Source organism: Cyprinodon tularosa, unplaced genomic scaffold (assembly GCF_016077235.1).
Source record: "Cyprinodon tularosa strain WSP-4 unplaced genomic scaffold, ASM1607723v1 ctg342, whole genome shotgun sequence".
In the NCBI taxonomy this organism is placed as follows: Eukaryota; Metazoa; Chordata; class Actinopteri; order Cyprinodontiformes; family Cyprinodontidae; genus Cyprinodon; species Cyprinodon tularosa.
In genome coordinates this window covers 710,209-781,152 of record NW_024039055.1, presented here as the reverse complement: position 1 = coordinate 781,152, position 70,944 = coordinate 710,209, and the positions used below count along the sequence as shown (strand labels likewise).

General features: G+C 36.8%; 6 protein-coding genes across 7 annotated transcripts in view; 3 read left to right on the top strand and 3 right to left on the bottom strand.

Annotated features, from left to right (window-relative positions):
• phf10 (PHD finger protein 10) overlaps positions 1-2,598 on the bottom strand; it is a 12,761-nt gene extending 10,163 nt beyond the window's left edge. The window contains exons 1-3 of the mRNA XM_038294612.1: positions 2,464-2,598; positions 1,472-1,581; positions 1,211-1,341 (exon numbers count right to left, since the gene is read on the bottom strand). Of these exons, the coding sequence (XP_038150540.1) occupies positions 1,211-1,341; positions 1,472-1,581; positions 2,464-2,535 (313 nt within the window). The 5' untranslated portion in view covers positions 2,536-2,598. The remainder of the gene's footprint in view (positions 1-1,210; positions 1,342-1,471; positions 1,582-2,463) is intronic.
• Positions 2,599-6,462: 3,864 nt separating this feature from the next.
• Positions 6,463-11,202, top strand: rab4a (RAB4a, member RAS oncogene family). The gene is made up of 8 exons (XM_038294645.1): positions 6,463-6,637; positions 8,170-8,250; positions 8,385-8,499; positions 8,887-8,949; positions 9,040-9,194; positions 9,272-9,367; positions 9,576-9,717; positions 9,947-11,202. Exons 1-7 carry the CDS (start codon positions 6,622-6,624, stop codon positions 9,689-9,691), a joined length of 642 nt encoding a protein of 213 aa, XP_038150573.1. The 5' UTR covers positions 6,463-6,621; the 3' UTR covers positions 9,692-9,717; positions 9,947-11,202.
• A 4,297-nt stretch (positions 11,203-15,499) lies between these two features.
• Positions 15,500-25,125, top strand: ctsba (cathepsin Ba). The gene is made up of 11 exons (XM_038294631.1): positions 15,500-15,658; positions 18,481-18,604; positions 18,675-18,760; positions 19,566-19,680; positions 19,790-19,905; positions 20,306-20,391; positions 23,314-23,460; positions 23,720-23,836; positions 23,937-24,065; positions 24,401-24,482; positions 24,564-25,125. The coding sequence occupies exons 2-11, from the start codon at positions 18,482-18,484 to the stop codon at positions 24,568-24,570; spliced, it is 1,008 nt and encodes a 335-aa protein (XP_038150559.1). The 5' UTR covers positions 15,500-15,658; position 18,481; the 3' UTR covers positions 24,571-25,125.
• Positions 25,126-28,075: 2,950 nt separating this feature from the next.
• adpgk2 (ADP-dependent glucokinase 2) lies at positions 28,076-37,374 on the top strand. Its single transcript, XM_038294595.1, has 7 exons — positions 28,076-28,317; positions 29,364-29,523; positions 30,552-30,742; positions 30,820-30,916; positions 31,910-32,046; positions 32,676-32,812; positions 34,784-37,374. The coding sequence occupies exons 1-7, from the start codon at positions 28,122-28,124 to the stop codon at positions 35,345-35,347; spliced, it is 1,482 nt and encodes a 493-aa protein (XP_038150523.1). The 5' UTR covers positions 28,076-28,121; the 3' UTR covers positions 35,348-37,374.
• Positions 37,375-38,134: 760 nt separating this feature from the next.
• On the bottom strand, positions 38,135-45,935 carry efcab2 (EF-hand calcium binding domain 2). 2 transcript variants are annotated; one of them, XM_038294594.1, is made up of 7 exons: positions 45,411-45,935; positions 40,600-40,681; positions 39,859-39,931; positions 39,622-39,698; positions 38,739-38,781; positions 38,548-38,614; positions 38,135-38,449 (listed from the first exon to the last, which is right to left on the bottom strand). In XM_038294594.1, the coding sequence occupies exons 1-7, from the start codon at positions 45,418-45,420 to the stop codon at positions 38,334-38,336; spliced, it is 468 nt and encodes a 155-aa protein (XP_038150522.1). In that variant the 5' UTR covers positions 45,421-45,935; the 3' UTR covers positions 38,135-38,333. The 2 variants fall into 2 exon arrangements, with proteins under 2 accessions (XP_038150522.1, XP_038150521.1); XM_038294593.1 differs by lacking the exon at positions 45,411-45,935 and adding an exon at positions 40,811-40,999 and having other exon boundaries at positions 38,136-38,449.
• Positions 45,936-46,081: 146 nt separating this feature from the next.
• cgref1 (cell growth regulator with EF-hand domain 1) lies at positions 46,082-56,147 on the bottom strand. Its single transcript, XM_038294592.1, has 7 exons — positions 55,868-56,147; positions 54,196-54,301; positions 53,471-53,545; positions 51,695-51,768; positions 48,484-48,608; positions 48,256-48,357; positions 46,082-46,557 (listed from the first exon to the last, which is right to left on the bottom strand). Exons 1-7 carry the CDS (start codon positions 55,875-55,877, stop codon positions 46,333-46,335), a joined length of 717 nt encoding a protein of 238 aa, XP_038150520.1. The 5' UTR covers positions 55,878-56,147; the 3' UTR covers positions 46,082-46,332.
• Between the last annotated feature and the right edge of the window lie 14,797 nt (positions 56,148-70,944).

Genomic DNA, 70,944 nt, shown 5'->3' with positions numbered 1-70,944 from the left:
AAACCAGATGAAAGTGCGCATTCAGCGTCTGCTCTGCCGATAATGCAAGCGTAGAAGAAGAAATGTGCTGTTTACCTGTGCAAAGAAAGAAACAACGAAAGAAAAATGTCTGAGGACTTCAATGTTGAGGAAGAGCATGAGTTCTTTGCCGAGCTGAATGCGCTGGTTTGGTCTGCCGCGGTTTCCGTAGACTGTGAACGCGCTTTTAGGAAATCCTATACACTACTGTTTATGCTCTAAAAATATTCTAAATGACTTCGTTTAGATTAAATTATGGACGCTACCCACTCAGGACACTTGGAATACATTGGACGAGCAGTATGGAGGAATATTGACACGTTTTTTGTGGACTTTTATGGACCTTTCTGTCTCGGGCACCATAGACCTCCATTATTTGAATGTCAGCAGACAGCAAGAAGCCTCCCAGATCTCCAGATGCATTTGAGATATCAAAAAAGTACTCCAGAGTGTTCTTCAGCATGGGGGTGAGTAGAAAATGAAGACTAATCATGTTTTGGGAGTACTATTCCTTTAACAGTAGCGACAGTTGAACTTGGTCATGCATCCATTTAAACATTTGAGTTCCCAGGATTCTGAAAGTTATTTTAGCTGTATTACCTTCTTAAGTAAGGCGGTGTTTGTACTGGGTTTCAAAGAGCAAAGCACCTACAGGTGGTGGAGGAGTTTCATCGTTTTAAGCTATGCTACTAATGTGTTGTGCACAGAAATTGCAATTCACGTGTCGTCATGTTAACAATTAGAGAAAAAAAACACATAAAAACAATCCCATCTGTACTTTACTTTTACACTGGAAGTATGATAAATGTCCCTCAATACCCCTCTGGGTTAAAGACATGATGTTTTTTCTGAAGCTTGAGAAAATCAAATATACCCTTCGAGAGTCTACACAGAAGTTTTATCAAAAGTCGCAATGCTTTCTCTCATATTTTTCAAACTTAGTTTTGTCCGATTAAAGGTGCCTGCCATTGTATTTTGTGTTGGTTTATGAGCAGGGGTTTTCATACCTGATGAATGACATCCATCAATTTTATTTTCCATGAGGTAGTCTTTGAGAAGGTATATGTATACACATACCTTTGTTTTGTTATTTCCTCCTTTGGCCCCAAAAAAAATAATAAAAACAAACAAACAAAAACAAAACAATCCCATCTTTAACAGATGGTAGTTTTTGCTGAGGGCTACTCCTTACCAGGATACTTCCTCTTGAATGAGGTCACTCCCAGATACTCGCTGACCTGCTCCTGCAGCATATAATACTCTCCTGTATCATCAGGTGGCCACTTATATTCTGTCAGGTTTTCTGCAGGAAAATATGTCGCCCTGAACAGGAATGTGAAGGAGATTAAAGACAATGGTGAAGCTGATGAAAACATTAAGCCAAGCCTGAAGTCTAAAACTGACATAGACAATGGCTATTTATTACTTCCTTTCAAGTATCTGGACAGTTTACCCAAGCTCTTGATTGAAGGTGTCACAACTTCTGGAGCTATCTCCTGAACCCATTCTCCTTCTTTTGGGGGGCTGGCTGCCATCATTGGAAACCTCATCTATTACATCTTCCTACAGACAAAATAAAAAACTGTATCAAACAAAGGATTCCCATCAAATATGGTTAACGATTGTAGATAGGCGATTCTAAATTCCCTTATTTTAATGCTTTAATGTGAGACACAAATGGACTATTAATGCATTCTCATTCAGAGTTAGGAGTGGGCTGCTATATATGCCATGGTTTGAACTGTTCCCACAGAGCTTTAACACCAATCCAATCATTTAAAGTCCTATTATAATTAAGAGCAAGTTTTTCCTCAGGTATAAAATATAGAAAAATAATCTGCTGATTGCTCTGCTGTAATTCTCTAATCTTCAATGACCCATTTTCATTGGTTTAAGTGGATGGTCATTGTAATTATTATCAAAAATAAAGGCTTGAAAAGAGCAGTTTAAATATAGTCTTTCATTTTTTGAATTAAATAATTGAACTTTATCAACTTATCATTGATCATCTATTTTAAGTATTATATTAAAACATAGAGCGAATTTATTTGAGAAAGAAAAAAAATATTGTATTCATTTCATTCCCCCTATTAAAACTATTCATAAAAATAACTTAAAATGAAATCAATACAAACTGCAAATGTCAATCTGTTACAAATTAAAAATTCATTTTTTTTTTACAGGACCATAAATAAATAAATATATGGAGGTAATAATGTAAAAAAAAAAAAATAACAGTGTTGAGATACAGATTTGAGTCCCGTTATTCCCAATAGTCTAATAACTTACATTGGGACTGTTTATGAACAGGGAATGTGAAATGAAAACAAAGGAGGGATGCTAATGCGCCTAACGTTCATTTAAGCTAGCCCCTAGCTGGCCTGTTGTCACGTAGAATATAGAAAATCACTTTATTGGTAAAATGAAAGATATCAGAAATGCTACCTTTATAGATTGAGCTCCAGGAGTGGCGGGGTTGCTGTCACAGGGGGGTCGGATGGGCAGTACAGCTGCCATTTCAGAAAGAAATGATAACGGCAGCTAAGCTAGTTTACTAGCTGTGTCTTCTTCTTCTTCTTCTTATGAGATTTTATGGCGGTTGGCAAACTTGTGAAATGTGCATTACCGCCACCAACTGATATGGAGTAAAGCAAGGAAACAGGAAACGATTCACCCCCCCCAAAAAAAAAAAAAAAAAAAAAAAAAAAATACAATAAAATAACCTGTGTAACTTAAACCCACATAATACTAAATTATACTAAATTACATTTGCCCGTATAATTTTAATTTACTCTAGGTCATCGTACCTCTGCCAGTTTCTGATGGTCCCATTGGTCTTTCCATCATGCTTCCAACCATCTCCCAGTTCATATCTTTAACATCCAGATATTTTTCTGCAGCCTTCACTATTATTTTGATTTTTTCTGTTTTTTTTGTCGTCTGAGCAGTACAATTAATCACTTCCACCATGAAAAGAACAAAATTTGTCTTTTTAACAATTAGTGAGTCTTCATCAATTTTTGGAGATTTCTCTAGAGGTTTGAAATTTGCCGTGTGTTGAACTGTAGGTTTGGGTTTTTCTGACTGAGATGGGATCCTTTTTGCAGCTTCAGCATAAGTTATTCCAAGCTCAAATTTCATTTTTTTTATTTCTTCAGACCTTTTGCTTGCTTCACAGCCGCGATAAGCAGCAGTATGTTCTCCACCACAATTACAGCATTTTATTTTAGCTTCTTTTCCACATTTACCATATTCATGTTCTCCTGCACACCTTCCACACCTCTGTTTCCCTTTACAAACTGCTGCAATGTGTCCGAATTTTTGACATTTGAAACATCTCAATGGTGGTGGATTGTAGATTTTGACATTGTAACTGATGTAACCGATGAATACTTTGCTTGGTAATTGCTCTTCCTCGAATTTAATTAGTACAGATAAACTGTCAGATCTTTCTCCGTTTCTTGTTGTTTTTAACCGTTTTACTTCTTTTACTTTTGCACCGCTTATGTTTTCCAGAATCTCTTTTTCAGAAATTTTCAGAGGAACTCCTCCAATGACTCCCCTGCTGATCTTTTTGTTCTCCATTAGGCTGCACTGAACTCTTATCCCGTCAATTTTGTTAATACGTATTGCTTTGCCTTGCTGGGCGCTGTCTCTGCAGTTAATTAGCAGGTCTCCACTGTACAGAATTCTGGCACCTCTGACTTCTCCAACAAGTTTATTGATGGTTTTTGTTAAGTGAACCGGATTCCAGTTTGTAAAAGAGTCTGCCTGATTAACGACTTTGAATATGACTTTGAATTCATTTTGTTGTGCTGTGGAATGTATGGATTGATCATCACTGGATTGTTCTGAACTAGATTCCCCTTTAACTGATCTCTGTTTTTTCCGCTTTTTCTCATTTTTTGATGCTGCTATCTTCCAACCTTCATTGTCACTATTTCCCTCTTCCATCCCACAAGAATCGCTTCCTGTTTCCTCACTACTCACGGCCCAGGACATTTCTCCACAAGCAGAGCAGCTTCAAAACACGCGCCATGCACCAAACGACCAACGTTCCCCTACTAGCTGTGTCTCTTCTTGTTCTTCGCTAAATGTTTGAAGATTGTAATAACATCAGTGACCCCTGGTGGCGGGAGTCTTTATAACCGCGCATATTCTTTTAAATGTAATTTCTAAATACATGAAAGCAAAATAAAATTTATTTTTAAAATTATAATTAAATAAAACGAAAGCAATTCAAAAGATTATTTCATTTACTGAATACGAGACGGATTTCATATTTTTAATAGTTATGCTTCCATTATTATCACCACTTTAATTTAATATAATTTCAGATCATTTAATAGTGCAGTGCAGTTTTACTACCACTTATTTTGTGTTAATTACTGCCCCAGGGTATTGTTACTGTATCTGCATTGCTAAAGTAGTGACTTTTAGTCTATTTTATTACTGAATCTGGTGTCTTTCCATCAAACACGGTAATGTCATTGTAATTATTAGATCAAGAATTTATCAATTACTTCCAGCAGTGTGGGTAGGTCCCAGGTCCTGTGTTAATCAGCATCTGCATAAAGGTTTCCGAAAGAAAGCTTGAAATGCTGTAAAATTTCTCATAAAATGCCTATGTGGACTTTGGAAGTGTTTAAACCTAGTGGACCAACACCACAGAGCATAAAAAAGATGCACACACTTTATCTCAGGTAATTTGGATTCAGTCCCTCTCATCTATTCGTGTATATTCTCTTCAAGTTTGATTTCTAAAGCTACAACAAAGCTATAAAAAGAGTGTTAAAAAGCCAGTGTGTGGACCCCTGACTACCATAAGAACGGTGTGGAGCTACAGGTGGGAAGGTGATTTGGAGAAGTGTGTTTGCTCTCTGAAGCTGTATAAGAAGCTTATGCAATTGTTTTTTTGCTTCTTTTTTCTCCATTGTATTAATACCCCCTTAACTGGTGCACAGATCTGTGTCAATGTGAGCCTGATTGTGATAAAGCTTTAACTCTTAGTGTTTCCTGAGGATGTGCTGTATTGTTAGATGTCAAATGCTTCTGACTCCTCTGGTTTGAGTTTGGTTTAACAAAATTGAAATAGAAAAATAAGAAATCAAATTTAGGCAAATTTTAAGTATCACAGCTTTACAGTAAAACTTAAATTGAGCCGAGGTACATACTGTTTACACAGATCATCCTTGGGATGTTTCTACAGCTAAGACAGCGTTAACCTGTAATGAATTCAGTGGATCTTTTTGGTCATACAGAATTAAACGGCAATTTTTGTATTTTACTATTTTATTAGGGGAACACAATTAGGGAAATGTGATTTTTCTTTTCGAGATGAAGTGTAACATGTTTTGTTTTGCACTAATTATGTTAATAAGAAAAAAATCGATCGGTGTGTAGATTACAAGCAGACAACTAAATATAAAATAGCTTTTAGACAAAAACTCTAAATCAGATTACTATTCTTTATCATTGACGTCATTTTTAAAATTACTCATTGATAAAGAGAATATAGAGTTGTTTTTTTCACTGTTTCAGTAATACTGGTATCCCAATCTACAATCCACTTCAGTTGGTGGTTTAATGCATAGAAAGTTCTTTGCCAACATCCAATAACAACAATAATAATATTAAGAAGAATAAGCAGACATTTAGTTTATTAGACATAATAAGGAAAATAAACAGAAACAAGACAATAAAGAGGTAAAAAAGCTTGATTTGAAAAAAATGAACACAAGAATCTGTAATAAAGAATTATGGGGGGAAAAAGAGAAAGGCATGTACAAAAATTACTAGATTGAGAGTATGTCATATGTCTTTATTTATCTTCTTTTTATAATTTATATAATGAAAAAAGGAACAATAATAATTTTATGATAATAAATAGCAAGAAAGTGAGGATAAGGTTTTGATTAAATAGGGAAAATATTGAGAGAATGGGATCTAAAAGGAACATCATTAGAAAACATAGAATGATATTGATGAGTTCAGGATTACAGATAAAGTTTAACTAACTCGATGTTATACTCTGATTACAAAGAGTTCCTTTAATTTTTTGGAGTAGTGTAGTTATATTATTGCATCAGATAGTCAAGCTGCATTATTAAGTATAAAATCTGGCAAGTCTTGTAGATTAGATTTATTATTATTATATATAGGCTATATCACCTATTAGTTCAGCTTCATAATAAGAAATGTTTTGTTCGATTTATCTATCTTCCTGCTCATGTAGGGATTGAAGGAAATGTAAAAGTAGATATATAAGCTAAACGGGCCTTAAAATCAGAGATTATTATCTTAAGTATTCCTTTAAGCAGAAGTGAGGGTAAATCTATAATTCAGAATAAAATCTCCAGCCTGAAGAAGAAGAAAAAGAAGAGGGCTCCACCTGGTGGTCATTTTGAGACATTACACGGAAGATCGGGTTTAATCAGGGAAAGCCTTTATTTTGAAACGGAGCGCAGGAGAAATCGGAAGGAAAAATCAGCTGGAATCCACGGAAGTCCTTGACAGGACTATTCCTTTCCTTAGCTAGCTGTTTATTTGCCTGCCTGTGCTTTTCGCTGCCATCGTTTTACTGTTTTAAACGCCACCCTGGCGATGTCGGAGTCTTACGGTAAGCAGGCTGTTTTGAAGTGGGTCGCTGTTAGCATGTCCATTTAGCTGCAGAGAAGAGAAGCAGGCAGGTGCGCAGAAGGGGATTTTCTTATCGAGAGCTGATAGCTGCCAGGCTAACCAAGCCTCGTACCAAGAAATTAAAGTCTAGTCTCTAAAGCAGGTTGGCAGTCCACAGAGACCATGCAGTCGAGATTTCTATTGCGGAATAAAACGAAGTTATTGGAGTTTATATGTATAATAATGAACAAGGAGCTCCTACTGGACAGATGTTAACATAGTGGCATAAAAGAGGAGGCAGACATCCGACTCTTCTTATAAAAAATGATTTAATGTTGCTTTATTGCTCTTCTTTGCATTTATTATATTCCCCACTGCAGCGAAATAAGTAATTTGTTGGTAAACGAATAGCTGCATCCTATGGGATTTGGTGTAAAACCTATTCTCTACACATCTATGCAAAGGTTTTAGGCAGCAGTGATAAAAATGCTGCCAGAAAAAAGGCTTTAGGAAGTAAAAATATATGCAGCTTATTTTGAAAACTAACCCTAATAGGACCAGTTTCATACAGTTTTTGATGTTGATGGCTTCTTAGAGAGAAACCTAGAAGTCTAATGTGGATGTGTGATTCCTCAGATCTGCATACAATCCCACACAAATCTGAGAATCAGATGAAAGCTCCAACAAATGTCCAGAAAGCATCTGTTCCAGGTCCTGCAAATAAACTGTTAGAACAGGAGGCTCATCTTATTGTCTTGACAGTATAAAGCATCTCCCTCCAAGGCATTAGTCTCTCCTATAATAGATGTTTTCTAATATTCTAAGTTTTTATTGTTTAATTCCTCATATAAAAGGTTACCATCAGCTGCTTTGGTTCATCATCTTATTCATGAATGGTTAAAATAAGGTTTAATGCTGGATGTTTATTTCAAAATTAATTTAAAAACTGGTTTAAAAAAAAAAACTTGAATGTCATCTTTTAGCAGTCAGATTTAGTAAAAAAAAGAAAAAAAAATTTTTGAAGTTGCACATAGGATAAATTGTTTTGCAACAGATTATATACTAAATTTAGTGAAATTGTGGTTTGCTCACCTTCTTTCAGATTTCTTAATAAAAGCATTTTTCACTTGAAATCATTTTTTCACTCCTCTCTAAAATATCTGCATAGTACTAAATATCCAAGAGAGACTTTTCTTCTCCTCATTAATGTTAAATTGTAGAAGTGCAACTGATTATTACGTTGCTAATCGATTAATTGTAAAATTGTAAAAGGAGTTGACAGCATTTAAAGCTAGAGGAGTTCTGGATAGAGCATATTTACAGACAAGGGTATTTTTTATATCTTTAAAGCAAAATGTTTGTATTTTTTGTAGAGTTTGTGGTCTGTAATGCTCTGAGTGGGTTGTTCTTTCAACGAATTGTGTGTTCTAGAGTCTGTATGCTCCACTAGACTATTGAAATTGTCAATAAATGCATAAATCAGATTACAAGATCATCTTCCTAATGTTTTGTTTTCAAATTATCCTTCCACAGATTTCCTGTTTAAATTCCTGGTGATTGGAAATGCTGGAACAGGCAAGTCCTGCCTGCTGCACCAGTTCATAGAGAAAAGATGTAAGTCAGAAAGTCTAGAAGCAAACGCCTAATCTTTTAATTCACTTCTTTTTCAACATTCTTGTTGTTTTATTTTACCTTCTTTGATTGATCATCTGAGATCATTTGTTGTTTTGTTTTTTGTTTTTTTGCAGTTAAGGATGAATCTAATCACACAATCGGTGTAGAATTTGGCTCAAAGATCATCAGTGTGGTCAACAAAACGGTTAAACTGCAAATCTGGGACACTGCAGGTCAAGAACGCTTCAGGTATGAGAGCTTCCCATTACTGACGTGGAGCTTCAGCTAACAGCCGTCATTCGATAAAGCCAAACAAGTATTGACCCTCTGGGCCTTATACACCTTTGCTTATTATTACAACACACCTGTTTTAAAATGATGGGTCCGTTTAGTCCTCTACAAACCACTCTTAAATGATGCCGTCTCTCCTTGCATTGGTTTTTCGATGTCCAGAAGTAAAAAAAAAAAAAAAAAACTGCTCTGTAAGGAGATGTTAAGCAAGATGTGGAGGTAAACTCTGAAGCTTAAACAGCCTTTATCTTCGTGTGTACATGTAACCAAAAGCATTTGTTGCTACAGGAGGATGACCTGACCTGGTTGAGCAAGTTTCTGTCTTCTTTCCTTTCTGTTCTTCAGGTCTGTGACCAGGAGTTACTACAGAGGAGCAGCAGGAGCTCTACTCGTCTACGATATCACCAGGTATCAGAGCAAATGCAGCCCTATTATAAATTAATTTCTATAGCATCTCCTTCTTTCTTTACTTCTTTGCTCGTTGTCCTCCCCCTGTAGCCGAGAAACCTACAACGCTTTGACCACGTGGCTGAGTGATGCCAGGATGCTGGCCAGTCAAAACATCGTCATCATTCTCTGCGGAAACAAGAAGGACCTGGACGCTGACAGAGAGGTCACTTTCCTGGAGGCGTCGCGGTTCGCTCAGGAAAACGGTACCACCTGGCCTAAATAAAGAATTAAACTAGTGTGAACTCTATGTCAACTCTAAAGATGAATGATTGTGTCTTAGAGCTGATGTTCCTGGAGACCAGCGCTCTTACGGGGGAGAACGTTGAAGAGGCGTTCATCCAGTGTGCTCGTAAAATCCTAAACAAGATCGAGTCAGGTAGGAGTTTAGTTTGATTTTATAGCATCGATGTGTAGAACTAGAAGTATAGAGCTGGAAAGTATTAGAATACCAAAAGCCCCCGGCTGAAACAGAGCTGCTGTTTGTTGCAGCAAAAGAGCTAATTTGCCCTCCTTTGGTTCACGATCTCTGGTTTGGTGATATGAAGACGACCTGATTAGTTCTCTGATTGCCTCTGTTGTTTTAGGGGAACTAGATCCAGAGAGGATGGGCTCAGGCATACAGTATGGCGATGCTGCGTTGCGGCAGCTTCGTTCTCCTCGCCGTGCTCAGCCGCAGGGCACTCAGGAGTGTGGCTGCTAGTGGACTCTGCATTTTACCAAATAAAGGTATAAAGATTATTGGTGGTTTCCAGTTAAATCGATATTAATAGAACAAAGTATTCCTTAAGCTAAACATCCATTTGTATTTTAGTTATTTCAACATGTATTTATTGGACTCGTTTTGATAATTATGTGTATGTTTATGTCTCACCTTTTCATCAACAGCGAGTGGTTAATAAACCTTCCCTGCTTCAAATAAAATGGTCACTTATTTACCTAATGTTTCTGTTTGCAGGTTTATGAAGAGCAAAAAAAAAAAAAAACAGCCATGGAGGTCCTAACAGCGTTGGGTTGAGGTCGCTGTACTGTGACCCCTCCCATGACCTTTGCACGGACCCTTCAGAGTCTTCATTTTTTATTTCTGCATGTGCAGAAAGCTGAGAAGTCCTTCCGGTTCCCCTCCTCTCCCCTCCTGAGAAGGTAACCTCAGATTGGCCTCCTATCCAGCAGTCTGCTGCTTCACTGGACCAAACCCCCCCAATCATCCCAGACCAGGGTGTTAAACACTCGCATGTGACTCCTGTCTTTGTCCTCACAATGATACCATGTTCCCCTGGATCCAGTCTGACCACCTTTACTCCCAGCCGTCTGTTTTAAGTAAACAACATTTGAATAAGTAGTTTGTTAGTGAAATAGGATGGCTTGGATGTAAATGCATTAAAGTATAACAGGATAATTTAATACCAAGTCCTTGCAATGGACAGAAAAACTCTACAACTCCTGTGCTACTGCACTCACCCTGAAGTTTTACGGTTTAAATACTCCATTACATTAACACCTCCATGGATAACCTCCTCCTTTAACACTTCCTTTATTAAATAGGCTGTTTTTCCTCTTTCGCTGTACAGATTTCTTGTATATAGAGACAAACGCATGCTTTCCCAAACGGAGCATTTTATCATTAGTAGATATCTCCTCTGTATTAAAGTAGAATCATATCCAGCATCATTTTTATGGTCTACTGTATAACTAAGCTGTAAAACACTGGTTAATTTGCTCTGTGTTTGAAGGATGGGTCTCCATTTTATCTAGTTTTAACTGTTGCGTAACACATGATCCCAACAGCTCATGATAACTGACTGATCTCCCACTGATAAGTGTTGCTCGTTTACATGAAAAGCTAACTGACTGTTGCCAGCTGCTGGCGGATATTAACCAATTGCATAAAGAGTTTGGATCCTTTCTGCTGTGTGCTCTATTTATGTTCATGTTTTTAAGAGCTTTTTGTCAAACATATCACGTTGCTTTAATCATCATCGCTTTATTCAAGCCATAACAAGCACCAGTACTCGTGCACACTACAGCAACCTTTGCCTCTTTAGTCCGTGGCATCTGGTGGTGGCTCACATCTGGTTGTTGTTGTTGTTTTTTGTGTTTTCTGTCATGTCGTTTAATTTATATGTATTTCTGTTTCGTCATTATAAAATATAGGTTTTTAATTTATGATAAATGGCATTTGTTTTTGAAATAAAACAAACGACAAATACATTACATACAGGTGTTTGTTCATTGTTTTTCTGGTGAAAGGATTACAGAGACGAAATAAGGAGGAGTCCATTGAGACAAACTCTACAGCAGACACAAAAAGGATGCATCTGTTTGAACCCCACTTCTGCATTCTGGAATCTACAGAAAAGGGAAATAAGAAAATCTTTTCAAACTTTATTTGACATCACATGATGAAATATTTCAAACAGTAGATCTCTCTCTAACATTACTGTTGTGTGCTTTTTCCTGGCACAGTTTTTCCTTCCACTAAACTCTATTATTACCAGAGGGTGAACTCTGAATAGACACCTTCTAGAATGTGATGGGTATAAAGAATTGTCTTCTGGACAGCAGTCAAGTCAGCCTTTTTTCTCAAAAGATGCGGGTTATAATATTATATAAGAAAAATGTTTTTTTATTTTCATTAAGATAGAATTAAACGGTTCTGGTCGTTTGGCATACAGAGCATATGTCTGGTGGTGCGGCCCAAGGCTCTCAAAATGTAATCAGTATATTTTTAATAAATTATTTAATAAAATAATCCATATTAAGTCATTTACCAAATGACAAATCATTTTAACATAATTCCTTAAAAACTTTTTCTTTTTTAGTCTTTACAATCCCAGAATTATCCAATCCAATTTTATTTGTTAAGCACTTAAAAATAACAACAGCTGAAAAAACAAAACATAAAACAGTAAAATAAAATAAAAAAATTGCTAAAACAGTTAAAAACAGTTTTGTTTGATTAATTTTTTTATCAGAGGACATGAACAGATAACTCAATATTTTTGTAGCCTTTTTACCAAATTGTTTTTTGTTTTTTCATTTTTAAACACTTGAGTTATTTCTTTTGCTAAATATATTTATGAAGTCTCTAAACTCTAGCACATCCCATCTAGGTTTCTGTTTATTACAACCGTTCTGTTCTTTATAGAGTTAGAATGCAAAAAAAAGGTGTTTATTAGTTGGACACACCAGAAAGTCTAGAAACACTTTGACCAAAAGAAAGACGGGGTGTAGTACCCATATTTCAGCCAGCTGACCATCTGTACGCAGAAACATGTTAATGAGGAGCAGTTTTTGCATTACTTTTTGTTCTGTGACTGTCAAACAGATTTTTGTTTCCACCCTGATCAGGTACAGATCCCTCCTAGTGCCAGAACTCACAAAGACTGAGACACTATGACAAAATCCATGTTTGGAGGATCCAGGATGAGGCTTTAAAACCTAAGAGCACGGAGAAAGGAGTATCATTCTATGGGTCTGTGTTCCAGTCAGAGACACTGAAGCATCAACAACCAGTTTCAATCAACAGCTAAACTTTCAAAATGTGATAAAAGTTAGTTCTTCTAATGGGGCAGTGATGTTAAAAATATCAAAGGTGGCTTTGAATTGGAAAAAGCAGGCTAATATTACACCACTGGGTCGGCATTATAATGATGCAACATATAGGTACTCATTAGATGTAAGATTTTGTATATATTATATATCAATATTTTGTCAAAAGAGATCTGTTTCTGCCTGTCTTCCATTTATAGTCATTCTGAAGAATCTGCACTTCTGACACTTGTTATTAGTATATATAGTTTCAGTTTCAGCAATCTGTCAGGTGACAGAGTAATGAAGAGGAAGAGAAAGTGCAAAATCTGTGTGATCCCTGAGGTCCAGAGTCATGATCACTAGAACATGAAAAAGGTTGGAACAGAGGAATAATCTGGCCTATGAATCTAAAACATATTTTCTTCTCAAAAAATAAGCAGGCAACTAAAAAAACAAAAAATTAACCAAGTGCAGTTTGCTGCTTTGCACAAATAACACATTGCTCCCTAACTTAGATACATCGCTAGTTTTACACATTTAGTTTTCAGAAGCTTCTAATTTAAATATGCAGATGGTTTTTTTTGGAGAAACCTTTCCTTCGCATCCTGTGGATGTGAAATAGTGTAAAGGAGGTTATGAGATGTGAAAACACGAAGCACTGTACGTTTATGAAGGAGTAATGCTTTCATCAGCGGTGTCACGTATCAAAAGAACAAATACTTAGTTAGAAATTTTGGCTATTTATACTTTAATGCAAGTAATTATTTTTCAGACAACTTTTTACTTCTACTCCTTTTCGTTTTAAAAATAGACTCGTTGGTTTTGTTTCATTTAGGCTGCTGATGAAGATTCTCAGTCATCCAGGTCATAGTCATTCTGTAAAAGTTTAAAAACAATCCGCTGGATATGGTTTCCAAGGTTTGAAGACGTTTCTCTTCCTGTCCAGGAAGCTTTCTCAATTCAAATGTGAATTGAGATCATTTGAATTGAGAAGGCTTCCTGGACGGGAAGCGAAACGTCTTCTAATTTTTGTTATGAACTGTTGGAGATTAAAAAAATAAATAACCATCAAAGTACATTGTTTTATCCAGACAATTAATTTCCTTGTGGTTGGTGCACCAACTTGTTGTTCCCCACATACCAAAATAAATAGTTTTTCAAGATGATATAAAGTTAAATTTTACATTACTTATAAATCTAAGAAAATAAAGTCTAAGGAAGTTATCATCTAGAATTGTAGAAAGTGTTCCTTTAATAAGCTAGTGCAGTAAAGCATCTGTTCTTAACATTTTATACTGCATTATTTTTACTTTTATACTGTTTTTAAAATGGTGCTTACTTGAGTAAAAGGCTTAAGTTGATAATCGTTTAATTGTTTTTAAACGGTAGAATTTCTACTTCAACTTAAGTAATAAACATTAGTGTTTTTGACACTTCTGGCTTTCATCCAGACTTAAAAACAGGTAGCTTTCATGAAATTATTTTATTTAAAGAAGGTTTAAACCATTTTAGCAATTTAAAGGCTCACAAAGCATTGTAATATAGCAATAATTTAGGGTTAAATAGGGAAGTTCTCTTTAGTTATTTTTATTTATTTTTTCTTTGTTCTTACATTCTCAGTTTTGAACCAATCGTGAACAAAGTTTGTGTATTTGTAGTCAAAACTTTGATAAGGTGTGACGTTTTGTGATTGTAACAGTTCTATGATTGTACAAATCTACAATTACAAAACCTCTATTCTATTAATTTCTACTACTACAAATCCATAGTTTGTACAATGTCAATGTTGACCTTCACAAAATATGCCTCGTTATGTCACATTTGAATCCTTATTAAAGAAAGAAAGAAAGAAAGAAAGAAAGAAAGAAAGAAAGAAAGAAAGAAAGAAAGAAAGAAAGAAAGAAAGAAAGAAAGAAAGAAAGAAAGAAAGAAAGAAAGAAAGAAAGAAACTATGATTGAAAAGTTAAAAAGCAAAGTAAAAAAGTTAATAAGTCTAGTGTTGTGGTCCAGCTTTGATGACACAAAAAAGTGGAAATCCACAAAGGCCACAGATGCACCATGGACTAATTTTACGCATGCAAAAGAAAAAATGTTCCAGGTAAACTCCTTTTGTTTTCTAAGTTTATTATCTATTATGCAAACAGAAAAGACAAACATTTCCTCCATGTTTCTCTTGCGCTGGTAAAAAAAAAAAAAAAAACATACACCCACCCAGATGCATGCTTGCCCTACCATTGACTGCCTATTTATAAAAAAAAAAATTCACCTAAATTAATCAAAACTAACCAAAAACAAAGGAACGTGACTGAATAACCAAAAAACATAATCTCATCACAGATATCAAACAATAAAGTAAAATAAACTTAGCTAGATTCTGCACATAAACAAAAAACTTTGTTAATTATGATCAAAAAATAATCAGTTTACAAATATGTTTAGGTTTATAAACTAAAAAATATGAGTGCCAGCATCAGCATTAATGCCTCTAAGGTTATGTTGTACCAAAAAAAAGTGGTTCTTTTACACTCAGAGTATTTTTCATGAATTTCTTATAGAAGCACTTTTGATATTTTTCTTAATATGTTTATGTTCCGGCAAGTTGGTGTTTGTTGTTATTACATTGATATTAATTTTTGCCATCAAAAAATCTCTATATTTTTAATGTTACAAAGGTAATATGGTCTTGTCTTGGATTCCAATAACACTATTGGCCTGAAATTTGAATTTTCAAAGTATTTCACTGAGTTCCCTATAAAGGGTTAAGTAAACATTGTAGTGGGGGAGCTTTAGCACCTCCTAGTGGCTAGATTAAATATTGCAGATTCACATAAAACGCTCAACTTTTATATATTTTTCATTCTTTAAGATAAAAAGTCATATGATTTAAATGTGTGTTTCTGTGCATTAAACCAGAGAAGGTGTAAGGAACTAAATGAGTTTCAGTTCAGGTTTAAAGGGAAAGAGGAGCAGTTTAGACCACAGTTAGTCAGCAGGATCACATGAGCTGCGTTCATGTGACTGATCCACGTGCTCTCAGGGATAAATAGGAGCAGAGCCTCGATCAACAGCAGCCAGGCGAAGGGTGGAAGGTGTTACTGAGAGAAGACACATCCAGAACCCGGACAACAAACGACAGGTTGGTTGTTTTCTCTATTTAAAGCTCTAAGCGAGTTACGCTCTGCTCATAATGTTTGTGTTTGCTCAGTCAGTTACATAAAAAAGAGGCTAACTTATTTAGGCCTCCTTTTTCTAATCTATCTTAAATCTAATTTAAATATCGAGCGTAACAAAAAGCAGGTTGTGTCCTCGACAGCAGCTTCGTTTCAGTCTAATTTGCATGATGTTGACTTTTTAACCGCCTTTGTTTGTCAGCCTCTCTGAGGTAAAACATAAAGCAGGAAGCCCGGATTAATTCACACTTATCAGTTTTTAAAAGTAAAAATTAATATGGATTCAATAGTGAAATGTGATACTGGAAAAACCCCGATCACACTTAGAGGAGGCTAAAATGGTCCTGAAAGATGACCCTTAAGACATTTAGAAAGGAAATGGAAAGTGAAAGCAGGTTTTATAAGAAGGCCTGTGTGTTACAGAAGAGGATCAAAATACATTAATAAGAACCAGATCAGTCTCACTCTGGAGTAACATTATTTTATTAAGCACAGATCTGTGAGTTCGAAATGAGGAAAGCCTTCCTTTAATGGACTAGAAGGGCTAAATGCCTTTTGTCCATTATGATTGTCAGTAGGTTAAAAAAAAAAACATAAGTGGGGTTTTCTGTGTCACTTTGTTTTTCTTTCACCAAGAAAAGAAAATTCTGTAAATCTGAAATTTATTATGGACTCTCTTATCTATAACAATCTCTTCTAAATAAGCTCATTGATAGGTCTGTAAAATCTATCATAATTCAATTGGATTCAGTTTATTTCTCCAATGTACAAACTTTATCTCAAGGCTCTTTGCAGAGGCTGTTTAATCAGATCATATCATCAGATTGGTTCAAAGTTTTCTATCTAAGGAAACCAGCTGATTGTGCTGAGTCATTGCTGGATTCACTCATCCTGGATTCACTTACATCATGTTATTGACTCTTGAGCAACACTGAGCATGCATGTAGCGACAATGAAGAGGAAAAACTCAGTTTAACGGAAAGAAACCTCCAGCAGAACCAGGCTCAGTGTGAGTGCTGAGGGGTTTATTTGCCCTGTTTGACCTGGAAAGTTTTATGCAACAGGTCATTTCTGAGTGACAGACCTAAAGGAGTCTCACCCTGGTCTTTTTGTGCTGACTCATAAAGTTCAAACATCATCATCAGACCAGCTTAATGGAAAAGATGCTTCCTCCAACAAACCAATAAGGGTCAAAAATCAGCTTGTGTCAGAATGAAACTTTGGTTGTTTTTTGCTGTTTCCAAGCAGCTTTTAGTCAGCAGCTTTTTTTTTTTTTTTGACCACACTGTCCTAGGCTTAGAAAGCAACTGACATTTTAGCTGATGTAATGTCGAGAAGTGAGAAGTGCGGATAAGTAGACCTGGTGTCTCACTTCCCCCTCGAAACACTTCATCTAATTTTCAGTTGAATTCATGCTCCAGCAATAGAAGGAAAATCACAGTTTTTACTTGGGATCCCTTATAATTGGTCAAAGAAGAGAGAATACACTTGTGAACAACATTATACATTATTTGTTTATTTAATATGCCGAGATTTCTGGTGTTCTTAACGCCAGCTGGAGCTTCTTAACTTCGCCATTTTTATAACAAGCTCTCGTTATTCTCATAAAAGGGGAAACTTTCTACTTCTCCTTTTTTGTGCTTTCGTTGGCAGGCACCATTGATCATCTGTCATGTGATCTGGAACCTGTTTACCAAGAATTTAGGGGTTTTAGATTTTGCTGTAACAGGAAGAGAGCATGCCTGAACAGGTGTTATTGTGAGAGAGGGAGCAAAGAGTCCTAAATTAAGGTTTTTCACACCAGTTTATACCATTGTTGAAGAAGTTAAGTCTTAGCTGTGCTGGGGTTTTTTTCTGGACTTATTTATTCATTTATTTTTTATAAAATACATTTATATTATATTATTTGTTTTTTTTAACCTCTTACACCCTCAGGGGGTATAAATAAATTTCTGCCTGACAAAAACACACAAAAGTAAATCACTTATAGCCTCACAGCTATTAGATTTAAGAAGAAACTTTTGGTACGTCTGTAAAGGTAAGATGTCATAGAATGGTGTTCTGGTGTCAGCACCATTGTAGCTTTGACCCTGCCTAAAATATTAGGGAAAAAATACAAAATATTTTGCATTTTTTGAACCTCGCCAAAATTTTCTTTGAAATAAACATTGCAAAACACTACCAAAATATTATTTATAGCACAAAAAAGTAGTACAGACTTTCAAATGTAAATGTTGTGTAAAAATATACCAAATTTGGACTCAATCAGATGAATAATATTTATTTTAGAATGGTATTAGTGAGAAAGTTCTTAGGCGGAGAGGCCATTTTGGCACATTTATCCAAAAATGTCACCAAACTGTGCCAAATGTGTTTTTTACATCAATACTGGGGGTTTGTTAAAATTACGAGGTCACATGGCAGCTGGACCCACCGGTGGGTCTGTAGGGTTCTAGGGGTTAAGGACATTACATTCTGCATAATCTAAGCAATCGCTACCTGCAGGTGTGCACTGCTAGGTTTGGGCAGTAGGTTTCATTCATGTGTACTGATGCAGTTTGTTAACATTGTAGGAGACTTGACTGAGAACATGAGCTACTTTATCCCTCTACTTGCCGCTCCGTCAACCATGATGATGTTTACTCTGTAAAGTTTCTGCTCACTCAGCAGCTTTAGTAGTGTATCTAAGTGGGGGACATTCAGCACAGCATTGCACTTGGGTAGGAATGTATCTTTCCAAGTTGTAGAGTATGAAGACTTTTTTCTTTTCCCCCTTTGTGTTGTGTAGAATGCGGTTTGCAGTTATTCTGGCACTGGCTGCCAGCTTGTCTGTGAGCCTGGCCAAACCCCGCATCCATGCTCTGTCCAACGATATGGTCAACTACATCAATAAGCTTAATTCAACCTGGAAGGTGAGTATTTAATTCCCTTTTAGCATCTTAATCGTGTAAGATTGACTAATTCTCCCTTTCCTTTCTATAGGCTGGCCACAACTTCCGTGATGTTGACTATGGTTATGTCAAGAACCTCTGCGGTACTCTGCTTAAGGGACCTAAGCTCCCTGTCATGTACGTCTCACAACATCAAGACCAATTCAGTATTTTTTGATGTAGTACAATTGTGCATGATTCATATCTTCTAACACAACTAACTGTAAATGCAGGGAAAGTTACTCAATACAAACTATTTGCGAGCATCTAGGTAGGGTTTATATTACCCTCTCGTTTCCTTTTACTCTTATCCAATTAAATCTTTTTATTTCAGGGATCCACCTTTCTAAATTGACAGTACATGGCCCTGATGCAAAATACATTTTGTATTAAAACTAACTCTAAACCTCACCTTGAACTTGTCATCTTAATGATAAAAACATAGTGGTAGCAGCATTATACTGTGGAGATTCATTTTGCATCAAAGACAAGGAAATGGTGTTAATTGAAAAATGGTAGCTGAAAGCGTAAAGAGATTGTAACATCCTCCAGGATTAACTCACAACGCAAAAAAAATAGCATTGATAGATTAAAGCGTATTGATGTTTTGATGTTTTCCAAGTCTGATTGGGCTTAAGCCATTTTCTTGTGCACAGCTTGTAGAGATAATTTCTAACTCTTATCTCATTGTTCTATATGTAGATTTAAAAAAAATGAAGAAAAATATTCTTATTTCACTGTTAAGGACTATTTTGTAATGGTGCAACATATTCATACCTCTGATAGATCATTATGGCTCTAGCATTAAAAAAAATCAAGGGCATATGGTGGGATTGGTGTCTTGGGATCTCATTGTGGCTAAATTCTTCCAAGACGTTACAGTTTTCTGCTCATTAAAAAGCTGCTAAGGTTTCACAGGAGTAAAGCTTGTTTGTCTGTTCAGGGTTCGAAGCTCAGGATACATGAAGCTGCCAAAAGAATTTGATGCCAGAGAGCAATGGCCCAACTGTCCCACTCTGAAGGAGATCAGAGACCAGGGCTCCTGTGGATCCTGCTGGGTGAGATGAACTCACTGCTCCACAAGAAATGCTAACTGGATGTCGTCACCAGATGTTGGAAGTAAATTAGCCGATTTTATTCTAATGGCATCTAATGCGCTGATTTCAGGCATTTGGTGCAGCAGAGGCCATCTCTGACCGGATCTGCATTCACACCAAAGGCAAAGTCAACAAGGAGATCTCTGCTGAGGATCTGCTCACCTGCTGTGACAGCTGTGGTATGGGGTAGGTCCCTCAATGTCGGCTTTCCTCTAATTAGAGTTTTTAGTCACTTAAAATGATTCACAATTTAACATTTATGCACAAGTTATTTTAAGTGGTGTAGAGCTTTGTCCGTTACTTCTTTGCACAAGCTTCCATTTATTCAAAGTGAGTTTTTGCTCTACACTTATCTTGGTGCAAGTTGCATAAATGATCTTCTGAAATGTTTTGGCTTTTTAACACCAACTTGACTTCTGGTGTTTCTAACTGGCCAAAATCAAAATGTTATTTAATTTATTTTGGTAGATTATTTGCTAGGCTCCATCCAGGACCATTAAAAAAAGATGTCCTGGATGTGTGTGATAACAAAGCTGATGGTTATGAGATGAGTTGTAATTGATGTGTTTTTTGTTTTCTTCTGAAGATGTAATGGTGGTTACCCATCACAGGCTTGGGACTTCTGGACCAAAGAAGGACTGGTGACCGGAGGCCTCTATAACTCTCATATTGGTGAGTTCATTAGTGTCACTGTTTTTTATTCATTAAAGATCAGTTCACAACGTTATCTCAATTTTTCCTAAAAATAATGATTAATTGATAGTTTAGTCAATGTGGTACCAAAATCACAAAGTACATATTCAAGACTTGTGGGGGGGTTTATAAAATGAGGCTAAGATGTTACAAGCAGGTTCTCTGTTTTAACAAGGTGCAGATGGGGTTTATAGATGCTGTTTTGTTTTTCCTTTTTCTTCCTGAATTACTCTTTACTGATATTTGTTTAATAAAATGTGGCCAGATGTTTTTCCTCAATGTTCAAATTTTGGGTGTTCAAACAGTACATGTGTAGAAGCATTCTTGCATGAATGGTCCCCTGGGCTAGACCTTCCTCTTTTTAAGGCTGATGTATACTTCGAAATTAGTTCGTCTGCGTCTGTGTCGCGGTGAACGCAGAGACGTTCCCGCCCCCTCTGCAGACACTCTGCTGCGCCTCTCCCAAGCCTTAGGTGACTGGCTGCTGTTGATCCAGACAGGATGCCTCTGATTGGTCAAATCTACATCCGTTCTACACTATGCGTATCTCCTGATTGGTGCTTTACTGGCTTGTTTTGTTTGTATGACTGTGATTGCGGAAAAAGACTCGTGAAGTTGGACCAGCTAGAAGAGCGAGGTGCGCAAGAACGCTGGGACCCTTTTTCCACCTGGATCCTCACTCTTTTTCGCCCTCATTTCCCTCCGTTGTCGCCCAAACTTGCCCCCGTTTCCTTACCACCTCGGCCGTATCTAGACCCACAGCTAGTTCGTGATTTTGTTTGTGTGGAATAAACATAACGCAGGTCATGCTTTAATATTGAGCATAAATCAAAAAATGTCTGTCAGACCTGCGACAAGCTCACTGTGACACACTGCTGCAGGAGTATAACCAGCCCAACCAATTAAAATGCAGGAGATCTTCCAAAGTCTGAGGCAAGAGAAATGCAGTGTATTCTTTACTGCAGGCATCCCCAAAGTCGGTCCTCGAGGGCCGCTGTCCTGCAGGTTTTAGAGTTTTCCCTGCTCCAGCACAGATCATGTACATTGATGGTTGATTAACAGGCTTTTAACCTCTAAAACCTGCAGGACAGCGGCCCTCGAGGACAGACTTTGGGGATGCCTGACTTGAAGCATCAAAATGCTGTTCCTCTTCTCGGTGACCAGCAGGGGGCACCAAATATCCATACACTGCACATGCTTAAAAGCGAACAAATAAATTAGGATGGTGTGACTCACAGGTGTCAAGTAACGAAGTACAAATACTTTGTTACTGTACTTAAGTACACTTTTTAGGTATCTATACTTTACTCCATTACTTATTTTTCCTCCTACTTTTGACTTCTACTCATTACATTTTCACACAAGTATATTTACTTTCTATTCATTACATTTTTAAAACAAACGTAACTCGTTACTCTTGGCTTCGGTTTAAAGCAGAGGTCACGGATTAGCGGACTGCGATGTTATGAACAACATTAAATCCAAAGAGTTTGTCTGAGGTAAAGCTGATTTATTTGTTGTAGTCTCTTGTTATTCACACACAACACTAAACAGCGATTTGCCGACGTGGGTTTTAAAACTGCAAAGCTTTGTCTTCAGCTGAAAATCAAACGTGCATCTACACAGACCAGTGTGATGCATTCGCGAGCGTCAGACAGCTATGGTGCATTCAGGAGCATGGGACATTTCATACTTACAAGGAAAGAGACAAAAACGGAACGTAACTCATACAATAATGTATTTATTCAGAAACAGTGTGGGCTTTCTTACAATACTGAATGCTCTATAATTGTGTTTCTGTTATTTTTTGATTATGCACATCTGCTAGCTTTTTATTCTAAAAAATCTATAATATTACTGCAGCAAATTATCAAAGTTTTTCAAAAGCCTGTTTAAAAGCTCCAAATGAGGCTTCAGATCGTACAGCGACAATTGCGCTGCCATTGTTTTACAGGGCAGAATTTGCATTTGCTGAATCTTGTCTTTTAACTAGTGATTGATATACAGTCATACAAGTGTAAACTCCTCTCAGATAGAACAGGATGCAATATTTGGCAATTTCTATTTTTATTTTTTCATCTTATTTTTTTAATTCAGTGCAACATGAATGCATAAATACGTCATTTTATTTGAGTGTTAAATTTTGTTTAAAGTAACAGATCATAAAAAATGTCTCCTGACATTTACTGGTTGATTTTCTTTATTCGGACCCCACTGATTTTTTTTATTAGTTACCCCAGGTTTAATATTTATAAATATATATTTCACGTCATGTGCGCCATCCAATGCAGATCATTGGTGCCATCCACATCTAGTGAAAACTAGTGTAATTGGATGAGTCATATAACGCAAACACTCATTGGTTAGTTAAAGGAAATAATCAGAAGCAAGCAGGTGTTCTTCAAACTGTAAACATGAATCGTCTATGCCATGCTACAATGTAGGATTCAGAAAAAGATGTTGAAATGTCTGAAAGGTCGGACACAGGTGAGAGCGTATCGGGAGATGGAGATGGAGACCAACAAGACCTCCCTCATCCTTGGCCCTATCTCAAAGAATTTTTTGAAATAGACGAAAAATTGAGCTTTTAATTCATATAGTGGCATCTGGCCTTTTTCTTAAAGTTTACTTTATACTTTAAGTAGTTTCTGGGGCACATACTTTTTCACTTTTACTTGAGTAAAGAGGTCAAGTTGATACTTCAACTTTTACCAGAGTGTTTTTAAACTGCAGTATCTATACTTCTACTTAAGTAACAAATGTGTGAACTTTTGACACCACTGGTGTGACTCCTGTGTACCCTCTTCAGATGCTCCCCTGGGTGACTGTCCATATGGCCTATGTTAAACAGTCATGTTACACAGTTCTAATGCTTTACTTTTTGTGTGGGGGGATTTGTAGGTTGCCGTCCCTACACTATCGAACCCTGTGAGCATCATGTGAATGGCAGCAGACCTCCCTGCACCGGGGAGGGCGGGGATACGCCTAAATGTATCTCAGAGTGCGAAGCTGGATACACACCAAGCTATAAAGAGGACAAACACTATGGTAAGTATCCATCAGTTTAAGATTAGCATAATGGCTACTCTACCCTTGCTTCTGGTTGTTTTGCTGATAAAAATGAAACCTTTGATTGGAGGACTTGATTTTGTTCTTTCTGCAAAAATGACAGATGATATTTGAAAGTTTATTTTATTGCGTTTTAAGAAGAACTTCTTTTAAATTTGTATTTACGGATCTGTATTGGTCATATCCCTTCTTCATGTGAATTGATGCATACAGGATTTTAACTCGATATTTGTTGCAGGTCAAACTGCTTATGGTGTGCCAGCACTGGAGGATGAGATCAAATCTGAGATTTACAAAAACGGACCAGTAGAGGGAGCCTTTTTAGTCTATGAAGACTTTCCTTCCTACAAGTCTGGTAAAAAAATAAAAAATCAGACCACATTATAAAAATTCTCCCAAAAATCTGTCGGCACAACCTTGTAGAGGATAAATTATCTCTTTTCTCCACTCCTCAGGTGTGTATCAGCATGTGTCAGGCTCTGAGTTAGGCGGACACGCCATAAAGATCCTTGGTTGGGGAGAGGAGAACGGTGTACCTTACTGGCTCTGTGCAAACTCCTGGAACACAGACTGGGGTGATAATGGTGAGCAAAAAATTCTATATTTGTGCATCCAAGTGAAACACAAAAGTAAGTCTGCAACAAGTAGGTCTGGAGTCCTGTTTATATGTTGATCTGGTATACTTATCGTTATTTCTATTGTCTAAAAATACGTTTGAAGTACAAATTCTGGTGTAGATTATTTTTCAAAATGCAACAATACACCTTTTATATCACCTTTTTAAAAATGACATGCACTTAAGGTAAATTATAAAAAAAAAATCTTGGATTAAAATGTTTGCAGGCATTCCAACCATGCTATTTTTATTTTAGTCTGAGCATTAAATCCACAAAACTGATTTCTATCCCTTGGATTTCAGGGTTCTTTAAAATCCTCCGTGGATCGGATCACTGCGGTATTGAGTCTGAGATTGTGGCTGGAATCCCTAAAGAAAGGCAAAGGTAAGATTAGTACTGTTAGGTTGCTGACTATAAGTTGTTTTAAATATGAGATTAAGACATTTTAAAAATGTTTGTTTGCAGGTTTTAAGCTGCTTCGCCACCAGAGGGCGACAATCTCCTCTCAACAAGAAGTGAACAGAAATTGCAGCTTAATAGTTGACATCTGAAGGAGGGGAAATTCAAGCACCTTCAGTTTTTAAGTGAATTATCAGACGGAAGAAAGACGCCCTCTTCCTACACACCATTTACCCCTGTTTGATGCCACTTGTAGACCAAGATGTTTACAGGTCTGTTTTAGGACGCTCCCATTTTATATTTTTAATTGTTTTGAGAAAATGTTGCATTAGAAAGTGGAATGGGTTTGATGCTGTCACAGCTTTTGTTTTTCTACTGCTTGAAATGAACTGTTTAAAATCACCCTAATGAGCTGAGGTACTGTATAATTCATGTGATCATGCAGTAATTCCTTGTTGCTTTTGAATGACCAACTATACTCCACTACTAAATATCAGAATGTACTGTGTTTAACGGCTGGAATTGTTTTTACGCCTTTTTCTATGTAGCTTGAAATGAGATGGATTTTGTTTTTACTGCCAATTATGATCAAATGTTAGGCAAAATAAAATAAATCTTTGTTTGGCAATGTGGTGGTTCTCAGTTTTTGGGTTAATGTACAAAAGCTTCACATTAAAACAGGAATTTGAAAGTAGGACAGGGGGTTCATAAATTTGGTTTAAAGATTTTAAACTTAAAAGTCAATGACTCCTTAAAAATACAAAGCTGGATATCATGTCAGTCTAGTTAAAAGGTGTCGTCCCTGCATATCTGTTATAGCCTGTTCACATTCAGTAAGTTAAACAGTGGATCATTTCATTTAAGCTTTACATTGTTTTCTATGGGATCTTATACAACTATTTGTTTCTAAATTAATTGTCAGGAGATGTATTTAGAGAATATATTGACCCTTAGTTTTTTCCTTATCACAACAAATGCTTTATTTCGTCAAACATTTTAATAGAAAACCAGAATTTATTGAACAGCAATATGATTTAGGAAAGAAAGGAAGATGAGGTATTCTCTTTTGTGTTGCCTTTTATTCTGCACATGTCAAATCATTCAGTTTGGAAAGCAAAGCAAGATTATACGGTAGAAGTTTGTTTTCAAAGTGCTGTACATGATAGGAAACGGGGAAAAGACATTGCAAGAAAATAGGATACAATGAAAGTTAGACCACAAACTTAAATTGTAGATCAATGATGCAGTTAAAAGCCACTATGAATTTAAAGCAGGTTTTTAGCTTGTTTAAAATTTTCTGAGAATCTGTTCCAAAGAAAATGATCTGCTTCTCCATGTTTGGATCTGGGTATGCAGAGTAGGCTTGAGCCTGAAGACCTGAGACGTCTAGGTTGGTTAAGTCTGAAATGTATTTTGGAGCTAAACCATCGCATGATTTATAGACAAACAGAATGTTCTAATTATATTCTCTGAGTATCAGGGAAGCAGTGGAAGGAGTTTAAAAACCGGAGATGTGCTCCACTTTCTTAGTTCTAGTGAAGAAGGCTCATCAGCATTCTGGATCAACTCCAGCTGTCTCTGATTGATCCTTTTTTGTGTTCTTTTTATTTTGTTTCGGCAGACCTGTGAAGACCGCATATCAGTAATCAATTCTACCAAAAGCAAAACCATGAATCATGTTTTTTCAAGGACCTGCTGACACATTAGTCCTTTAATCCTGAAGATGTTCTTTAGAAGATAGGAGGCAGACTCTTTATGCTTCTGAAGGTTTAGGTAGCAGTATGCTATTTTTTAAACATTCTACCTTTGGTTTAAATAGTATTTTTTAGTTTTTATTCTGATTAGGAAAATTGTGGCACATCCATGGATTAATTACTTCTATTCATCTCCCCAACGCTCTGATGGGTTTATTGCGACTTGGTGACATCGTAATGTACAGCTGTGTGTTGTCAGAATAGATTTTATGTTAAGATCTGAGCTACAGGATGCATGTAGATATTGATTAAAAAGGGACCTCAAGATGGACCCTTGGGTAATACCACAGATGATTTTTGTGGTCTCTGATGTAAAGTTATCTACTGACACAGAAAGGATTTAAGCTAGTTGAGTGCTGTACTTGAAAGGCCGACACAGTTTTCCAGGCTGTCTAATATAATAGTGATTAACGGTGTCGATTGGTGCACCGTTAAGGGCAGCGCAATGGTTTCTCCACAGTGTGCAGTAGTTTTGGAGCTAGTGATTAATAATGGTGACCTTTATAAAGGTCTATATTATGTTTCGACATAAACTAGGTGTGCATAAAATCAGTTTTTCGAAATTGAAGAAATCCATACATTTAAAGTCCATTTGCTGAGGGGTACATAAGGATCTTGTCTTAAGACATATTTTTATGGTCATATTTCAAGTTAAACTATAAATATATGTTTATTTGTATTTTAACTTGTTTTTAAATGTAGGCTATTAAGCAGCCAAGTTAAATTGTTATCTAGTAATGGTTCTCTATTTTTGTAAATTGCGATTTTAGTTTAATTTTTCAATTCTGATTTTGGAATTGGGCTGCACAGTGTAGCAGTGGGTAGCACTGATGCCTTGCAGCAAGAAGGTTCTAGGTTCAATTCCCGGCCTGGGGTCTTTCTGCATGGAGTTTGCATGTTCTCCCTGGGCATGCATGGGTTCTCTCCGGGTACTCCGGCTTCCTCCCATAGTCCAACAACATAACTGTTAGGTTAATTGGCTTCTCTAAATTCTCCTTAGGTGTGAGTGAATGGTTGTTTCTCTCTGTGTCGCCCTGTGATGGACCGATGACCTATCCAGGGTCACCATTGGCCGCTGGAGATAGGTGTAGCATCCCTCGCGACCCCTGTAGGGATAAATGTGATGGAAAAAGGATAGATGGATTTTGGACCTATGAATTTATTTTTGCCATATTGCAATCATACTTTAAATCACATATTTAATAATTTAACAGCACATTTAATTAGTAATTGACATTTATTGTTTATATCCATATCTCTTTTCTTTAAAAAAACTTGTCTAACATGGGAGGTTTTAGATATGGGCCAACAGAAAACGCAATACTAAATAATATATTTTTTTTATTATATGCTCTGGCACAGAAACTGTGTTTTAATTATATGCCATCATGACAAAAAAAAAAACATTGGCCCTACATTGGCGTCCCTGGTATATCTGATCTAAAACTGCCACTGTTGTCTAAATAGCTGAAAATGTATTCAATTATGACACTTTTTACCTTTTGCGTCCTTGTCCAAAATAAACTGCCCAGTGAAAATAAAGGTAGCTCGTTTATTACTCCGTAAACTGACAGTTTTCTTTTTATGAGGGCGGTGCCAAGCAAATAAAACGAAAAAAATATGCATGGCAAATTACAAAGCAAAGCTTGAAATTAAAGCACTGATAAAGTTAATAAAACAATTTAGACTTTTTGATACTTTTATATTTTCATAATCACCGGAAAGCTTTTCAGGTCTCCGCCTAGCTCGACTTCAGCCGGCACACCCGTAGATATTAAACAAACCCACATGATCAGCTTGCACTTCCAGAGGGCGGGGTTTGTTTGTTCAATCAGCCAGCCAGAGCTGCCGAAGGCAACAGGAGCGAGCGATGATGGAGGGGGGAAGTAGGCTTCCGTGGATGAAATATGGCTCTCTTCTGTCCCTTTTGGTGGTTTTGTTAGCCGTCTGGCTCCGTTCACCGCAGAACACAGTCCTGGATGACCGACTGGACACCGTGCTGTCGTCTTTGCTCCGGGCTGAGCGGAAAGTTGGGGTGAACAACGCCAGACCCAGAGTGGCAGTTGGTAGGCGCGAGGGGAGCTAGCTGACACTAGCTAGACTCATGACTGTGGGGATTTCAGTATGAGACTGATGACTAATAAATAAATACATTTAATGTTTCTATTTCTAAACATGTAAAATACCCACCATTAGGTCAGATGATGTAGATTTCCTACATTAATTAAGCTTATCGTCACTGTCAAACAGAAAACTGAGTTAAAGTTCTATTCAACATGTTATATTTCTGACATGGCAAATGTTTACTCTGGCTAACGCATTCTATGTGATATTTATCTAGTAAATATGATATATCTTGGCTAAAATATAATTATAGCAGTCTCAGTTTGTAAAGCTTTTGCCAATAAAATACAGACCAGGGAGCTGGATGATGAAGACTAACAGTTGTATGAAAAGTATCCTTCCCCTTTTATATTCTAACTCTTTATATATCTTATTTAGACTCTATCTGATCTTCCTAGGCCAAGTCATTTTTTACTGTTTACTTGGAGGCAACATTAGATGGTATACAATTTGTTTTAAAAATTAAATTATGACATGCACTTGGATTAAACCACCATATACCAATGTCTGCAGAAGCACCTCCTGCTTTAGAACAGAAAGTGTTTTTCGTTGCGTTTATAAACTGATTCTTTAGTGTCCTCCTCCAGACCAGATCTGTTGTAGGTTTCAGATCATAGGCCCATCCATATTGACAGGCAAATAGTAAATTACTTAAATTCATAAAGCACTTTCTTATAGCCATACTGACCACTAAAAGTGTCTGACATTAGATCCACGTTCACCCAATTGCATCCCCAAACATGAACATGTTTATATAAAAGCAATATGTAGATCAGTAGGCAGCTGGGAGGTTATTGCCTTGCCCAGAGACACCAATGTTTTAGACCTGCCTTGCTGCTTTCTGTGTCGTAGAAACCCCCAAGTCTTTCTTTTTCTTGTTCTTCTGAGGTCAATGCAATTTCTTTCTCTTCTCTGAATGTAGTTGTATATCTGCTGCATGGGGATTTTAGTTTAATCATATTTCTTCCTTTATCTCCTCCTTCCTAAGGTTTTGGAGGTTGTGTCGACCTCATAGTAGATGGTGTGTCATTCCTAAATAAGATTGGCGTCTCTCATACGGACCAGCCATTACATCACGACTATCTAGAAAATGCTGAACAACTCGCTCAGAGCTTTGCCTACTTCTTTGCACCAGGAGCTGCTGCAGAGTGAGTAATATGAGCTTCGGAGCTGCCTGTTTACAGTGAAAGTTATGAGCATTTTAAATGGTTAAGAAGACAAGGCTTATAAGACTGAAAGTCAGTGAAGATGCAGTCCTTTGATAAAGATAAAACAGCATGTGAAAGATACTTTTAAGTCTTAATGATGTAAGGTCTACAGATCGAACAATGAAAATTTTTCAGTTTTTAACCGATCTCTGCTATGTGCTACAAATTTTTCTTTTAGGACAATTTCTGAAGCTGAAAAGGCTTTTTTCCCTCTGTTTACATTATCAACCGACACAATGATAACAAATGAAATAAAACATCAACAATCTGTGTTTTGCATGAACGTGTTTAATGAACGGTGTTCACTGAATCCGTTCAAAGTGAACAGCGAACTGAACGTATCAGTTTTTTAAGTAAGGAATCGTGAACATGACGTTCACTCTGATAATGAGCTCACTTTCACGTTCAGTTCATAATACTTTTCATTGAGTAATGTCAGGTTTTATTGTACATCTTACATTAAACATCATGTCTCCTGCTTGTACTATTCTGCGTGATTCTGACTCCTCTGCTGGTCTTTCTGATGCCAGTTTTAGCAGAGAGCTTGGCAGAGTTTTATGAACTAACAAAGGATTTTGTGCAAACTGTACCCATCTGGATTTCTAAAACAAGTCTGTACGTCAGCCATGTCAACATAAAATTTAAAGCAACACATCAAGTTAAAGCACTCGAGCTATCTTAGGAAATATCTGCTACTGAATGAGGAACATAAGAAGTGATTTTTAATTCATTTCTTTTCAGCAGAACCTGCACTCGCATAATATTGTCAACAGCTGAATGCAAATGGAAGGCTTCACCTTATCTCAAGGCATGACTCCTTATCCCACTAATAAATAGGCGGATAGATGCATGGAGCAGTCAATGCTGATACAAGAGAAAAATGCTCATATCGGCCCAGAATATTGACTGGTCAAGGTACGGCTCTACTTCTAGTAATGTCTTTGTATTTTGTTTTCTTTCCCCTGCAGACGTTTTATGATTAATGAGACCCTCTTTAGTGAGATGGTCGAGAATGCCCGCGACTTACCTGGAAACAGATGGGCAGTAGGTGGCAACGCTCCTGTGATGGCTAGTCGCATGGCAACAGAAGGATGTGATGTGTTGTTAGGAGGAAGTTTCAGCACAGATTTTACTGAAGTTCTATCCCAGCAAATTACAGGTACATAGGCCTATAAAAACCTAGCTTGAAAATGACCTATTCTAAGTTTTAATCTACTCGTTTGTTTTTCTTCCCAGTGGCTGGTAAAGTGATAGAAGAACCAGATATCCATCTGATCCTGGAATATTCATCTGGTGCCAGCTGGGACACCTATACCTCACGTAGAGCCAACAGGTATTTTGTCTGAAAACATTTTTTGAGGGGCTGAAAGATTAATCTGATTAACTGTTTATTGAAATAATGGTCAGCTAATTGGGTAAGTTTATAGTTATCTAGATCAGTGGTACACAGACTCTGAAACATGGAATTGGCTCAAAAAATAACATACTTACAGCAGTAATTAAGACAAAACACAAAAAAATATAAACATTTTCTATGAAAGGTTAAAAAATTATTTTTTTATATTTTGAAATCATCATGGGCCGGGCTTTTCTTGGCTGTGATTAACAGCAGCTTATTGGCACTTACAGCAACACAAACCTGGTGAGCAGAGCATGTGTGACACAGCGTTCGATATAATCTAAATTTAACAGAATACAATTTTCAAATCGCCTCCGTTTTTTGATCACACTATTTAACAAGAATAGGACACTAAATTTCGGCACACAGAAAGGTAGAGAGAGTTGCAGCTAGCACACGGATCCATGCATGATAGCAGAAGTAAACACTTTTTCACTCCAAGATGAAAGTCCTGCAACATTGGACTCTGAGCATGCAAGCTTTCAAAAACTGAAAGCCTAACCTGAAACATCTACAAGCTTGAATGAAGCTTATTGCAAAGGAAAAAAATAAAATAAATAAAAAATAGGAATTTTGGTTTTAAATTAGCATTTAAAGAGCATTAAATAAGAGATACTCATTCCTGTATAAACCCTGTATTGACTGTAATATATCCCTGGAGTCATAGATATAAAACCCAAAAATTAAAAACTTGAAGAGAGAACCAAGCTGGCAGAAGGTGCAGTCAGTGAGCGCATGGTACCTGGTTCACCATGATGTAGAACATACAGTGAAATGTAAAGCTCTCCATAAGGGATTAAAAGGAAACATCAGAGACACTGATTTACTTCACCGTAATATTTTTGTATTTTCATTAGCATAGCATATTGTAAAGTTAATACCTAAATAACGCTAACACTGACCTTGATCTTTTTTTGTGCTTCCCAGATATATAATTCACAGTGATGCCCATAACCCCTACTTGGACTCCTTGGAGGATTTTGCAGAGAAACTTAAGGATTTTAAACCTGATTTGTTGGTAGTGGGAGGGCTTCAAATGATGGACAACTTCCCCTTTCATTCAGGTAGGAAAACATGTCTTTATTTGTTCTTCATGTGGGGATTTCACTTCACTATGCTGACCAGTGTAATAGAATGGAAAGTATCTTTATTGTCCCTTCATTGGGAATTCACTTTTCCCAAATGCAAGTGAACAGCAAATGGAATCATATTCAGAAGAACAGAAGGGCAGAAAATATGAAAAATAAAAAAGGGGAAACAAAGGCAAACAATGCAGTCTCTTTAGTGCGCATTAATTGCTAATGTCACGGAAGCATGTGAAGAGTAGAGAATAATGAGGGCAACCCTGATTTATTAGCTTACATCCTTGTATCGATCTTGGTTCGTTTTTTTATGACAGGTTAAAATTAGTATGATCACTAGGGAAAAGTTTGTAATGACACTTTAAAAGATGGAAAACAAAACGGGAAGAACAGGTTATACCGCACCTTTCTCTGTAAACAAGACCAGTTTCACAGTGAAATAGACCCACATTCAGTTCGACCTTTTGACTGCATTTGTTTTTTAAGGTTCTTTATCACTTCAGGAAAGTTTACTTTCCATGATTTTTTTTTTTTGCCTCCCTTACTCCTTTTTGTCTGAAGTGCTTTTCAGTCTTACACATGTTTTTCTTTTATTTTTTCCTTTATTCAAGGCGAGCGACAGGAAGTCCTCTCCCGGCTGGCACACCTGCTGACCTCCTCATCTCCTCAAATCGGCATCCATTTCGAGATGGCAAGTTTTGTGGATGAGGATATAGTAGACGACCTTCTTCATTACGTCATTCCCCATGTATGTATGACTGAGCATTTAAATCAATTATAGATTAAAGATTTTTTTCGGTTTGGTGAAAGAGTTGGCATTTAAGCAATTTACATAACATTTGCTTATTCAAGAATGTAAATTAGATAGGCCAGTGTGTAGAAAACACAGAAGGGAGGAGGACATTGGATTTGTTTAAGTCAAATCAGGGATTCAAATCTGTAAACCAAGCAGTCTGATTGGGATGAGGATTTTTCTCTACCTGTGTATGAGGGGGAATTTTTTTTATGTACCTTTGCAAAACACAACAATTTAATGTCTTTTTTTTTTTTTGCCCAACTTTATCTACAAAATTTATTCTTTTTAATACCATTCTCTTCAATAGCTCTAAATGACAGCTAAATTATTTTTGCCATGGATAAAATAAAAAATATACATGTGAAAACTAATAATTATAGCAAAACAAATAAATGATGACTCCCCAAAAATAGCTGACTCTACATCGCTGAAGAAAATCCTCAAGCTTATGAGACAGAAGTATCAAACATAAAGAAAAGTTTTGCTGCTGATCTCCTATTCAAGACATATTAAAGCATATATAATGCTTGGGTTTATATTACATAAAACAAGGTGTTTCAGCTTAATCTAACAGGGAAAAAACTCTGATTTGAATTATATGTTACACTGTTGAATTTCTTGAGGCTGTTTAAAATGTTGACTCTTGTCTGTTAAATATATATATATAAACCTATGTTGTTTATATATTATATATAACTGTGAATTTTCAATTTTATCTGCCAAGCTCTGTAACACTAACAGTCTCTCCAATGTTCTCAGGCTCTTTATGTAAATAATGGATGCCCTATAATGGCAGAAATGCAGTTAGTATGGTTAGCATTGCTACCAGCACTCTTTGTATACCCCTGCTGCAGAGTGGAGACTCAAACAACAACTTAAATTTAAAAAAAAAATTCTACATTTCATGTATCCTTAATTTCCCATTACCAAAACAAGAATAAAACTGTTTAGTTTTATAGTCATGAGTTCAGATTCAAAAATCTGCTGAAACATATATTTCTTCTTCAGTGTCTTTAAAGTAGCTGCCTTAAAAATCAGGCATACCTCTGAGGGGAAAAAATACTTTCCTAACATCTTTTGAGCTTCTAGTGTCTTTATTTTATAGACTGGAAGTAGCTATTTGTTTTCCCTCAGTAGCCACTTATTCCACTATGCATATGTTAGAAGTGTAGAAAAAGCAGTATTATAAAGTTGAGCAAGCAAGATGGATAATTTGGTTGTTTATACCTAAGGTCGGTATGACGAGGAGAATCAGGTCAAAACTGAAACTATGCTGCTCTTCTAAAAAACAACCTCTAAATGTTGTAGTTAAGGAAACATTCAGAGAGAGATCAGTCATGCCTTAATGATTAGATATTTTAAAACAGAAATACCTGAACCAGTATATAGATATGTGTTTCTGCTTTTAGTTTTTCTTTATCTGCATTTAAACAATTTATGGGTGTATAGAGGGTTTTTTTCTTGTCATAATGCATTGGCCTTGTTAGCATATGTACTTTTTTCTAATGGGAATTTTCTCATCATCCCAGCTTTTTATTACACAAAATGCTATTTTATTGGGTTTGCTATGGTTGCACAGTAGTTAGCGCACATGACCCATTGACAGAGGCCTTAGTTCTCCACGTTGCCGACCCGGGTTCGAATCTGACCTGTGGTCCTCTGCCGCATGTCTGTCGCTCTCTCGTATCCCCTTTCCTGTCAGCCTGTTTAAGAAAACAACCCACTTGTGCCATTAAAAAACAAGCTATTTTATTTTGGCTGCAGCAACAAAAAAATATATATATTTGTATGGTTAATGATGTTAAAACAATGGACCCAACATTGCAACCCTTTTTTCTTATTGGGTTGTTTTCTCTCAGCTTTTGATGTCCTCCTTTTAGTTCCCTGCCCTTTGAGCATTGATCCCAATTCTTCTTTTTCCAGGCGGACTCTTTAGGTATGAATGAACAAGAGCTCCCAAACCTTCTCAGTTTACTCAAAGGTTCCAACATAACTGTGCTGTCAGACCCAAACCCTCGTGTAGCTACTGTCCTCGATCAGATGAGGGAGGTATATCGCATCCTGAACCAGCGCTACAAGGACGCTAACTTGGATAGAAAGACCGACAGCGGGGAATGGAAGGGTAAGCCACTGACCCGTCTTCATGTCCACACTCTGGCCTTTCAGGCCATGATAGTGACCCACGGCTCCCAGTGGAAGAACACCATGTCTGCTACTGCTAAGGCCTCGCTCACAGCTAACCGTCACGTCTGCGGGTCAAATGACATTGATCTCAGGAAAGCTAGGCTCATCATGGACGACTCGTTCTCCGTTAGCCACCGTGAGGGTAGCCAGCGAATCCTTCTGCAGGAGAGTCGGCCAGTCAGCTGCTGGGATGAGGATGATTACCAGATCTGTGTGGCACCAGTGCTGGTGTGCACTGAAGTCTATCAAACTGCAGGTGGAGGGGACAACGTCTCTGCTGCTGGCTTGGTGCTACAGATTTAAACAGGGACACTGAATGCTCCTTTTGACTCTGGAAACTTGGTATAAGTGTAATGCACCCTATCCTTCAGGTACTGACATGGCAGCAAGGCTAAAGCTATTAAATCTGCACCTCTCAGCCTAAATGATAAGACAAACTCATTTTATTACTGAAGAGTCAGATCATGGATATTTTTATAGTTTACTGAGTTCTAGTTTTTAAAGGGGATGGAAAACCAAAAAGAAAAAAATGTTTAAGTGCGTTTTTCCTTTACATTCTAACCAGACTTTTAGTCAACTGTGAAAATGTAATATCTTTTCCCTTTGTTTCAGGGGAGTCCCAGTGACTCATTCTATCCTGCATCAATATTTACAAGTTATGCTTTATTTTTGTAGGAATTTATTGCTTCTATTCTGATTTGTAGCTATATAACGGAAAAAGAAAACACTTTCATTTTCTTGAAACTGATAAATCTGTTCAACCATTTGACTCTTGGGATTAGAATGGCTTGGTCTTGGATTTTTCTTTTTTCTATTAAGAAAATCAGACTTCTGGCCTGGATTAGATCCAGATAAAATCAGGTTATAGGTCTCTTTTTTTTTTTTTGCACCATTTAGCAGTTCTCATCATTTTTTTTTAAACGGAAATTTGCACAACCATCTTTTGTAGGTTCAGTTATATTTACATTTCAGCCTGGAGCGCAGCTATGCAGTTAAAATGTGATGAAAGACTCAGAAATTATTATATGTTCTGTTTCTTGACAGGATTTGAATTACAAATGCCTCACTTACCTCCTAGCAAATAATTTATTCTGTAGATGTTGCAATTTCTGAGGTAAAGCCTACCAGATTCCAATTCTGCTTCTTTCCTCTGATTTCTCTCTCTGTAAGGTAAAGTCTTACTAAAACGTTGCTGTTTCTCCCAGCAGATGTGAATATTGTGCCTCGCTGTTTTGATAGGTTTGTGTATGTACTGCAATTATTTCTGTCGTTCACTTGCAGTGAAATAATACAAAAATATTGTGGAGGGACTGCTTTTGTTTGTTGGCTATAATCTCCTCTGTATCTCTGTAAGTTTACCCTTCCATCCCCTTGTTTTTGGCTCTGCTAGGACCAAATGACCCATGTGGTTTGCACTAAACAATCTGCATGTGTCGTTATGATTATGGATGAATTGGAACAATGTCTCATCTTAAATTTTTTGTTAAAAAGGTAATTGTGATCTATACTTGAAACCAGTGCTGCACAGTATAAATGCCATTTGTACCTTGTAGCCGTGGACTATTCATAAATTCTATATTGCTTTGAAAGTCCTCATCTCCATTAAAGCAGGTTATAGCGTGCGTAACCAAGCTTTTATCATGAATATCTAAATGAATCAGCAGTGGTCTTTTCAATCTATGCTTCCTTTTATGTTTCCTGTGTTTTTGATTACTAATGCCACTGAACCTTGAAAGAAATTAAGCCAGCTCTATCTTCTCATTAGGTACAAGTCAAACATTCCAGCTGCTGCTCTTTTCTTTAAAAAAAAAGAAATATGTTTTAACCTTATTTCTTTACATATACAACAAATGAGCTATTTTTCCTTGGTAAAGTTTTCTATAGAACAGAATGTTTTTTGTTACATGTATGGGGTCAGAAATTATACAAATAAAAATTAGGTATTCAATTGGTGTAAATTCCCTTAAATATATATTTGTTTTTCCAGATCTCCAAATGAGCTCAGAGTAAATGATCTGTACTCTCTTTTTTTTTTTTTCTTTCTACTGTTTTGTAAAGTTTGGATGTTTTTCATTGAGCTTGCTTTTGTTTAATTCTGTCTGTCTGGAGTTTTTTGCCCTATAAATTTCTCTTAAACTGTGATTGGCTGTACTTTCCTGTGGATTGAAACACTGCAGCATGGAACCATGCTCACTGAGGGAACTGTGTCTTTTTTTGGTACTTATCTAAGCTTTAGATAAGTTGTATTTTGTCTTCTGCAGCTATGTCCCTGTTCATGCATGTTGAGTCATTGCAGAATCATCTGAGATAAAATAATATCTGATCAGCAACCATTGCTTCATTATCATTTTTATTTCTGTTTATTTGCATATCAGACTACATAATTGTGAAATCAAAGTTTAATTCTGGGTATAACCCTGAACTCTAGTTGTTCAAAGGCTTCTTGATCATAGCATAAAGCAGCACATGGAAAATTGCTTTCATCTTATCCTTATTTTAACAGAGACACAGCTGGAATGCTGCACCACCGTACATAATCTGAATAATTCCTTGACCATAGTCTAGCATGAAACATTGCTGTAAAAATGCCTGTTTCACTGTACTTACACACACACACACAAAAGAAACAATATATATCAAGATCTAATTGCTTAAAATCAAAAAATGGCATCACTGCTAATGAAAATGATACAAATTTGATTTCTAAGACTAAATAAACTCATTTCAAATTTAGTATACTGTATGCCTTCTAGCGGTTCCCCTTAAGCAAACACATTTTGCTGACAGGTTTTGACATTTTGAGTTAATTTAGGCATTAATAAACTGTTCCATAGGAGTGATCATAGTGATCTGCATCAGCAGTGCTGGATCTGTCTCCCTGCCAGCTCCCAGATCAGCTTCTCTGATTAACTGATGTGGTGCGTCGAGCAGCAAAGGTTACGTTTTTCCAAGTCCAGTAACTGCCACTTGCGAAGCATATACACGCCTCAGATGCTCAGAAGCTGCTGCTTCTCAGATGCGTCGAGATGCGTGTCAACCATCGAGTTTGCATGGAAACCAGCTGCTGCTGCTGCTTCAATCGCGACGTAGCATTAAGATGCTTGAGACAATTTAAAACAAACTTTTATTTGTTTAGCATTTCCTTTATACAGTATATGTTTTAAGTAGAGTGTGAGGAAACATTTTCACTGTAATACAAGCTCACATAACAATTAACTACTCAGGTTTCAAGAAGCCTTGCTATTTTTAAACCCAAACTGCCGACTCTACATTTGCTAAAATACTTCTCCTATTGCGTGAGGTCAGAAGTGAGTTTATTAATTAATTTGGGGTAATATATAAGGTTATCCTCTCGATCAGTGTGTGCAAGCATTTCTTCTATCTCTTGTTGAGTGAAAGGTTCACCTGGTTAAAAATGACACATAAAAGCTGATCAATAAAGAGTACTAAAAAAACATACTGATGTTAATTTTTTTTTTTTCACTTAAAAAAAAAACCTTTACCTTCTTCCATCAAAAGCTTTTTCAACTCTTCAGGTTTAAGGTAGCCTTTCTGGTCTTTGTCCAGAACCTAGAAACAGAGTTTATAGATTGATTGTGTTGCATGTTTGGTAGTGTGGATTCTTTACATAAAGTGTCAGCAAAAGCCACTTCAGACCAACCAAAACAGCAAAATGAAGCATGCCCAATTTCACCTTAAAAGCCTGAAGAATCGTGCTCTTGGGAATGGGAGGAAACCTAAAAGACACATGAGAGCAGAGTTTATTTTTCTGTTATCAGGCCACATGTGTAACACAGAGGCCAGACAGAGGACAGTTTGTTCTATATTCAACTTAGAATAACAACTTAGAGGATGGAAAACATGTATTTACTTAGTCATATTACAGCATCAGTGATTAAAAACACAAAAGGTCAAGCCGTATCATAAAGCACATAACATTAAATGCTTAGAATGCTAGGATAACCACAAAATTGAACCAGGTACATTTTTCTCTGAAGAGTGGAAATATTTGCTTCTTATAAAGATAAGTGCTTCAAGACCATGAAGCAAACAGGGAGGGAAGGAAGGCTTTTACATTTTGAAAATGAAGCATTTTTAACAGTTTCTAATGTTCGTATGTCAAGAGTTCATAATCATCCTTAATAAGACTAAGTGAGACAACTTGGCAAAAGAAAACACAAAGTTTAGTTAAAACCTTTTTTATTGTCAGGACTGGAAGCTTAACATCTACTTTTAGGATGGAAGTAATTAACTCATGTAAACTTTGTTAAAATTTTGACTTGTTTTCTGCCTGGATTAGACAAAAAAAAAAAAGTCAACAAAATAGCTCTGATTTTAAAATACACCTCTTCAGGACTAGCAATGTTTTATGCAGGTTTTGTGTAATAAAAGATAACACTAGACAGTTTATTCACCAGTAGGGGATAACCATTCTATGTAAAGATCTCTTACATGGGTGCATAAATAACAACAATAAAACTGTTGTAAAATAAGGAGGATCATTGCCAAGAAAACAAACCAAAACTAATCTTAAAAAAAATCTGCTTGTATTGTAGAGCCAACAAAAACCACCTTACTTGTTCTCCAACAGGACTTTGGTCATAGCTGGAAGAAACTTTTCTAGAAAAACAACCCCTGAGTGCTCCTCTTCCACCTAGGTGAACAAAATAAAAGGTACCAGGGTTTTACTCCTTAAACAACCCATAAAAGACTGATACTTTCTCATGTTATTATTTGTACATGAAAACAAGCTTATTAAATGACTGGTTTATTTACAGTATCTCTCTAAATAATCAAAATAAGACTCTTCCAACCTCAGCTATGAATTTATGAATGTCTGCTTGAGTGGGGCAGCAGCCCAGAGAATAAATAATGGTGCCAATCTCCCTGAAAGAAGCATACACATAAAGTGGGTTAAAAAAACATATTTCTGCTTAGTGCAGAACCGTACAACTTCAGCATTTGGTTTCAATTTCCTTTTATAGTTATTAAAGCAGAACAGTAATAATAAAGGTTCTCAGAGTCTAGGAAATAGATCTAAAATAAGCTATAGTCTGAATTATCTGCTTAAAAATGTCTTTCCTAATAATAAAGCCATAACTTCTCACAAGAAAAATATTTGAAATAAAACCTAAATATGCAACAATTACAGAAAATCCTACAAAAACTAGTTCCAGATTAGATGGATGCTATTTTACTGTTTTATTATAGACATAACAGTTAACAATGTTTTTTTTTTCTCCATCAATTTCCAGATTTTTGGTTGCTCAACTTTTCTTGAACAAGTTTGGGCACAGCTCTAAAACTGTAGGTATAGCCTACTTATTCACCCAGTACAGCATTAAATAGTATTTCCTAATAACTTTCTCTTATATAATGTGTGTGTATACATATATATATATATATATATATATATATATATATATATATATATATATATATATATATATATATATATATATATATATATATATATACACACACACATTTATTTGTACTATTTTACTTGCTAACGATGTAACCAAAATTGTTTCATGACGTTAAGCTTTCCTCACCGGACGTCCACCTTGTTGCTGGAATCGTAGTCAAACACTTTAAAGGCGGCAGTTATCTTTTGCTCAACAGCCGAAACGCTTTCTGAAACAACAGAGATTAGTTTAAGAAAGCCCCGGCAGGTTTATAAAGGCATAATCTAGCGTTTCTTAATACATATTAAAGCTTTTATAAAATTAAATTAGTTCATTTACTCAATTAAGTCTGACGAACCTGCACTTTTTTTAGCGTCCGCCATCTTTCAGTACGTTTGCCTGTTGCATAGCAACCACCCAGCAGGTCTCGTGAGCCAATTACTTTTTTTCGTTCTTTTCGCCAAGAATAAAATAGGAGTAGATAGGCTAATAGCCTATTGGCATATCATATCAGTTGCAGTATGGAAGAAAATTTAGCTAGAATATTTTATAAATCCCAAATACTAAAAATACTACACGCTTTAAAATCTAAATAAACTGTTAGGTTTAAGATGGATAGCCATGACCTCCAAAAAGCAGGGGCGGTACTAGATTGGGGTGGCTATGGCCACCCTAAGCCAATCATTGGCCACCCCTGTGGCAACCGCCACCACCTTTTCCTTCTAATGCAGACGATGGTAGCATTAATACTCCCCAGTGGAATATTCAAACAATTTTAATTTTTTATATATTACCACTTTCTTGACAAAAAGACACTGTGGTTAATTATGCACATAAATATACTGAAATTAAAGATAAGTACAGAATTCATGCTCTTTCATAACTAGATTTTGTGTTATATGGGGTTAAGAGGAAATTATGTGTCTCTGCAAGACATCTAGCAGTCTTCAGAGAAATCATAGATAAATAAGTATTAAATAATCAATTAATGTAAATATTTTTACTTGTGAATATCCTTTTTTTTTTTTCAGAATGATTACCGTATTTTCACGACCATAAGGCGCACCGTACTAAAAGGCGCACTCTCAGTTATGTGTCCCATTTCTGTATTTAACACACACATAAGGCGCACCGGACTATAGGGCGCGTTTTTTATATACAGGTACATGTCCTCTACTACCTTTAAATACCTCTACTGCGTATTTAAAAATACAGCGGGGGGCAAAACTGAGTATGACTGTGCTTTATTCATGTATTTATTACAAAGTATTAATCAAACCTGGCAGCTGGCCGTGAGACAGACACATCGCAGATGACACAGCGCTGTGATCACTCCTAAATTAACTTAAAATCCTGAAACCTGCCGACGGAATATGTTCGCTTTTATTACCGGTATCCTGGTGCCTGCAGTTTAAATTATTTAGATGAAAAACCCCTGCCAGCCACCGCGTGAACCCGGAGGCTGCCCAGCCTAGAGGCTGCTGATGAAAGGATTTCTACTGTCGGTGCACCGCTGGTATGTGGGGGTCTGAGCGCCTCCGACAGAAATAGATAATCTGGATGAACTGACTGCAATTATTAAGTTTTCAGGTGGACTTTCTCACTTAAAACATATTAAAACTACTTTATTCCCACTGATCACAGCAAATATAGCTGCAAGATTTAGATTATTTAGATGAAAAACACCTGCCAGCCGCCGCGGTGAAGAGGAGGAGACCCGGCCCAGAGGCTGCTGTTGAATTAAGTTTTCAGGTAGAAAAATAGAGCGGGAGCAAAACTGAGTATGATTGTGCTTTATTAATGTATTTATTACAAAGTATTAATCAAACCCATCAAAGTCATCATCCTCTGTTTCTGAATAAAACAGCTGCGCTAAATCAGACATGCCAATTTCCCCTTCTTCGCTGTCAGTCACTTTCCGTGCAGCGCAGCTCCTCAGAAATAATGCCGGCTTTTGCAAAAGCTTGAACAACAGAGCCAGCAGACATGTTAGTCCAAGCATCTGCAATCCATCCGCAAACGGTGGCGTAACTTGCCCGGCGCTGCCTTCCACTTATCCTGAAACTGTGGTCTCCGTCTGTCATCCATCGCTCCCACGCCGCTCGCAGCCTTACTTTGAACGGCCGCTTCACACCGATGTCGAGCGGTTGAAGTTCCTTTGTCAGACCCCCGGGATAACGGCGAGCACAGCGTTCATTTGATTCATCTTTTTTTCACATCGGCTGTGAGATGGGCACGCAGCGATGGTGATGCGTGGAAAAAACCACCTGGTCTCCTCACATAAACCTCCCTCAGCCACGCTTTCATCATCTCCTCATCCACCCAGCCTTTTTCATTTAATATCATATGTCATCAGAGCGCTGTGTCTGTCTCGCTGTCAGCTCCCAGATCAGCTTCTCTGATTGGTTGATGCGGCGCATCCAGCAGCAACACTTCAATTTTTCCATCTCGAGCTGCAGCAGCGCGTTGGCTGTGCGTCAGATGCTTAAACGCTCCCGACGCGCTGCGGGACCTTTTGCTGCACCTATACGCGCTTCAACCATTTACTTTGCATGTAAACTCGCTGCTTCTGCTGCACCTGCTGGGTCCGGTTCACACCGATGTCGAGCGGTTGAACAGCGAGCACAGGGTTAATTTGTTTCCCCATGTTTTTCACATCAGCTGTGAGATGGGCACGCATGGAGTTACATATTAACAGCGATGGTGATGAGTGGAAAAAAAACACCTGGTTTCCTTACATTCAGCCACTCTTTCATCATCTCCTCAATGAGGTGGTCTCAAAAGTCGCAGTTACAACACACATAGGGCGCACCGCACCATAGGGCGCACCGCACATTTTGAGGGAAAAAAAAGACGTTTAAGTGCGCCTTATAGTCGTGAAAATGCGGTATGTTTGCCCCAAAACCTGAAAGAACTATATCCACTATATATGTGTCTATTTTTTTTGGGAAAGGATAGTTTGTCTTCATTTAGAAAATATGGATGTTGTGCTCATTATTTTCCTGTTGGAACAGTGTAGTTTAACCCAGAGGTTCTGTCGCCTATCCACTTTCGGCAACCCCTCAAGGTACATTGGTTATTTCCTAGCCACCCTTATCAAAATTTTCTGGCTACGCCTCTGCCAAAAAGAACATTTTCCTTTCTTAAGCATTACCTGTTTTCATCTCTTTGTGTATCCATTTATTTAAACTGCCAAACTATATACTCTGATACAAAGCAGAGTCAGTGAGCAGCATAAAATGTGACATATTTTTTGTTTGCCCTTGGATAGATCAATTTACAGTTAAAGAGTTTGGTCAAGGTGGATACTGTGACGGTTTACACCCTGTCGTAAGCACAACCATGATGTTAAGAGGGGCATGAAACCCTTTGCATACTGATTTGAAGGAAGTAGTTCAGCTGATATTCAGCAAAATACATAAACTTTCTTTCGACATTAACATAGGCTACAGGCTAACATGCACTTTAAAAGAAGAATAATGTTAAACAGCTCAATTAGACTCCTGTAGCTCTTTGAAAATATTAATTCTTCCTAAAAAAATTGAAAATCTGTTATATTTAAAAACCTTTGTTTTTGTTGATTGGCCTCAGCTGTTTTCCATTTTGCCCCGTATCAATTTAAAAAGCCATTTCCGTTTGCTTTTCATTGGTTTCTGTCCCACAATAACACAGCAACAGAAATGTCTCATCTTTAACAAAAGGAGCAATTAATGTATATTTTTAGGATTGGAAATAAATGAACAAACAGTATATAGTATATTTAACATTCAAAGACTACCACACACATAGTAACTGGAAAATTACTTAGAATTAAAAATTAAAACACACCTAACAGGGAATAGAGAATGGAGTTAGTGGTAAACATCAGTCCAGCATCTTCTGCCACTATACACTTAATAAAATACAATGAATAGTCCTAAATCAACTATAAAGCAATGGTTTCCAATAAGCAGTAGTTGTGTTAAATGTAATACTTTAAAAGAAAACATAAAGCTGATCCTTAAAAATACCACCAATACAGGAGAAGCTGTAAGAGCAGCATAGCCCGACTTATATAAAGAAGTTGGTGTGTAATTAGTTTACATTGTTTCAGTCACATTTACTTGAGTAACTTTTTGACAAATATATACTTTGAAGTATTTTATTCCATACATTTGATTTATACTTGAGAACTATTTATATAAAAACAGGTACTTTACTTGAGTAAAGTAACTCTGCGAGTCAAACTACTGAATAACAAATAACTTTGTTTTAAACAAAAATGCTACAGACAAGGACACAAAGTTAATCTTCAGGTCAGATTGAGTTCATTTTCAGTAAATAAGCTTACTTAATATTCGGTGAACCTACCATGAAGTTTTGGAGGTTAAGCTAATATACAGTAAATAAGAAATATTGTCACTGGAGATAGATTGTTATAACATAACCTTCTATGAGGAATGGTTTTATGTTGAAAAGAAAACTTTCCTTATCCTAGATTTATTATCAAAAACATTATTTAAAATAAACAGAAATAACACATAACTTAACATTTTGATTGGTATTATTACATATTTTTAAATAATAAATTAGATACCAAGAGTTACCCACTACTTGATTAACTTTTTTTTCCCCCAAAATTCCTTTTTTTTCTTACTTTTTTCCATTTATGGATGGCTACTTTCTACTCTTACCTAAGTAAAAATATGATGAAAAATTGGTCCTTTTACTTTTTTAAATTATTTTCTGTGTATTTCTTATTTTAAGAAATCAATTTCCAAGGATTAGTCTTAGAGAGGCAGTTGTGTTTGCAGTTTGTTTTGTTGTTCTTATTAAGCAGTTGTTTGAGAGCCTTTAGTGTAGACAATATTTCATATATAGTATATACTTATAGCGTATAATGGTACTTTCTTACCAACTTCAAACTGACCACCCTTAAGTGCTTGTGCCATAAAGCAGATTATTAAGTGGACATATACCATCCATCATCCATATTCTTCCACTTAGTCCTTGTCAACGTTGATGTGGGGCCGGTGCCAATCTCCAGCAGTCTATGGGCCAGAGGTGGGGTACACCCTAGACAGGTCTTCAGTCTGTCGCAGGGCAACATAGAGACACACAACCATGCACAGACACACTCACAACAAAGGAGAATTTATAGAAGCCAATTAACCTAACAGTCAGGTTTTTGGACTATGGGAGGAAGCCAGAGTACCCAGAGAGCAACCATGCATGCAGAGGGAGAATATGCAAACTTCATGCAGAAAGACCACGGGCCAGGAACCGAACTCTGAACCTTCTTGCTACAAGGCAACATTGCTACCCACCGTGCAGCCCGGGACATATACCATTAAGAAGTTAATTATGCACAACTATATGTTGTGCATAGCACAATTTATTATTATTTAATCATGGTTTACTATATTACTTTATATGCAGAATTAAAAAAAATATAAATTGTCTATTGCTAACAAACAGCCTTTATGCTTTATTTGGACAATTTCCTTTCTTGACCACCTCTCTACTAAAAAGAGCAGCATAAAAAAAAACATAATACTACAACATATCTCAAGTGGCGGTCGGGGGGACTCAGGCCACAGATGTCCCTTATTTCTATTTATTTTTTAAATGAGAGGTTGCAACTCTTGTACCATGTAAAAGTTGTGGGAATCACTTTAATCACAGAGGTAACATGAGATGCTGTGACTATCCGAACAGGCACAGTGTATTAACAGGCATCTGTGTGTAATAGTCCAGTTTATTTTCCCATACAATATGAGCTCCTCAACAGAAACACCACATAGTTATACAAATTTATGATTTGTCTTGAGTAATTTTTAACTCAACACATTTTTCTGTGGAAGGAATATTAATAAAGATGCTTAGTGTCCTTGACCTTATTTAGATTTCTGGTTGCCCTTGATGCACAGGAACATGGTGAGCCTGCTCCTGATTTTCTACTAAAGCATTAAAATGTTCTTGAGCTTGGTGTTCTTCTGTTTGCTTTATTGAATCCTCTTGTAGGGTCATTATGTCAGGTTGCTGCTCCATAGCGATGGCGTTTGGTAGGATGTTCTCTTCTGCCATTAGCTGCTGTTCATTAGGTGTTTTGTTGTTGCTGGAGCCCTTCATGGGGGATAGTGGTAGACAAATTTAATTTAAAAACAATATAGTTAAATCTTATTTAAAACTCTATATATCAGGATGTTGCAGTCCATCAATGAAGGATTAAATGTGCAATATAAAACTGAACACAGACAAAAAGTATTAGCTATTCAATTATCTAGATTTTAATAAACTACATTAGAAGTTAAATCAAATTTTAGTTACAGGTTCAGTTTTGATATCAATTTTGTAACAAATCCACCCTACATATTTTTACTAAAGTGACGATGCTTCATCAGTAAACTGCTACTCTCATTTATCCCGTGTCATGTCCTGCAGAGCTAGGCTAAGTACAAACCAGAAGACTTCATAGGTAAGACATGGCGGAGATACCGTATAATAATAATTAACCTACAGTTAGCTGTGAAACATTATCCTTAGTATTGAATGAACTGAGGTTGTGGGTATTAAATGCACATTAGAAAAGAGGATTCTTGAATACATGGACAGTTGATTGATCGCTTGTAATTGCACTTATATTTGATTAGGATAGATACTTTGAACTTCAATAAACTTTCAATTAATATTAATCAGTACACTCAAACTAATATTAAATCATTAGACAACTCTACATTAAAATATCTAGACTCATATTATCTGCAGCCTCTCACAGGTTTTCCTTATCAATCGCACTGTATTTTTCTCCGCTCATCTTCCCATCACCTCTGACCAGTTTTTCTGTTCCTGCAAAGGCAGACACCCCAAATATTTGATGGAGCCTTTTACAACGGGAATGTAGACCAAAAGATTAGAATTTGCTCTCATCAGACCAGAGCTTCTGCCAAATGTTTGTTTTGAAGGTTACAAACGGCCAATATATCATCTCATGGATTTTGAATGATTGAATGATTTTGAGCATGAATGATTTATGGAGAGCATGACTAATAGTTGTCTTGTCAGATTATTCTTCCACCTGAGCTGTGGGTGTCTACAGCTCCTCCCGGATTATCATAGACCTCTTGGCTGCCTCTCTAACTGATGCTTTCCTCATCAGTCTAGGCAGTCTGCCATGTTTTATCATGCTCTCTCCAGTTTCAGATATTAATGACTGAACAGGTCTCTGTGAGAGCTTTAAAGCCGAGTCTGTTTTAAATTCCTCAATATATTCCTCCTTATCCCTAACCTGTTAGCTTAGATTAGATTCAACTTTATTGTCATTACACAGGTACAGGTACAAGGCAACGAAATGCAGTTTAGGTCTAACCAGAAGTGCAATAGCAGCAATAGCAGGATAAATAATTGTTCCATAAATACAGGACATGGGTTTCTACTGAATGAGTATAGAGATGAATACCATTATAAATAATGAATATAATATATAGATCACTAATGTAATGAACTAAATTTACAGCTGGATATGTACCAAATATAATATACAGGTGGATATTACTATAAAAAGGGTTTTTACAGTTATGTACAATAGCATATATACAGATGGGTTTTACAATAAAATGAACAAATAAAGTTGGACAGAAGCTATATATTTATTTATTTAGCTTTGTCCCTAATCAAAACTTCTGAGTCCTTTAGCTGGATTTATATTGAGAATAAACTACATACCGGAGTGATTTTTTTACAATGTCACTTCTGAGGACAAATGATTGCATTTTATTAAGGGGTATGAGTGCAAAAAAGGCAGACTTTATTCTATTAAAGTACCTGTGCACTAATGAGTGATGGAGAGAGTAGTTCGGAAGGGTCCAACAGGCCATCCTGGTTCAGATCCTGAGTTTGTAGTAGTAAATCTACCATCATCTCCACCTGAAACAGAAGATGACATAAAGAAAAAGGACAGTTCCTCTATCAGCTGAAAAACAAAAATATGCTGGTGATATGTGTTTAAAGATACTATGATGCCAACATATGCTTTCAATTACTTCAACTTACTTGCACATTGGTCTCAGGTTTAAGGGCATGATAGGAGTTGTAGTCTGAGAGCAGTTTCATCATCTCTAATCCGTCCAAAAACCCACTGCGGTCGTAGTCATAGAGACGAAACAGGTAGAACACCTCTGCACCAAAGCAGAGGGTAGATAGGTTAATGTCCTTTGAATCCTACTTTCCAAAGTCACAGGACTCAAACTCACTACTGAATAAGAGCTGATATTCATGTTTTTTTTTCTGCTGTTGGAGGCAGTTTGAGTTCTTGAAGTAAACCAACTAAAGGTCAGATTGAATTAATGGAAACGGCACACACAAAGCCCTCTTCTGAGATTTACAGAATCCCAAACCTAAGTTATTCCACGCTGTTATATTACTGACTTGCCAGGGCCGTCACTAGGTTTGAGAGACATGGGTGGCTTAGCCCCTAGGTAAGATATTGCGCGCGCAGAGCGCGCGCCGAAATTTTTTCAGTGCACTTTCTAAGGCGCTGTCTATAAATTCATTATTTTAAGAGCAACATACCTGGGAAACACTTCCCTCACTAATGCTACTTCACCAACTAAACTACACCAGTTAAAATGTGCTAAATTACAAAGAGTAAATGGTAGGTGCCATGCATTACTGCATAAATGGAAGAAGGCAAGTGGTTCGCCACTCATCATAATGGAAACCTTCTACAGAAGACAGTTGTCTAACCAACAGACTCCCAACATCTTCATAAACCCTTAACCTGGCCATTCATCTTTCCCCATCTCCCCTGCACCCACAACCTGTCAGGAACCCCTGTCTGCTTTGCAATAACCCTGTTTCTGTGTGTGTGCTTGGTGTGTGTGTGTGACCTGGACTTTGGCATGTCTTTCTCTACACCTGGCACAGAGAGAAACACATATATGTGAGGAACTTAACAATAAATGCAGCATTATCTTTGATAGATTTCTGCTTAATCTAAAGTTTAACCACAAAATACAAGTTGCATAAATGGACAGTAGGCAATAGGCAATAGCATCATTGCAAAGAAGGATATCCTTGAGACTTTTTCACATCAGTCTGACAAAGTTTTAATGCAAATAAAGGAAGTATTTTTAAGTACAATGTATTAATGAAAACACAAAATCAACAGTATATGAAACGTACAACTTAGAACTATAGTCAACCCAAGGAAGCACTACCATATCACACAGTGTCGCCCTATCAGACTGGTGGCACATAGATATGGGAGAATTATCCTGCCATAATGCAAGAGCACATAACTTCAATTAGAGAAAAGAATTTCATCTTCTTGCACTCAAAACTTATAATGCTCACACTCAAAACATGCGCTCTCTCTCAAATATTTTCTCTTCTCTCAAAAATCTTTGTTTCTTCTCTCAGATTTAAACAGATATTTTCTATATTATCACAGATATTTTTTCCTCTCGCTTGCCTCCATCTCCGCTCTGCACGGGTCTCAGTTACGCTCTGCTTGCGGATTTGTTTTGCTCTCTCAGACTGCAGTTGGATCGTTGCCTAGCAACCTTTCCAGCCAATAGAACGACAGCCTCGGAAAAGGTGCGCTTGTTTAACCCTACGGAGTGTGCCTGTGCTACTACGCCACTTATAAAGCGTCAGCTGAAACTGCTATTTACAGTAGTTTTGTGGCTGATTGTTGTTTAGAAATAGAAAACCTGGTTTCATTTCTTAGTTTTGCCCTGGATTTTGTAGCGTTTGTGGACGCTACGTCGCTACTTGATCAAAACAATAACGTCGCTACAGGAAAGTTACTTGATAAATAAAGCAGCGACGCTACGGTCAAGCTACTTGAAAATGTAGTTAAACTAATAGCTTCGCTACATGTAGCGGCGCTACTGCCCATCACTGCTCCTGTGACAAAACTATTATAATGATGCTAGTAGGCTACAACAACATCGTGTTTTCCCACACCACTGACTTTGTTCACCATGGTAACGTAATTCCTACTGAATCAGACAAGCTATTAGGCCTATATTGTCTCTTTCCTCACTCCAGGTAAAGTGAAGAAAATGTAAACCGCTGACATCAAATGGCAAACTCACCGTATGTATCTGCACGCAACCATAACTTTCCTAATCAAGCTCGATGACTGTGTGGAGATTCAAAGGGCGCGCTGTTGCTGCACTGCACAGCTGCTATGGTCCAGTTGATGGCCGTGTACCACGTGACGTGACGCTGGACGCGGAGCCAATGAAGGAAATGAATATCCTAACGATATTAATAATTGTATAAATAATTGTGTTTGTAAATAAACTAACAGGAACTTATCTTCAGATTAACTTGCCTTCTTGGTGGCTCGTTTTCAGTGCTTTACTGCAATTGTTTGGGGTTATATGGAAAAAAAAATAAATAAATAAAAAAATAACAATAAAAATCGCAAAATAATTATGGGGTGGCTAATACCAACGAAGGGATGACTTCAGCCACCCTAAAATAGGTCTAGCCACGTCCCTGTGACTTGCTTTTCTAGAGTTCAAGCTAAAAAGCTCAGTGTGTCATGTACTGTATTTGCTTTTGTTTTCCAGACACCCCACCCCGCCAACCCACAGCTCTACTGTTCCTTTATGAAAGGAAAGTAGCTTTAATCAAACCAGGTCCCCTTTTCTTGTTATGCACCTTTTGAACATGACAATGATCAAAAACAAACATCTAAAGTTGAAACCAAACTGATATCTACGGGGAATACTGAAGAGAATGGTGGAGCATCGCTCTCTGTCCAGCATCCAGGCTGCCATAAAGGTTTCTCTGGGTTTTTTTTTTCTTTTTTTCTTCGAACACTGGAAAAAGATGGATGGTGAAGGGTGTTGCTAACTTGTTCATTCCAGTCTTGGAGGACTTTTGTTCTTCATAAAGTTTAGAGCGCTCATACAAACTATGAAAGATTACAGGGGTTTTGTTGAGGTGTATTCATTTTTGCTTCAACTACTTAGAGTAATACTGCAGACTGTGGATACAATTTATATTACTAACATTAATTTCATGGAGTTAAACAGTTGCTCTATGAAACTCAACGTAAAAATTCATGAATCTTTTCCTGAGTTTCTTGAGATAGTGAATAAAAATATACTTTTTGAAAGGGACACACTCATATATGTATATACCTATAAAATTCCTTGGTTATTCATTCAAGTCATGTTCTCAGTGATTTATATTTTCTAAATGTTCCTATATATTTTAAGTATTACCAGTCATAGGTGCTGCCTACCTTGCTCCCAGGAACTGATCTCCAGTCCTCCTTGGCTGTTCTGCACTCTGTGCTGAATGTAGATCTGCAACAACCTGTAATTATGGACAGCTAATTGATCAGTTCACAAAAACATAACTGCTTACAACAGAAAGCCATATAATCTCTCTGCCTGTCTGTCTGCCTGTAAATAATGAAATAAAAAAAATATTCAAATAAAAATCCGCTTTATTGTCTTTTGACTCAGAACTGTGCTGATCTTTCCCAGCTTATTTATTGTTGAAACATGTACCCTGATCTTAACTGAGGTGAGTAAAGTCAGCATTCTTCCCAACATTGTAGAAATGGCTTGTTGACCCTTCATTATATAAATGTCTGTGATATAAGGGGATAAATATTGCTTTCTGAGATTTTTACTACAGGTTCCATTCAAATTATTTTGAGAAAAATACAGAGGAATTAGTTGCACTAGTTTTTCTCATCCAGTTAATGATACAAATTAACTACTTCCTAAACATTCACTCTTAAATTGATTTTCAATCAAACGTTCTTATGTGCAGGTAAAAACTATACTAAATGGCCTGTTTGAAAAGAAATCAACATACCCACATGGACAAAGTTGTTGGTACCTCTCAAAGGAAAAACAACAATGTTCACAGAAACAACTTCAATCTTACAAAAGTTGCAAAACTACATGTTGACAAGCCACGGAACTCCTAGGAGAATGTCCTGTGGACATGAAATTTCAAGACTTCCAAGGGATACTAAAGAGAAATTTGATGCCGATTTTCAAAAAGCTTCAATTTATTTCTGTCACCATTGTGGGTTTGTCTTTCTTTCATTTCCTTTCATTAAAGGTACCTACAATTTTGTCCATGATTGTCTGTGAGATTAATTTTTGATAAATAAACAAGGAAATTATGGAGGATGAAATGTAAACCATTATTTAATTAAAAAAACTAGAATAATCAGCATAGAAATTCTAAATCCATTGTTTTTCAATATGAACAAGGAAAGAGGACTTTTAAATTGCAGATAAATACTTTCTTTTGCCAAACAATAGAAATCTACTTCCAAAGGTCAACCTCTCACTAGAATGCCTTTTTGCTGACACGCCTTCTGCATATAACAGCGCACTGAATGAGTCATGTGCATGTTCATTGGTCTCTGAAAAGAAGCTGCATCATTATTATTGTTTTTTGATCTGTAAACTTGATTCCACTAAGCTCACAGAATATTTTAGTTCTCGCATTTTAATCCTGAAATTAAATTCTCTCTGTGGGTTAAAAGGAGAAAATAGGATTTTACAAAAACCTAAGATGGGAATCTATAGATAAAAGATTATGACAACATAAACTGGAGTGACTATACATGCAGTACTATCAGTGTTTGGCCTCGGCCACATCATCAGAACAGCAGAGATACCGAAGTTCAGAATGACAAGACAGTAGCTGTTTACTTCACTATAAACTGCACAAGACTGTCTATGGATGATAAAGGTTTTGAATCTTCATTTTCACTAGAGACAATGTAAAACTTCACTAATATGGATAGCAGAAAAAAGAGAACTGAATAACTCTAGTAAAACTTAGACTTAGATTTATTTTGTATACACGAGTGTAAACAAAAATACATTTCCTTAAGAACAGCTCTCTGGACAATTTCATTTTTTAAAGTGCAGCCTTGATAAGGTAAGCGTAAGTGATGAAGGTGACATCTTAAATTTTCAAGACACTAACTAAAAGCAAATTTAGGGCTCAAAGTGAGGTAGAAATGCATAATTAAGAAGCCACTCACCTGCGTTCCTCTTCTCCGGAGCCGAAGGGATTAATCAGTCCCACTGATGGGGGGTGGACATCTACTGACTCTTCTCTAACAGATAAACAGATAAAAACCCACTAAAACAGAGATCTATTGCTGAGTGTGTCTTTAGTTTTTATTCTAATAAACAGGTAACACTGCAGTTATTTCAAAAACATTTGCCCTATCTGCTCCGGTGCCTTTGTTACTTTAACATACAAAATTGATTTCTTTAAAAGGTATTCAATAATACACCTTCAGGTGACATATACCATTATTTTCTTATTGTCTGATATGAAATCAGACTAGAATTCTGTCATTTGGATCTGTTAGGATTATTGCTATTTGTTAAATGCCAGAATTATGGGAAAGATTTTTAATGAAAACATCTGAAAGTAAATTGTGGATCTTCAAAATTGTAGTAGGTCCTTGGGTACAATTGTCATATAGCTGATGTTAAACTGTTCAAGGATTATATGTGACTAATGATATTCCTCAGAAAGGAGAGGGATTTTGTCACCCAAGAGAAAGATTATTTTCGTAGAGAAATGTGAACATCAATTCCAGAGCTAAACAGAGGACAGAATGAGCAAGAAATAGTTCATTCTGATTTAATGTCAGACAATGAGAACATACATTGTATTGAAACAATCGTTTTAACCTTACAATATATTGCTTAGGAATATTTTTTGGCCTGCAAGGCCTGGCATGCAATGTGTTACCTTTGTGACCCAGGTTGCCCTGGTGCTGCCAAGGACAGGTTTATGAGAAGGTACAGAGACAAAACCCATAAGACCAGCCGGTGCAGATGAAACTCCATTAGCAGACCTGGAAATGCACCGTGATGAGATTTAGTTACAAACATACAATTTAATTTGCCCATACTGATTCTTTTTTGAAAAAAAGATAGATAAAAAAATAGGATCTACTAGACAGCACAGATGGCAATGACCACAATGTATATTTTCATAAAAGAGGCAGCTAGGGATTTACCAATATCTAATTAGGGTATCAAAATCAGGCTGTTTTGAGATTCATCAGCTTAAGCTGAAACTGAAAGTTAGGGGTTACAAATGTGTTAAATCAGTAGGGTTTAAAAATAGTCTGAATATTTACAATACTATTATAGAAATAATAGAAAAAAGTAGATTTTCAATGTTTACAGTGGGCTTCAACATACAATACACACAAACACACCAAATACACATACAAAGCTTTGTTTTCATTACATATGGGAACATTTAATTGACCTGCATTCATTTTATATTGCCTAACCCAGACCCTGGCCCTAACTCGAACTATTACCAACTTATAACTATACCTCTACAATATTAGGACCATCTGAAAGTCCTCATATGTACCTGTTAGTCCCCACATGTACAATATTTAAAAAAATACTTCCTCCACTTTGTAGGTAAAACAAGACGATCCAAACTGACAGAAGCTCACTTTACAACAGCTGGTCCCTATTGTGATAGTGAATTGGAAAAATGGTCCAATATATATATATATATATATATATATATATATATATATATATATATATATATATATATATATATATATATATATATATATATATAAAAAACACTTGTTTTATAAATCAAGTTGAAAAAATATTTGTAGCAACAGCATTGGCCAACATCCAGGGAGTATTGTGCTTTTTAATGATGTCTTTTTATATGGAGGCCCATCTCTTTATGATTTAAAAAATGCTTTCACAATTATTAAATAAAATGTTTTAATAATATAAAAAAATATATATAAATATGAGATGCACCCTAATAATTTTCACATATAGTCTTTACTATGAGGTACTGAGCATTTCCTATTTCTGGCAGAAATTAGCATCCACAATTAATGTTGTTTTTATGAAAGTGAAAGTATTTCAAAATTTAAATATTCTGATGAAAACCGGCTATTTCTGTATGATTTCTTTCATTCCTGGAAACAAAAATGATGGGCAACATTTAAATAAGCAAGTATACCGGTAAATCTGGGACTAGATCTGCACTCAGTTAGGTTTTGTTTTTGGCAGATCAATTTAAAAGACTCTACATTAGAAGTAAATTTCTACTGCATATCTGCCTCTTCTGCCCACAAAAGATTTACTTTAAAATCTGAAATATATCTTTAAATCCCTGCACCCTTTTCCTCCCACAGTCACTTCCTCTTTTTACTGCAGCATTTTCACTCCTTAACGAGACAAACTGGTTCTTGGAACATCTAAGTTCTTTCTCGGAAGGATTTTTAAGATTTTTTTTAAACAGCAAGCTTCTGATGTGCGCCTTTATTATCCTGCATATAACAATAACGCTGCATCAATGAAATCCTAAGCAGCTCTGCAGCTGACTGCGGGTTAAAACCTTCCTTTCCCTCATGCACAGAGCCTACCTGGGTGCATAGTAGAGGTGTTGACAGGACAAAGCGTTGATTTCCGCAGGTTAAAGGTTCATAGCTGGAGAACAGCTCTCCGTCCCGTACCGCCCTGGTAGTTGTGGAGAGCTGCGCCCTCCCCCAGCTCCTGTCCCGCCGCCTGCTACCGCTGCCTGGTTGGCTCAGTGACAGGCTCCACGTGGAGGAGCCCAGTCTGTCTTTATGCTCCTCCGATCACGATTTCCCCTCCAAGCCACGTCCACAGTCACATTCCTCACAGGGTGTGGGCAGACAAACCTGTCTATACTTACATCCAGAGTTACTTTTCATCTTTCACCCACAAGGGTAGTAATTATCATGCAGTGCAATTTAATCCAGCAAAAGAGACTGGATCTAATGAAGAAAAAAAAAAAATCCTATGTAGACTATAGAAGACCAAAAGTGCCATAATTCAATAAATTAACACATGGATATCTTGACGTAACTCATAAGCGTCGTTAGACCTATTTAAGGGTGGCTTCAGTCACCCTTTCTTTGGCATTAGCCACCCTATAATTATTTTGCGATTTAAAAAAAAATATTTTTTTTTCTGTATTTATTTTTTCCTCATATTTTCCCAAAACAAATGCAGTAAAGCACAGAATAAAAGCCATAAAGAAGACAAGTTAATCTGAACAATCATAGGCGTAACTTCCTTAAGGACTGGTGTGGACATGTCCCCACCAATATTTTGTACACGTATTTTGCTTTCGGTGCTGTGTATATCTGATTAAAACCCCATTCATGCCGCTCCTCAGAAAGAAAATAAAAAAAGTTCTCCCCGCTGCTCACCGTCCACAAACCCCGACAAAAAAACTCAGAAAAAAGAATCTGTTGCCTCTCGCTTTCTCCCCATCACCCCCCTCCAACCTCTCCCCATAACATTTGAATTGAAGAAATCCGCGGGTGACGGGTCGGGTTCGGTAGTCATCCTAACGGGTTCGGGCGGGTGCGGGTTGGTAAAACTCGACCCATGCAGGTCTCTAAGCTACACTACATTCAGTATCGTTGCCATAGAAACAGACAACAGCGCCAATATATCAGAATTATACTAAAACACACGCAAATAATTTCCCACATAAAAAACAGGACTTTCAGTCCATTGCAGTTTTCCGTTTTTAGAGGGTTGTTTATTTTGCGTTTATTAAGTGATGGCTGTGGTATATTAGCTTTCACTGCTATAAGCTTTCGCAGCAGTGATTGATTAATTTAAACATCTGCTCTACTGATGGTCTATCGGAGTTGGTGTTTAGGTTGAACATAAAGAACACCTTTTATTTGAAGCTTCTTGTAGCTACTGTTTTAATCCCGGCTTCACTTAAAACTTTTTCCTGACCTTGTTATATATTTGTCATAGTGTTGCCATTCAGTTGCAAGCACTGCGCCCCTTTTTCTTTTATATGTACACGTACATTTAAGATTTAGCGTGTTATGTTGACAACTCATGAGCAAGCTGCTTTTTGCAATCTAGCAGGAAGGTAAGGATAGGATCTTGCAGGTGTGACGTCACTCTGCAGGGGGTCCAAAGATAAAAGATTTAAACAATTTTGGCATTGGAATTTCAGATTTAAGGGAGTTAGAAAGTTCACTTAGTAAAAGTGCAAATAATAAATCTGATTACCGATTACTTTTAAGCTGGTTACTGCGACAGACTGGTGACCTGTCCAGGGTAATCCCACCTCTCACCCAGAACGTGGCTAGAGATATCAGCACCTCCTGATCCCACTGAGGGATAAGGTTAAAGAAAATGGATGGTTGAACATAGTCCGCTCTCCCAGATTCTATCAAATCAGTATTGATACCCTAAGGGGCGGATTTAGGAAATTTGGGGCCCTAGGCAAAGACAGGCAGGGGGCCCCCTGAGAAGTAAACCCATAAAACAGACCCATTCTACAGATAGAGAAATGTTAATAGAATAGACATCCATTATTTGTTCTAGGTTTTGTCCCTCTCTTCTTGTCCCTTTTTCCTCTCTATTTATCAGCGTTCTGATGGCATTTTTGCCAAAGTATTTTTATCAAAAACATAATTAATGTGCATAAATAAGGATTAGTTGTATTAACCATACATGGAAACAGAGTTTTATGGGGCCCCCAGAACTTGGGGCCCTAGGCAACTGCCTAGTATTGCCTAATGGTAAATCCCCCCCTGGATACCCTGCTGGTGGATGTTCTTGACAGAAAGACGGAGTTGCTTAATCATATTCTGCTTAAGGTCCTGGTTTAAAAGTAAATTAATTTTAAAAAGTGACCCAAAATTGACTGTCAATAAATGTTCTACAAAATTGATATATTTATTTGATTTCTTTGATTTGTACTGTCTGTTTAGATTTATGTGATATTTTTTGCACAAAATATATAAGTGAATATTGTAACAGTTATGTTTTCAACTGTAAGCATTAAATTGATAAATGTTATTCGCATTTTTTTGGCTTTATCCTTTCCAACAAAAAAAAAAGGCGTCGCGCAGGTAGCTCCCTTTCCTTATGAGCCGTCCCCACCAACTTTCAACACAAAGTTACACCCTTGTCTTAGACAACGCCTTAGCAGGTGCACTGAAAAAATTATCTTCTAGGGGCTGAGCCACCCTTGTCTCTTAAACCTAGAGACGCCCCTGACGTAACTATTCATTTTTAGCTTTGTCTCACTTTCAAATAACCAAAATTTAATATCAAAGAAGTAGCAAAGAAGCAGAGGTGTACTGTACTTATGTATGCTTTTTAGGTATCTATACTTTACTAGTTATTTTTCTTGCTACTTCTGACATCTACTCATTACATTTTCAAACAAGTATCTGTACTTTCTATTCCTTATATATTTAAAACAAACATTACTTGTTACTCTTGTCTTTGGTTTTATGTTTATAAATATTTAGTCATGTGCGCCATCCAATGCAGATCATTGGCGCCATCCACATCTAGTGAAAACTACTGTAATTGGATGAGTCATTAGATTAGATTAGATTCAACTTTATTGTCATTACACAGGTACAGGTACAAGGCAACGAAATGCAGTTTAGGTCTAACCAGAAGTGCAATAGCAGCAAGTGCAGGATAAATAATGATTCCATAAGTACAGGACATGGGTTTCTACTGAATAAATATAGAGATGAATACCATTATAAACAGAATTTTACTGATAGATTTGTCTTATGAATATAATATATAGATAATTAGTGTTATGAATTAAATTTACAGCTGGATATCGCGAATATAATATACAAGTGGATATTATTATATATCATCATATAAAGCAAACATGAATTGTCTATGCCATGCTACTATGTTGGATTCAGAAAAATATGCCGAAATGTTGGAAAGGTCGGACACAGGCGAAAGCGTATCGGGAGATGGAGACTAACAAGTCCTCCCTCATCCTTGGCCCTATCTCAAAGAATTTTTCGAAATAGTCTAAACATTGAGCTTTTAATTCATATAGTGGCATCTGGCTGTTTTCTTTAGGTTACTTTATACTTTAAGTAGTTTTTGGAGCACATACTTTTTCATTTTTACTTGAGTAAAGAGGTCAAGCTGGTACTTCAACTTTTACTAGAGTGTTTTTAAGCTGCAGTATATACTTCTACTTTAGAAACAAATGTGGGTAATTTTGACACTACTGCTAAGAAGAAGCATGGGCAGCTCTAGATAGGGGCCAGTCTACCTGTAGAATTGCTCCAGGCCCTGTTATGGCCCCTGTACTGAAGACATCATACTGAATATATTTTTTATGCTTATATTCACTGGAAAATAAACTTTCATCTATTGGTCTCTTGGATTTATTTAATTTTTTTATCTTTGCATTTTTATTACAAAAATTATTTAAAAATGAAGGTTTCAATCCTATTGAGATAAAACGACCGTTTAATGTTTTATGACTGATAACCAATCTTTAAAAAGTGTGACATGGCTTTAATTTTGACCAATACCAATATCTTTTTTAGAACAGTTGTTATAAGTTCACAATAAACCTCGAATCTTACAATATAAAATAAAATACAATTAAATAGAAAAGCATAGAATAGAATAGAAAATCCCTTTATTGTCCCACAATGGGCATATTGTGGTGTTTACAGCAGCAAAAGGTTATAGTACAAGTGGTCACACCTTAGAAAAATGTATAAAAATAACAGATAGGAAAACAAAACAAATAGAGTATTGTACTGCACAGTGTTTTTACAATATGAATGTATCATATTTGTATCTGGAGAATAAACAATGAATAACAGTTGTGGACATTTCTATGGTAATGGATATGTAAAAAAAAAAATAGCAACAACACCAGAGATTTGCAAAAAATGACAGCAGGATGTTATTTAATTGACTAAGACACAAACTGTGCAAAATCAGCATGAATGTAACAACTTATTGAGGTTGTTGGGAACAGTGGTCTTTATAGAGTCTTACAGCTGCTGGGAGGAAGGATCTGTAATAACGCTCCCTTGTTGTATTTAGGGTGCAGCAGTCTGTCATTGAAGCAGCTCTCCAGTTCTGCAACAGCTTCATGCATGGGTTGGGAAACATTATTCAACAGAGATGTTAATTTAGTTATACATTTTTTCCCACCTCCTGCAATGAGTGCAGTCTGGTATCCAATCACAGAACTGGCCTTCCTGATCAGGTTATCCAGCCACTTTCTCTCAGCTACAGATAATTCAATTCTGTTTATTTATATAGTGCCAATTCACAACACATGTCATCTCAAGGCACTTTACAGTTCACCAGATCATACAGCCAAATTGGTTCAAAGTTTTCTATCTAAGGAAAACCAGTTGATTGCTTAGACACAAAGGCAATTCCTCACACTAAGCATGCTTGTAGCAACAGGAATAAACTACCAGCAGAACCAGGCTAAGTGTGAGCCGCCATCAGCCGAGGCCGACTGGGGTTCAAAGAGACAGAAGCAGAGATACAAAAGGCAACTGTCAAAGGTGACCCCGTCCAGGAAACACACATCCAGGCAGACGAGCTCCAAGCCAGCTCCAATGTCAGAGGCTGAAGAGAGCACATCCAGCCAGTCACAGTTAGGCAAACAGGACTACACTGAAAAACAGGCAGAGCTCCAACATCTATAAACAAAGGCATTGATGGAAGCAGCACAGCTGATATTTCTCTCCAGGATGGTGTCACAGCCAAACAGGAACAGTAACGTTAGAGATTGAACTTACAGATTCTGCAGAGTGGGAGAATAGAGATAGAATGAAGCAGAATGATGAAAAAGGGGTCCCTATGTCCTCTAGCAGCCTAAGCCTATGTCAGCATTACTACTGAGACAGCTCAGGACAACCTGAGCAACCTGAGATACGCCACTGCTCCATGAAACAGCTCCATAGAAGATGGCTGATGCCACTATAGTCATGGAGGGTATTTAAGAGCGCCCCCTGCAGTCCATATGACCTCTGTCTCCTCAGCAGGAAGAGTCTGTTCTGACGGAGCCTCAGTGTTGTTGAGTCCAGTCCAGTTTGTTATTCAGGTGAACACCTACATACTTATAATAGTGCACTACCTCAGTGTTTGTTCCCTGGATGTTCACCAGAGTCAGTGGGGTGGATCTACTTCTGCAAAAATCCACCACTAGCTCCTTGATTTTCCCTGCTTTAATCAGAAGGCAGTTCTGCTGACACAAGATCACAAAGTCCTGGATCCATTGTGTGTGTACTCTGAGTCGTCCCCACCAGAGATGAGGCCAACTATGGCAGAATCGTCGGACAACTTCTGGAGGTGGCAGTGTGGGGAGTTGATAGATAAGTCTACAGTGTAAAGGGTGAAGAGGAACGGTGCTAGCACTGTTTCCTATGGGAACCCCCAACTGCAAAACAACCTATCTGAGACACAGCCCTCTGCCCTCACATAAAATAGAATATTATTTTATTATTTTAAAAAACACAAAAAAACAATACATATGGAGCACAAAACTTGTTTTAACTGCATAAGATAATGATCACAAATAAAAAAAAAAAGTTTTGAGCATTAACGTGGCTGATTTTCAGACCTTTGCAGAGGTAGATAAGATCTGTCGTTAAGATCACTTTCACATCTAAGTATTAGCCGATCACCAATCTTCCAAAATTATGGAAAGCTTCAAGCATCCTTACTTTAATCGCTAAATCAGTGTACTCCTCAGTGCCTCAATTAATATATCAAAGAATAAACTATTGTCCTGGTTTCCTGTCATTGTTTTTGGAACGATCTTGGTGCTGATGACAGGCTTAATTACTAATTTCATTCACCTGTCTACTCTGCCTGGTTTCTCATTACTGCTCATCGGACACACATGCTCCTGCCTCTATTTAAGCAGCCTGCATTTGTGCATTTGTATGTGTGATCATATGACAGTAGCTAAATATATTGGTGGTAGTGTGATGGTCAGGGATTTTTTGGTTGCTTCAAAACATGGACAACTTGATTAAGTTGGCAAAATCATAAATTCTGCCTGGAGCAAGGAGGAGACATCACACATCATCATATGAAAGATAATATTTAGTTAAATCTAACAATATTCTATAAAGTAATAAAACATGTTGTTGTAACTTATATGGGTTTCTTACATTTTTATAGAGGTTATTTGTTGTAGGGAGGGAGGATCTTCTGTAGGGGCCTGTCTCGCAGCGAATCAGGAGAAGCCTCTGAGTTAAGACACTGTTGTACAACTGTCTGATGAGGAGGATATTTGGGGTTTTCCATAATGTCCTTTATCTTTTGAATAGTTTTCCTTTGTAAAATCTTTGAGATTCCAGAGGATTTCCCAGAGCTTTTTTTAAGTCAAGTCCTCTGATGGTTTTATCCTGACAGATGGTTGCAAGAGATCAGACTCTGCCCAACAGGGAAATAGATCATATGCAGCATCGAGCTGCAAAAACTCGTGTCCCTCAGGTAGTACAATCTGCTTTGTCCCTCCTCCAGATTGTCAGTCAGTTCACACAACAAGATAATGTTCCATTAAACAGCCTATTCAAATTCTAGATTTTAATACCTAAAAATGTAAATGATGTTTAAACACCTTGCAATGATATTTAAACATCTACTCAAAATATCTTTGTCTGACTTTAAAATTGTTTCCTCATGTATAACAGTAATGAATGCTGTATTAACACCCCCTTAAGAATGTACAAATGGTCTGGTACTTGCCTTTCTATGACCTTTTATTTATCTTTTTATTTTCAGCATTCATTATATTAGTAGTTGAGGCGCAGACCTACAATTCTACAATATGACCACAAGATGTCCCAGTAAGGTTTTTACTTAACTCACAGGTATGACATTTTCCTTTTTATTATTTGTTTTTTGAAGCAAATATTAAATAAGCTGCATGTAAATCTATAATTTTTTTTTTTAATTTCAAACAGATTTCATGTTTATATAGCTCTGCAAATTGGATACAGTTCTAAATCAGCTCTAAATGCAAAGCTTAATGGGGTTAAGATCAAAGTACCATCAAATTCAGTGAAAGGAGTTTACTCAAAGAGTTATAAAATATTATCACCTAAAAAAACTACTAAGACTGATGAGCATTTGGTTTTCTTAAGTTTTGAAAATAAACATGTCCTCCCCCAATGCATTAGTAAGGGCTGATTCAATAAATTGGATTAATTGATTGTTGAAATAAATGCCATCTAATTTTGGAAAAGAATGATCTTTAATCTGAGTGTTCAGGCTCTAAACAATAGGTTGATATAATTATTCACTCAGAGCAGTAATTAAACTAAAAAGTTTTTAAAAATGTATACATTTTGCATTTCAAATGAAAATACTTCTGTCTGTAATTCTGTCTTTCCAGAACTCACTAAGGGGTATTTCTAAATGCCGAATATACATTTCCATTCAAAATGTTCTCTTTTATGATGCACTTAATATGCACAATTAGTGTTTTTTAATTCAAACAATAATTGAGTGAATTTTTTCTTTTTACTAAGAGTATCTTATTTTATTTTAATATACAAAAAAAAATGAATCACTAGATCAATTAGTTACAAAAAAGCACAGCATCAGGCCTAGTACTGAGAAAGTTGAGTAGAACTTAGTTTAAGCAAATACATCAGATATGAATACACAGTGCAGAAAAGCAACAATGAAGTACTATACATTTAATAAAACATATTTTACTTTAAAAACACAAGGCTGTTTGTTTTTTTACTCATGCAGATAATTGTGAACTAACATCCCATATCCACTCTGGTGAGTCCTTAAAATTACAGCACAAGATAGAAATATATGAATACGTTTATTAGAATTCTAATTTCTGCTGAAGGAAGTTATTAATGGCGAAATCTGCCCTAACTAATATCCCAGATTAGTTTCACTGCACGCTTTATTTTTGATCAGAGCTGATTATCTCCTGCTCCTGTTCTGTATTACAAACAATTAAGACACAAAAAAGAGAAAGTTGCATACAAATTTCCCTGTATAGCAGGGAGTTTGTGAAGGTAAAGAGGCACATTTTTAATAAATTAACTATGAAATAAATGAATTACCAAATCATATATAGCTCAACAGACTAGAGGAGGAAGGTGTGCTGTAGGATGAAAAGAAATATCAGCCACAAATAAAAAACAAACTACATACAAAAAACACATACATACATCACATAGTTCTGATTGTGCTCGTGGAAAGGGTCAAACATCTTTGTATGTAACTATAGCAGCACATTGGATCATTATTTTGCAGGTGGTTGGTGCAATCATCCCACTGTCAGCTGCTTACAGAAAGCGGGATTACACTGCAATTGTTTATATGACTACCGTCAAGTTATAGTAAGATTTATAGTAAGATATAAAATTCTTTATTTCCCTTTTTTTTCCTACATCATCCTAGAGTCCTAATTCAATTTTTTTATTTTATTTTTTTGCCAGAGGTTGCATTCACAGCATCAGCAAGCTAAATTACAAAAATAAATTAGTTAATAAAGTTTATCTAATCAACTGTTCATTTGTTTTACGGTACTTACAGAACTTCGCTTGCTCATTTATACTGTTGGAAATAACTGTCTCTGATGTGAAGAGGCTGTTTTAACGGTCCATCTCCAAGGGCTATTTGTACAAACATAATGGCAAGCAAATATTTTCATTCCTTGTTTCGCGTTTTATCACATGACTACCACTCATTTTGTCATGTTGCAAAAACATGAAGTGGAAGGCTGATACATCTTACATGTTTTTTAAAAACTATCTGGAAAGCCCCCGCCCCCTCTATTTTTCTACCCTTAAATACAATCTGGTGGAGCCAGCTGCCCTAAAAGCTTCATAACAGGTCAGAGTTTTGTTAGAGAACATTAATGATCAAACAGCACCCATGGAGGGAGACCAATGAAGAAAGCGGACAGCAACAGCCACAAACCTGCTGTACATGACTGTGCTTAATTTGACAGACCAACAAGGAGTCATTATTTAGAGAAGGAGCTACTGTAAGTTCTGACACCCACAATTCATTAGTTGGAATATTAAAGATTTTAAAGTGAAGGTGGATGGATTGGGAAAGAAAACCTGTTAGAACAAGCAAACGGTGAGGACAGAGGTTAAGCTGTTACCTAAAAGATTCATTTGAGGTCCATGTGGTGGAACAGTTCATTTAAAGTCCAGACCAAAACCAATTAAGAATCTATAGGAAGATATAAAAAAAATTTAAAAACTCTCCATACAATCTCAATGAAATTGACTGATTTTACAAAAAATAAAATGGAAAAGTTTCAATCCCTGGATGTGAAAAGCTGGTAGACACATGGAATGCAACTGCTGTTTTTTTTAAACAATATTACACAACTGCACGCTCAGTTTGTTTTTAGCATAGCACAAATGCATTCACATGCCAACTGCAATGATACCAACAGAGGTCCCAAACAGAGGACATCCCTCTATTAACTTACATAACAGGGATTAGGCTCTTCTATTTGGTGGCCTCTACCAGTGAAAACTGTGATTCTATTTTTGACCTCAGGACCCCTGTGTAATTTCAGCATATGCTCACAGCGGTAATTGGTACATGCCGTCCCAATCTGGAATCAGTATGTGGGCCTCTCAAAGAAACATCACTATCTCAAAGTTTGTTGTCTGAAACTGTTTTTAAGTACATTTCTCAATCTTAAATTACCATGTAGCACAGCAACGTGCAAAGGAAATTTCTTAATTTTTTTTTTTAATGCATAAAGTATAGTTAAGAAGTCATCCAGTTAATTAGCCAACCAGTTAAAATCTCACTGTATGGAACCCCCTCTTGAAAAAATAAGCCTCTGTCCAAAGAACATTATATGGAATTATTGGACACAAGTCATCCGCAATTACTTTCATCTTTGCTTGATCTACCACCTCTTCATGAAGAAACCTCTTACGTCCTTATCCTTTTCTAAGGGAAATATTTTTCGACTGCATTCAGAAACTCAATACAAATAGTTAAAAAGTAAAAAAAAAAAAATAATAACTTTTATTTTATGGATTGTGTTGCAAGATCACCACTTTTATTTCCACAAGAATGAGGCCATTTCTCGTTGTGTGACAATGGGGACAAGTATGTAGGATGGCCTTACGTTAACATATCACCAGAATGACTGAGAATTAGGAGGAGCACTTATTTTGATGAACCACACGGAAACAAACACATCCTCCACTATACCTTTAAGAGCCTGGGGAGCAATATGGGGTTATGGGTCTTGCTGAGGGAGCCAGTGACGATTAAACCAGGTACTTGCAGCTTTCCCTAAATGCAAGCGCTCTGCTCCAACCAATAAGCCACCACCACCCCTTATGCTAGACATTTGCACTTAATTTTAGTGTATTTAAAAACTTACCGTATGGGGAATGAATATTGTATGAGGCTCAAAAGTTAAAGGCAGCTGCATTATGCATGCTCCTTTGGGTTTCTGATGCATCAGTCTTTCAGAAATAAAATGGTAATTTTATCAAACCTTTGAGATTTCCAAAAGGAGAGTCATCAAACGTTTACACCAGGCATGCCCAAAGTCTGTCCTCGAGGGACGCTGTCCTGCAGGTTTTACAGGTTTCTCTGCTTAGCACAGCTGATCCCTATGATCGCAGCTCAGCAAAAGTCGGTTAATCAGCCATCAATGAGAATCATTTGTGCTGCAGGAGGGAAACCTCTAAACCCGGCAGGACAGCGGACCTCGAGGACCAACTTTTGGGCTTGCCTAGTTTAAACCATACATCAACAGATCAAGACATAGCAAATAAACAGTATAAAGATACAATATCACAGGAATCTACAGCATGCTTAAACAGCACACAGGGCCAAACTAGCATGAGTGCAGTAGTTTAGACTAAAGGAGAAGTAAAAATTACTATATAACTTTTATAAGCCAATGGTGAAAAGAAGTTTTATGAAGATAGAAATAAACTTTGCCAGTGCAGTAGACAAAACTCCACGCACATTTGTCATTATATGTTAAGTTTAAAATCTGTTAGACACTCATCACATGCACACAACTACTGTCTGATATGTCAGATTTACTTCATGTGACTCCGGCTCTGATGTGACCCTCTGCTGAAATGTCTGTCTCGTGTAACATGTGCTTTTCTTTTCCCTCTCTTTCATCTCTTTCCACAGAGATAAAAGGCAGCGCTATAAGTAATCAACTCACGGTGGGAACCTAGGAAGACACAAGAAAGCGCCAAAGACAGCGTTCTGCGGCATGCATGACTTCAGTAACACCCTTCCCCCTCTCAGCCCCCCCACCCCACCCCAATGTATGTGATGTATTATGATGAACAGTTTGTACTGAAACTGAAATCTTAATAGTACTGTAAATTGTACTTGAGAATATAGTTGATTGATTGATTGATGTCCTTCATTTAAGCTTTGCTTTTGCTTTATTTCGAATGATTCCCCATTTTTTGTTCATCCGGACCAGGACAACGTGACTTGGTGGCAAAAATTTACTATTAATTCCAACTCTATTTTTATAGAAAAAGTTCTATGCACAGAAAATGGGTTCATCTTCCTCCTTTGCTTACTGTGTTGATAGCGAATTTCAATTATTTAGATTGAACTTAACAGAAGTCCTGCGTGAACAGTTGTATACTTTTAGAGCTCTGGTATTTGCAGCATTAAAGGGAAAGTAAAAGTTGAAACAAACAAAATTGTATATTTAAAATCTTATAACAGAGTAATAGATGGAATGTGTCACAATCTGATCCATCTTCTTAATGTTCCCCACCCTCAAACAGGGGAGCAATCGGAGCTCTAACGGGACACATTTTCATATTGATTTCCCATGCTTTATTGCAGCTGTTAGGTCATGTCTTTATCAATATGCATGGAAGTAACAACCCAGTTTGGAGAAAGTAGGGTATACACACTACAAACATTTGTTTTCAAACATAGTGACCAAAAGTAAAAAGTCCTCAGAAAAATATATACTTAGTAAAGTACATATACCAGAGAAAAATACTTAAGTACAGTAAAAAAGTATTTATACTTAGTTACTTAACAGAAAAAGTGGGTTAAGACAACAAACTGTTATCAAAACTCTTCTTACTCTTCTTATGTAAATCAGATTTAAGTTCCTATTTTTCTGGTTTCTTGTGGAATGGATATTTAAGTCTCAGTTCATTTTATTAAAAGTACCAATTCAGCTTCAAGGCGCTTTTACAACAAACAGAAATTCAGTTGAAAACACAAACCGATTCCAAGTCAAGTATATACATTCCAATTAATCTCTGTTATCAAACAACACATTTGAGTTTAGTTTATTATTCATACTGGTTGCAATGTTTTCTATCTAAGGAAACCCAGCAGATTGCATCAAGTCATTGAACCATGCACACCTCCTGAATGAATGATCCATAAGTACTTTCTATGATCCAGTGAAAGAAAAAATGGAATCTAAGGTTAAACTAATTGACAAAAATGACCCAGAACAAAATGTTTTGTATTCATTATCAAAATCTCAGCAAGATAATCTCAAAACAATTCCCCTTAATGATATTAATGCACATCTGCTGATATTGAGAACTATTTTTGGAGATTGATAAAACATTTGGCTCTGATTTAATTTGAGAATAGTTAACAAGACCCTACGTTTTTTTTGTGAAAATTCTCCAGAAATGTTTGATGAATGAGCGTAAACAATGCTGCACATGGTTAAAAATGACCACCCTTGTCTGTTTTTGTTCTTTTTTTCTTGTGAACAGTACAATCCAAAACTCCTCTATTAGCTCAGATGCTGTGATTTCTAAATTGTAAAGCTAACAAAAGCACCGTAAAGAGGGCTTTTTTTTTTAGGACGCAACCTTGGTTCCATTACCAAAATAATAATTTCCAACTGTTTTATCATGCAGACATTTTATTCAATGACAGCAAAATATTTGCTTTATGTTTTATTTTTAAACTTCAGACATATTACCTATCACTGATAACAAATGGAAGAAAAACAAGCTGAAATGAGAGTTCTATCTTTAGTACCTGCAGTATAAATTGACCATCACTAAGAATCACCATCATTGATCATCGTCCTGCTGATGAACTGCAGTCATTAAGCAGCCCATTTGTGAATGATATCCTGCAGCCCCCAGATATGCCGACATACGGGCATGTTAATCCCAACTATAATAACATTTCTTCAAAGGAATCAACGTCCAATGTTGAATAGATACAGAATAAAAAACATAAAGGAAAAGAAACCATGAGAAAATTAGTTACTAACGAGCTCACAAATATGTTTTTTTTTTTTAAGCTAAGCCCTGATTTAAACATGACAGGTAAGAATTTCAGAAAGAGAAGAGGTAGAGACTAGAAACATTATAAAATCCTCCATAAAGGAATAAATGGATGAATATTAGCATGGTGACAGTGACAAGTGTTTCCTGTGTAAACCTCAGGGTTAATAAATGAACAAAGTAAAGCTCAACAGACTGAGAGATCAAAGGGCAGAAAATAAATCACAAAGTGAGGATTTTTAAGACAGAAAAGAGGACTAGGAATTATCTGAGGACTATCTGAGATCTAGTTTTTACATTTTAAATTATAAAATGTTTAAAAATAAAAGAAAATGAATAACAGTTATCATTACACAGTTTCTTTTGATGTGAAGACATCATGCTAATTTATCGCTTTTATAATGTTTATTGCAACAATTAATTAGATTAGGATTTACTGTACACCAACAGAAAGTGTAGAATTTAGAAGGAAATAGATGAAGGGACATATGCAATAAACACCTGAAAAGTCTGCAGCATTCAGACCATTTATCTGATACCCTTGCGAAATGTAGGCAGACATACAGCAAATAATTCACTCTCAACACAAAGACAAGTGTTCCATGAAAGCCTCAAATAGTTTTTTTTTTAGAGAAAATTAGGGAACACATCAGACAGGTCAGGTAAAAAGTTTTGGGGAAGTTTGAAGCATGTCAAGATTATAAAATAAGATCCAAGCTTTGAATGTTTTCACTTAGATACAAATTGTTGTGGAAAGGTAAGGCAGTATATTGCCCTTTGTCATGTTGGGGTCTAGGCGTCTAACCCACATGCAGAAAACACTCTTAAGACCAGGAAAAAGTTAAATGGTTTATTAAACAATGTTCTCAAGCAAATGTACACAGGATCTTGGTTCGTCAGACTGGTCACCGGAGGGAAGCCACTAGGGGAGGACAGATCTGTTAGAGTGGATCCAGGAAACTTGCATTTCACAGATACTTGGATAAATACCTGCTCAGAGGGGAATCTGATCAGCAGGGGGGGGGAACCTTGTGGGTCCAGAGGCTAGTCGGCAGGCAGAGGGCGAAGGGCAGAGGCAGAGACGGAGGCTGAGACAGAGGGCAGGCAGGCAGGTTCCAGGCAGTGATTGTTTTTCCCAGGATGACTGATATCCAGATAAGTCAGGGTCTGAGAGGCAGAAGAACACAGGATCAGATTAGTTCACAAAATCAGGGTAACGGATCCGATGAGCTGGCTCAGGTTTTGCTGTACCATTACTGGGAAACACTCTGGCAGGGAAGTGTCAGCCTCCTCTTCCTTAAGTAGGGCTCCTGATGAGCAGATAGGAAACAGGTGTCAAAGTCAGCTCATGCCCTCAGGAGAGATCTCGTGCGCCCTCTGGTGGAGAAAGTAGACAAGCC

Coding starts and splice junctions, on each gene's coding strand:
- rab4a (XM_038294645.1), top strand. Junction 8,950..9,039: donor CTCGTCTACGATATCACCAG/GTATCAGAGCAA, acceptor CTCCCCCTGTAG/CCGAGAAACCTACAACGCTT. Junction 9,195..9,271: donor GCGGTTCGCTCAGGAAAACG/GTACCACCTGGC, acceptor ATTGTGTCTTAG/AGCTGATGTTCCTGGAGACC.
- ctsba (XM_038294631.1), top strand. CDS start 18,482: ATGCGGTTTGCAGTTATTCTGGCACTGGCTGCCAGCTTGTCTGTGAGC. Junction 18,605..18,674: donor AGCTTAATTCAACCTGGAAG/GTGAGTATTTAA, acceptor TCCTTTCTATAG/GCTGGCCACAACTTCCGTGA. Junction 20,392..23,313: donor CCTCTATAACTCTCATATTG/GTGAGTTCATTA, acceptor GGGGATTTGTAG/GTTGCCGTCCCTACACTATC.
- adpgk2 (XM_038294595.1), top strand. CDS start 28,122: ATGATGGAGGGGGGAAGTAGGCTTCCGTGGATGAAATATGGCTCTCTT. Junction 30,743..30,819: donor TCTATCCCAGCAAATTACAG/GTACATAGGCCT, acceptor TTTTCTTCCCAG/TGGCTGGTAAAGTGATAGAA. Junction 30,917..31,909: donor ACCTCACGTAGAGCCAACAG/GTATTTTGTCTG, acceptor TGTGCTTCCCAG/ATATATAATTCACAGTGATG.
- efcab2 (XM_038294593.1), bottom strand. CDS start 40,835: ATGGCGGACGCTAAAAAAAGTGCAG. Junction 39,699..39,858: donor TTCATAAATTCATAGCTGAG/GTTGGAAGAGTC, acceptor TTGTTCACCTAG/GTGGAAGAGGAGCACTCAGG. Junction 38,782..39,621: donor AAAGTCCTGTTGGAGAACAA/GTAAGGTGGTTT, acceptor TGTGTCTTTTAG/GTTTCCTCCCATTCCCAAGA.
- cgref1 (XM_038294592.1), bottom strand. Junction 48,609..51,694: donor GATCAGTTCCTGGGAGCAAG/GTAGGCAGCACC, acceptor GCTTTGGTGCAG/AGGTGTTCTACCTGTTTCGT. Junction 46,558..48,255: donor CATCACTCATTAGTGCACAG/GTACTTTAATAG, acceptor TCCCCCATGAAG/GGCTCCAGCAACAACAAAAC.